Source organism: Nelumbo nucifera, chromosome 3 (assembly GCF_055504915.1).
Source record: "Nelumbo nucifera cultivar China Antique chromosome 3, China Antique-T2T, whole genome shotgun sequence".
Lineage (NCBI taxonomy): Eukaryota > Viridiplantae > Streptophyta > Magnoliopsida > Proteales > Nelumbonaceae > Nelumbo > Nelumbo nucifera.
The window spans coordinates 61,361,201-61,433,289 of NC_142651.1; the positions used below are offsets into that span (position 1 = coordinate 61,361,201).

Here is a 72,089-nt window from a genome sequence, read left to right on the forward strand (position 1 = left end):
TTGCATTGAACATTAGTCCTAGTACCAATTGCTTAAATGCTTACTAAAATAGAGCTATTCCAACTCCAATGGGAGAGACAACACAAAGGATAATGGGAATTGGAAAACTCCCACATTAATGATCAACATTAAACAATTCACTCTTAGATAGGTCTCTACCACACTAAAGGAAAAGAATCCTTCCGGTGCTCGAAGCCAGAGGAAGAAGGAGACTGGAAAAATTTTTGTTGGTAAACCGAGCTTTGAGCTTTCTTCCCACAATGAATGAATGGTGCCTCCTACGGCCAGTGAACACAAAGGGCCTCTGAGAATCCTTCCAACGGTCAAAACTTGGGGAAGAAGGGATTGAAGAAATTTCTTCACTTTCTTCTTCTTTTTTGCATTCAAGGGTATAAATCAAGATTCCTTTCAACGACCGGTTAACAAAGGTGAATGCAGGGGGCCTCTAAGAATCCTTCCAACGTTCGAACACTCGCGAAGAAGGAAAGTGAAGAGGGAATCTTTGAGAATCCTTTCAACTTTTGAAAAATTGGGAATAAGAGAGATTCCAATATTTGAAACCTCGGAAGGAACGAGAGCAAACGAACGGTGCCTCTAACGGCTGGTGATAGGAGAACACAAGGGGGCTCTATGAATCCTTCTCACGTTGAAAAACTTTGGAAAAGGAGAAGAAGAAATTTCTTCTTCTTCTTGTGTTCAGGGGTATAATGGGAAAACCCCAAAATTTTTCGCTGATGTGTGGTGGAATTACCCATAAATACTGATTTGTTAAGTGGGGTCGATGAGTTTCGAATGCTGTACCAGGCTATTCGATTTTTCATTTTTTGAGGTGGAATTGCTTGTAAAAAACATAATAATAAGAGTAACAACAACAATAATAACAGCAATAACAATTCTAATGTCCTTAACGCCTATGTAACAAAAACATGTAATAAAACATGGAGTCAAGGATTTGTTGCTTTTCAACTGACCTAGCTTCAAAGTATTCTTATTTAGCACATTTATTTTTGTTATATATTTTCCTAATTCATTTCTTTCATTTTTTTGTATTGTCGGTAGTTTATGTGAATAGTTTTATTGTAGAGTATAGGCTTCTAATCCAACAACTTAAATTGAAGGAGAGTAAATTCGACCCAAATTCCAAAATAACAAGTGTGTGTCATATAATTTGCATAGTTAATTTCTTTTTTTTTTAATAATTTCTCGTCATCTAGACCTTTAGATCAGTTAGCATTTCCATTTAGTAGAACCTATTTTAGTAAAAGAAAAACTATATTATCTAATTGATGAAAAATAATTGATAATCTTACTATCAACCATGATTTGTTACAGTTTAATGATAAATTATTACAAGATTTCCAATCTTCTAAGAAGTTTTATTAAACATATTTTTGTTTTTTTTTTTTGCTACATCTCAATAAATTATTGACTTTATCCTTTAACTCCTCAAGAATATCAAAATAAGTATGTTTAAGGAGAAGATAAAGGCATTTATCTTGCAAGGGTAATTGTGTAAATTTCTTGGAAGATCTTACATTGGATGGCTTCTAGTTTGCATAGGAAGAAAAATCTCAAAATACAAAATCTATGGATGAATAATCCATATTTACATTTCAAAGAGGAAAGAGGGGAGATGATGGTTCCTCTCACCCCAAAGCTCACACGAACCTCCTCCCTCTCTCATTTTCACATACATGATTAGTTATCTTTAAATTAAATGATCAAAAATATATAAAGTCAAAATTAAAACCCTCACATGTCTTAATTGTCCCTAATAAAATCCACCATTAATCAAATTGTTTCTATTTGTTTCTAATAAAAACCCTCTTAGGTCTTAACTATTACTAATAAAATCCATTATTACTCTCTCAAACAAGATTGCTCACTCACTCTCTCTCTTTCTTCTCTCTCTCTCTCTCTCTCTCTCTCTCTCATACGCACACACACACACACACACAATAAAATGCCCCAATAATCTATGTTTGTAACATCTTCCCACCCCATTAAACCTATAATTTCCATTTAATTCTCTCTAAGCCTTTTAACATCTTTTGGTTCTTTTCTAATAAAGTATGGGTATAAAATTGATGGATACAATTAACTCTAAGTGCTAAACCAAGACCAACCCTATGGAGCCTAACTAGGACCGAAAGTGATGTCAAAAAACAAAACCCAAATTTGTCAACCCAAATAGAAGTACAACTCGGGTTGGATGTAAATTTAATAAATTTTCTATGGCCTAAACCCTAACCCAAGGTGATATAGTTAAAATTATTCAAATTTAGTAATCTAACTTGTAGGCCTAAATTTGGGATTATCATTGGGTTAGTCCATGCCGAACTTTTTACTTGTTACAAAGAGCTATAGCCTAGGCCAAGTTGATATAGGTCATAAATGAGTTATATATACATAAAAATCACATCCTTTAGTGATTTATGAATTAAAAATGAGTTATATATACACCGACATATGGAAACATAAGGGTTTTCTCTAATAAGGTTATAACTACTAAATATAAGCTTAATAATTATTTAATGAAACATTTTCTACAATTTTTTAGATAATTATTTACTTTTATTCAAACAATTATTTTATTTTTTATTACAAAAATTAAAAATAAAATGTAACAAAAATAATTTCATGGATGTGGTAGATCATCCATAGATTTACGACATGGTAAATATTATTGTTATATCACACAAAAATTAGAAAAAAATAAATATTTTACAATAAATTTCAATAGATATATGAATTAAAAATTGGAAAAAATATTTTAAAATTACAAAAAGTTTAAAAAATAAATATTTTTTCATACTAAAATTAAAAAATAAATATTGTTATTCAAAAAATACAAAAATAAAAAAATGAATATTTTAGAAATTTCAATAGATCTATGGATATGGTAGATCACCTATAGATCTATGACACAATCATTCTTCATGGGAAGATTACACCAAAATAATAAAACTTTAGTTTTTTTTGCTATTTTTTATTTTTTTCTAAATTTTCTTTAAAAATTAAATAGATTTATTTATAGCACAGAAAATATAGGATTTTTGACATATATATATATATACATATATATATATATAAAGCATTTCCAAGCATTAAAAAAACATAAAATATTGTAACATGCTATTGAATAAATTGAAAAAAAAAGTACTTATTTTTGAAAATTTTGTAAAAAGTTGAAAAAACCTAAAAATTCTTGAATTTTGGAGGTTGTTTTTGAGTTTTTTTTAAAGACTTTACAATCCAAGAATGTATAGGGATGATTTGGTGAGTTTGCAAGAGAAAGAAGGCTTTTGGAGAGAGTTACAAGCCTTTTTCTCAAAAAAATTAATTCGTTTCTTGCCTATAGGATACCATATTGTATCAGCCAAGACACCCCGATACGGTTATGATACAGTCCTGATACACCTTGATATGCCTTGATACAGGTCCAATATGCCCCCGATACGCCCCAATATGGTCACGATACGGGGTCGGCACAATGAAAAGACATGATACAAATGATTTTGTAGCATTTCCTGTGCCGGCCCCTTAAAGGTATGATACCTATCGACTGATACATTTCGAAATTTGCAGGTTGGTCTTGAATGCATGACTTAATATTTCAGGCTTGGACTGGTCGTAAAATTTGTGGGCCCTAACCTAAATTAGGATAAAAATGTTCACTCCTTCCCTAAATCCAAACCTAACCAAATTTCTAGTTAACCACATGTACATTGCATGAGTTTAATTGCAAGTGTGAGTGGGGTCTAAATTCTATTTTTTTACTAAAATACCCTTATTTGTTAAACTTGGTCTCCCTTTATTATGAAGGCAAACAAATATTTTGAACTACTACTTTTATTAAATCCATTATATTCTTCATCAATAATTAAATCCTATATTTAAGGTACTAACTCACATTTCCTTTCATTAAATGTTATATTTATGACACATTAAATAATGAACTTTGTAGACTTTTCCTAACTAAAACACCCATATTATGAATTTAGTCCCTCTTTAACTATATGGGTAAAAAATAGAATTTAAAGTTCTACTAATTTCCACTTCATTAAATTCCCTCTCATTAAGGTATTAACTTCCATTCTCTCTCTTTAAATACTCTATTTGAAGTATATTTGTTTCTCACCAATAAATTCTACAAATTAAATTTATATCCAATATTTTACCCTCTCATTAAGGTATTAACTCCAATTCTCTCTCCTTGGGTACTTTATTTGAAGTATTTTGTTTATCACCAATAAATTCTACAAATTAAATCTATATTTAATATTTTTAATAATTTAAAACATATATTCAAAATCAACATGGAAAATAATTAAACAAACCACCTTTTTTGAGTGGCAAGTAAATAGTTTAACCATCGGCATCAAATGAGTTAACCAATGTTCTCATAATTAAATAATAAAAGTTAAAAAAATAAATATAAATATAAATATTATAAAAATTATAAAAAAAAAATTATGAAAAAATTTAGGCACATCTCCAATATTATTTATTTATCATATCAAACAACAATAAGCATGCTAAATAGATCAACCCATGATATAATAAATAAATAATAGAATTTAAAACAGATAGACACAAAAATTATTAAAAACATAGTAATTTTGTAAAAAAACAAACATTTAGGAGCATCTCTATTATTATCTATTTATCATATTAAACAATACTAAGTGTGATAGATAAGAGTCATTGTTGTTAATGGAAGAAAAAGTATTAAAAGGTAAACCAACATAAAAGAAAAACTATTTTTGCATCTAATTGATAGTCAATGGTCCATAGGGAGGCAAATTAGGTGGGCTTAACTCAATCTCGAATTGACCTATCTTGTAATTTTAGATAAGCTAGTTTCGATTTTTGGTCCTCAACTTGGGCTTGCGCCTAGGTCTAGGCTCAAAAGTTTAGGCTTTTTTATTTTTTAGGTTGGGCCCAAGCTTAGCCCTTAGATAGATAAAGTTATGCCTAATTATATACATACAATCATAAACACATATATAGCACATGTACATGCATGTGTATGTCAAATTTTGTCATACTACTAATTGATAGAACAAAGTCTAAGACTAACCCAAGTGCATCAAATTTAAATTCAGGTTGGCCCATGTTATACAAATTACGCTTGGCTTTGGTCTACAGCCTTAGGTCCAATGCATGGGGTTGGATTTGGGTTAACATTAAATCAAAGATCAAAATTTTGACTCGATACTCCTCATATCGAGCAAATTGTATCGTACCTTTTGGGTTCTTTACAAGTGTTTCAGGAACCCTTTATATATATAAACCATTTAAAAAAATAAAAAATATATATAAAAGCACATGGATTTTAGTACAAGTACACCTCTATCAATACACAAAGGTGTATCGATACTTTAAACATTGGATTACATTCAGCCCAACCTACTTGACTTACACCATAATGGTCCAATTGTTTGATTAAATGGGTTAACCAATATTGTCATAATTAAATAATAAAAATGCAAAAAAAAATGCAAAAAAAATAAAAAGTACATAAAATTTATAGAAAATTTTGACACATCTTAGATATTATAAATTTATCATATCATACAAAAATAAGTGTGATAAATAATAATTATTTTTAAAATTAATTATATAAATGGAATAAAAACATTAAAGTTGCCAGAAATGATAATGCATAATAAAAAATAGGCTAAAACATAATGCCATAATTACATAATAAAAATTTAAAAAATAAATAAATTGAACTAAAAAATAGAAAACACAATTTGTCTATAAAATATGTACACATATCTAATATTATATATTTTTCATGATAAACAAAAATAAATATGATAAATAGGAAGTATTTTAAATAATAATAGAAATAAAATATAAAATCTAAATCCACCAACACACTATGCTTTAATTATTTATCCTTTTTAAATGATTCTAATAAAGGTATTAAATTTATTAATGTTATCTAAAATTTCCACATGGAACGCACATACGACATATTTACTAGTTAATTAAAAGTGTGAATAGACATATTTCTAATAATTATTTGATTCTATCACTAGTCTAAGGTAGATTAAAACTTAATGTGTGTGCACTCTTACTCTCATAATTATATATGTCCTAATTATATGGGATTAAGTATATAATTTTTATTTCTATTCATGCTATATTCATAGGGATGACAATTTCTACTTTACCTAGTAGATATTTGCCCTTACCCTCTTCAATAAGGTGGGTCTTTTCTATGAAGAATAATGGATTTTGCAATGAGGATGGGTTTTAAGATTTTACAACTCATATTGGTATAGGTAGTTGTGGTATTAGGTTAAACCCAACCCTCCTCAACCTGCACATTAAATTTACTAAAATGCCATAATGCTTATAATTAAATTATTATTATAAGACAAAGTTATGTATTGTATAGAATTTAATAATCTTTTGTATTTTATTTAAAGGATTATTAATAACTAGTGTGTTTTTTATATGTTTTAATCAAATAATTAAATTCTTTTTTATGTTTGATCATATTATTTTGCTTGTTTATTGCTTATATAGCAAAAATTAGATGTAGGTTCTAGGCCCAACCCACTAACCTAACCTATTCAACTCTTAAATGTGTGGAAGGTAGGGCTAAGGAGGTTTTTTCATTTTTATATGTGGAAAGAGTTTGGATATTAAAAGTCCAACTTATTACAAGTTTTGTACATTATACAATTGAGATGTTTAAGAGGCGAGAAATATTTAAAATTTGTAAAACCTATTCCATTGCCATCCCTACACATCTATCATTAAATTATGGGTTCTTAAATCATTTATTATTACTTTCACCAAAATCCTACTTCTAACCCTTTCAACTTGTAACACTACCTTTTATATCAAGTTATATAAATGGTGTGCATTCTCATTTATCTTTCTTGTAAAATAAAAATAACAAAATGAAAATTGTTATTAAAGAATATATTTTTATATATTAGTAACAATAGGTTATATATTAGTAACAAAATGAAGAATTAAAATATACATATGTATAAATATATATATTTTAAAACATTTCATATAATTTTTATTAATATTTATAAAATATATAATTTTAGTAACTAATCAATTTTTTAAACATTTAATAACAAATACATCATTAAGAACAAATGATATCTAAAAATTAAAATTTAGATATATATATATAAATAATAATGATAGGTAATTAAAATGTTATGTAGTAATAGTTTTATTGTTTTCAAAGAAAAATTAGGTTTTACTTTCTTAATTTATAATTTTACATCAAAAACATTAATTTAAATTATAATGATTAGGTAATTTATAATATATAAAAAAAGCTAAGTAAACAAATTTACATTTAAAACATAATGAATTGATAAATATAAACCTAATATAGATTAATATGAATAGTGTATTAATCAATATTGTAAATATAAGTAAAATGGAATATAGTGTTTTAAACATTCCATCCATGCATGTGTTATTATTAACCTAAAAAAATTAATACATATCAATACTTTAAACTTTGTACAATATTGAAAATACTATATATACATGTAAAATATATATAAAATTGTAATTTTAAGAGATGCATCGCAATATACTTTTACTATGAATAGATAAAGTGAATAAGTTAAGATATATATGAATACACTAAAAAATTTAAATAAATACAAAAAAATATATTAATAATAATATATATATAAATTTTACATAACTATAAATTAGTTATTTATACATTAAAAAACATAATTTGATAGTTTATATAATTTGAACCATCAAGACATAATGATAACTATTAGTGACAAACATTTACTAAGAATTAAAATATGTACCTACCTTAGTTCTCAAAAAATATCAACATAGTTTTTATTAATATGTATAAATATATAAATTTTAAAAATCAAATTTAACGCTTTATGGCAATCATTAACTAAGAAGAGAAAATTTAAAACTAAGAAACAAAATGCATACAATTACAATAAGTATTAATTATAGTATATTGGTAGATATATCATCTTTTAAATAAATAACTAAGAAATTTACATATATTGTTTAATATAACAAATTATGTATTATTAATTGTTAATCATTAAAATTTAATAATGTATTATAAATAATGTTTAAATATCATTGCGTATCAAATGTATTAATTTTCAAAGTAATTAATATGTAATTTTTATATATATCTAGCATATTGATACGTTAAGCCTTAGTTATAAAAATTAATAAGAGTAGCATAATATATTATTAAAAAAATAAAAATCATAATGTAAAAAGTTTGACTTTGAAAGCAGGCTTTTAATGAGAAAAATCACTTATGAGACATTTGAATTTAAAAAGTTACCTTAAATATAAAAGAAAAATGAATAATTATAGGGATTTAAATAATTGGTATGTATCAATTAATACAAATCAATACTTTAAATCTTAATCTTAAGTATAAAACTATTAAAAATTTTATACAAGTAATATATTATAATACACTAATCATTTAAGTTTAATGACATGTTACACACAAGATTTAAGGTATTAATACATATCAATTTTTTTATTCATCGATATCAAAATGATTTAGATATTCTTAATAAGTTTAAACATTAATGTTTCTCTTAATATATGTATACTTGAATCATCAAAGTGAAAAAATAGAAAAAGAAAAAGAACATTGATAGTTAAAAATTCTATAAATACAATTTTTGTCTCTAATATATCAATACTTTGAATTTTATTGTTGGAATTAATAAGAATAATGATTGGGAGTAATACAAATTTAAATTTAAGAACATAAAAATTATCATAAAAAATATAATGTATTCTCGTATAGATTAGTATCATGCCTATATTAGTTATTTCACCTATGTTACATGTTCATAACTTCACAACTAGTATACATTAGTTCATTAAAATTAATGTGTATTCATATATTAAATCTTGGCATGGGATATAAAATCATTAGTAAGAAAATTTGAATATTTATATTTAAGTTCAAAGATAATAAATTTATAATTACATCATAACTTGTCATGGTTAGATTTATTTTGTATCGTAAATTTTAAAACAATTTTATTTTTAATAAATGTTAAAATAAACAATAGTTATTTTCTAAAAATTTGGAGAATAAAAATAATTATAAACATTTTAATGAGAGAAAATATGAAGGGTTATTATATTAAAAACATAATGTACTCTCATTATATCATTTTGTATCATATGCTCATATTGGTCATTTCACCCATACGATATATTCATAACTTAAAAAATGGATATATATTAATTAATACAAATTAATGTATGTGAATATTTTAAATCTTAACCTTAGATATATATGCCACTAGTAAAAAGATTTAAATCTTTATATTTAAGTTTAAAGACAACAAATATACGATTAAACCATTACTTTTTATGGATATATTTATTCTAGATCTTAAGCTTTATGACAATTTTCTTTTCTTGATGAATTTGTCAACAAATGCTAAAAAAATGATCATTAAAATTAGTATATTTATAAGTGTCAAAACAAATTATTATTATTTTAAAATAATAATGAAGCTTTGCTTTGAAAGTGGTTATGAAGATTGCTAATGGAAAAGGACAAGTTATAGACTAAGGTGATTATAAGTATTCATGGACAAATGCTTGATGAATGGGACATTGGAGTTCTAGTTAGGGATACATGAGCCTCTCTCTAAAAATCTATACATGCTATTCTTCTTTCTTTCTTGCCTTTTATGATGTATAACATTTGTTCTTTTAATCAAGTGAAATTTTAGGAGCATAATTAGGTAGGGGATGTGTTTGAAAGAACAATTTCCTTCATTGTATTCCATTTTTTTTTAAAGATGAGCTAGTGTCTACTTTTTTTATTCCCTTAGACTCAGACTCTAGGATTAATTGGGACTTGGGTTTTAAAAAAATATTAAAAACTCTAAAGTCCATAGTGTTTCAATTCTAATTCAGATTTTAGGAGAAATTATTTTGGACTTGGGGATGAGAGATAACAAGATATGGATTGACTTCATGTGGTGTATTTTCATGTGCCTATGCCTACTTTTTCAATGCCTTAGTGTCACAAGTGACTCCTTCATCGTGCCATCAAGCACCTACCGTAAGCCATCAGAGTGCCAACCGCGTGCCTTCATGGTGTCAACATGTGTGTCATGGGTGGGCTTTGCATGTATTTTGTAAGGGGGGACCGCCAATGGCGTTATTGTAATTACATAGTATGATTTTTCATCCTTTTGATGTTTCCTATTATCACTCCCCCAAAAGCTTAACGTACTCTTTGAGGAGAGGTAGGTAGTCGAGTGAGTCATGAGCATGTAAAGGTTAAGCATGAGATTCCCTCGACACTGAACTGTGTGCTTATGCTTGACATCCATTAATGCAATACAATTTGCCTTTTATCTAATTCATGTGCCATCTTTGTTGCCTTTTCTTGTGTTGTTGCTTATTGCTTAGGCTTACTCATCGCATTCGAGTGCCGCACGGGGTCCCAACGACTAGCACTGTGACATTAGTGCAACCCTCTAATAGCATGAGGTAAGACTTTTTAGTCTTGAAAGTTTAGGGTAAATCAATTCCTCTAAGGATTGGAACTTTTTGTTGGAGAGCTTTTCAAGAATGTATAGTACTTGTAACTTTTTCCATAGAAAGACCCAAGTGGTTCTTATCTCTTAATTGGTGTATGGCTAATGGTGAAAGTTGTTATCACTTATTAATATCCAATCCTTTTGTTTTAGATATTTAGGTTTACTTTTTCTCTTTGCTTGATTACAAGTGGACCTCAAGAAAATATAAAAAGATTATTTGCTTATTCCTGTTTTAGGTGGCCAAAGAAGAGGGGTAAAACTCTTTCAAGATGTGTTAGACCTACCACTTATTAGACAATTTGGGAAAAAAGGAACTCAATGGTTTTTTTTTTTTGACAAAGAAAGGAATAACATTATTGAAGCAGTTACTATTAGAGTGGTATAGTGGATGAAATTTCTAGAAATGTTCAAGGAATCTCTATAGATATGATCAAAAGGAATTAGCTGATTCATCCCCTGTAAAAACCAATACCAACCCCATTTTCTCCACCAGTTTCTAGTTTTATCAAACTAAACTTTGATGGCAATAGTGAAAGTAACATGGGGTCGTTTGGCATTGGAGGAACCTTTAGGTTGTGTTTGGATACAACACAAATGAATTTACGCTGATGCAAAATTATGACAATGCAAATGATTTTAGTGTAAGTTCTAGCCTGTTTTTGTTTTAAATTTAAGCTTATTTTGTTTGATTGTAATACAAATAAAGGAAATTAAGACATGAAGCATAATAAAATAAAACCCAAAACAAAATTAAATGAGAATTTGCATTATTTTTTCATTTGCACTCTCATGCATTTTTACTAGTGCAAATAAAATTGCACTACAACCAAACACAACCTTAGGAACGAAGATTGGAGAGCAATTGCTTTATTTTCCAATCCTATTAGTGTTGGTGACTCACTCCGAGCTAGGATCTTGACAGTGGTGGAAGAGATGAATAAGGTTAAGGAGATGAATTGTCGCAAGCTCATTGTTGAAGGGGACTCAAAAATGGTTATAGATTGGCTACAAATAGAAGAAAATGGTTTATAGAAGTTCGCTAATGAAAAAAGATTGTTCAATTGGCTAGCACAAGGGTTGGAAGTTCAATTGTAGTAAGTAAAAGAGAAGTGTAAATTCCTTTACGAATACTCTATCTAAGCAAGGGATGGGGTGGGAAGGGAACAAATGTTTTGGGCTATGTTGTAATCTTGTCTTTTTTTGGGCACATTTACAAAAATTCAACTTGTGCCAATATTGTATTGATTGCATAACAATATATTACAATGGATACAAATGGATATGATGCACCAATTGGTAAAATCTCTATTTTTTTTTTAACAAATCTTCTTAACTTAAATCATTATACTGTTTGTTTTAAGCATAGTTGGAATTCTTTCTTCACTCCTAATTTGCAAAACCAAAGAAAAATATGTAAAGAGGTAATTTTATTTTTCATTTAATCATCATGTTCAATTGATGTATGTTGTGGCTCAATTTGTGATCTTTATTAGATTTGTGCATTTTCTTCAAAGAAAGTAGAAAAGACCAAAAATTAAAAAAAATATATTTTATATGTTTTAAATGATACTCATGGTATAAAATAATTTTATTTTAGTAGATTGAAAGCTTAAACATTATTTGATGCATTGTTATTTGTTAATGTATCTCTTTATATAAACTATTAAACTCTGCATTTATTATGTATTTATAGGATTTATGAGAAATTCCCTAATAATATCTAATTCTATCCATATATTTTTCACCATATTCATGTATATCCAAAGTGTCCAATACATATTCACATCCAAGCTTCAAAGTGCAATAGTCGATACAATGTTTTGAACCTTTAAATACATGTATTCAATCTTTCCATCATTTTCAATGTTAATTAAGTGTATCCCAATTTATGAAGCAAAAAAAAGTATATCCCAATTTATACTTCACATAAACCATTAAAGTATTTCTGACCAAGTAAAACTATTAAAATATGTATTTTTTATATTTAAAGACTTATTTTTTATCAGTGATTTATAAGACTTATTTTTAGTCATCAAAAAATTATCCTTGATGTTACTGATATATTTTTAAGTTTGTTCGACTTTTCCTAAGCATTCCATGCATATCAATCTTTCTACCATACCCATACGTGTCCAAAATGTGTCTATGATAAATCTCCTAAAATTGCCTTTCCAATACTCTTCATGCTTCTAATACATTAAACCTTCCTTTCCTCCTCCCTCTCTCTCTCTCTCTCTCTCTCTCTTCCCACTCTGTCATTTATTGCAATTAGGTTTAACCAACCAGGTAGGAACATGTGACAGCATAAGAAAAAACCCACTTCAACCCAACCCCATATGAACCCTAAACGCAACCAACCATAACAGAACCATAGACAGAGAGAGAGAGAAGAGAGAGAGATTGGCATCTCCCCTTTGAAAGTGATAATGGTACAATATTAAAAGCTAATCGGTTGAAAACTTGGAATGATATCATAATTAACAAAAGTAAATCCCTATATGAATCCTGCTATCAGCAAGTACATAATTCAATGGCAAGCTCCTTTGGAAGCAACCAACTTCTCTACTAGTGATACAAGTCTACAACCTAAACTATTTTACCCCTGCACTCCCTTAACGCTTAAGTATGCGTACGTAGTTCCCTCCAAAGGAGACCAACATGCTACAGCGTTGTGTTAGACCATGGAACTGGATCATTTTCACAAGTATGCGTATTCTTTTCCCTTGTAGAACAAATGAAAAGCCCCGTTAATTTAACTAAATATACTTCAAGCATCAGGGACATTCAAGTTCTTGAAGAGCTCGGGAAGGTGGGCGTTTGTTAGTTTGGTCCTCTTGCTAATCTCGCGATGCTTCTTCTTGGGCTTTGACTTGGGTGCAATGCCATGCACTTGGGCCATAGCCCGCCTCTTGGCAGTGTTGGTTGCAGGCTTCATCCCATTCTTTTGGAGGTCCTTTTCTATGTCAACCATATCTACTGGCAGCTTCATTTCCCTGAATAGCTGCTTTAGGTCATCATCCACCTTGATCGGAACCCTAGGATCATTTGGGTAGGCTATGTCTTCTTGTGAATCAAAATTCGACAGCAGCCAAATCTGGCCTGCAGCCTTCAAAGCCTGCACAAAGAAGTATATATTTGTTGTAAGTACCGTCTATCTTGACTTTCTAAAATTACCACTGTATTTTTGGTCCTGTAGATGGTGGGAACAGGTTGGTTAGTCAGGCTATCTAGTGAGCTCTTAAGAAAAGTAATCCTTTTACTGATAAAAAAACAAGCGTAATCTCTTTTATATGCTAAATCGAAAACTAGCAATAAAAGGAAAAGAAACACCTACCAAGGTAAAATATATTGGTATCACATATGATATAGGTAGCTTATATACAGATATGTGTTGCAATATAACGCATGGATACATTGGAGAAATTCTTACAAATCCCTAGGAGTAAGCATTATTTGATTAAAACCAAAATTTTTGGTTTTGGTTCAGTTTTCTCTTTACAATTTTGGATTCAAAATTTTGGTTTAATCGGTTTCATTTTTAACCAAATAAACCAAATGTTCACCCCTACAAATCACACAAATACGTCAATAACACTAAATCTAAGGTTGAAATAACTAACTATAAGGCATAAACATATAAGAAATGTACACTTTAATAGTTTTTATGAAGAGATGAAATACAACATGTTAGATACCATACAATACTAATAATACATAAAATAATGTTTTTTTATCAATAATGGGTAATGCTGTGTTTGGTTGCAATGCAAATAAATTTGCACTGATGCAAAACCATGGCAGTGCAAATGATTTGAGTATAAATTTTGACCTATTTTTGTTTCAAATTTTAGCTTATTTTGTTTGATCACATTACAAATAAGGTAAATTAAAACATGAAGCAGAATAAAGTAAAATCCAAAACAAAATTAAACAAGAATTTGCATTTTTTACATTTGCACTCCCATGCATTTGTACTAGTGCAAATAAAATTGCACTGCAACCAAACACAGCCTAAGCTTTATTAATGATTCAAAGCAAGCCAAGTATAAGTACAGGGAGAGAGAGAGAGAGAGAGAAGCCTTCTTAGCCCTCCCATAGAGTTTCAAACATAAAACAAACTAAAATCAAATCAATTACATCTGAGACCAAAACAACGAGACACTATTCACCCCTTGTTAAACATCAGTAAGACAATAAGCACTTCTTTTGACCCAAATAGGGTGGCAGTTGAGCAGGTTTGGGTGGGTTGGGTTTGGGTTGAGCTTCAACCCAACCAGTCTAACCCGCCAACCCTTTAATGACCCATTTAGAACAAAGTAAATGGGTTGAGTTCAACCCAACCCATTAGCTTTTTAAATTCAAATTATAGAAAATTACAGGAAATGCAAAAAAAAAATGAAATTACAGGAAAATAAAACAAAAATTATAGAAAAAAGAAAAATAGGAATAATAGAAATTGCACAAAAAATATATAAGTTACAGAAAACACAAAAACAAAAACAAAAAATCTAACACAATGGGCGGGGTGGGTTCAACGGGTTGGGTTGGAAATGATCAGCTTACTAATGTTCATATTCCTTGCTCTTTGTATTCCTTCCATTACCGCCGCCAATAACTCCCCAGTCACCTACTCCAATTGGTCCTAGGAAAAAAGCAATTATTTTCACTTATCCCTAAACACACCTCCAATGCCTGAGGACTTGGGATTTCCAACACTACTTCCATCGAAGTTCAACTTACTTAATAAAACCACTATTTGGGGGGCGGGGAGCATAGTGGAGTTGAGGCCTCCTTAAATGGGACTGAATTAGCAACTTCCTTCCAGTGAGTGTAGACCACCTCTATGCTAGTTTCTTTATTACTCTCCTTGTTTGAAAAACACTCTTGAGTTCCTTTCTTACCAAATAGTATGGCAGCCCATACACATCTCCATACTATCCTTCCCCTTTTCATTGGCCAACTGAACATTGTAGAGGCAAAGAAACTTTGCACATTTGGTGAGGGAGTCCACCTACACCAGAATAAAGAAAGAAACAATTAGGAGGAGAAAATTGTAAGTATTTCAATGGCCAATTGGACACCTCACACCCCAAAATATTTGCACACTCAGATACCTCCCCCTCCTCTATGTTAATCCCCACCATACAGCTTATATCAAACTTCACTTTTAAATTTTGCATTTGCTCAAAAAGTTGTACAAGTAGTTTCAAGTTCCTAGCCCACCTCAAATCATCCTCTTCACGAAAAAGCATCATACCATCTGCAAATTGTAAATGAGTAAGAAGTACCCCCTCCCTTCCAACTCTCCAACCCCTTATTAAATTTCTTGAATATTCTCTAGAGATTAATCTCCCAAGAACATCTACTGCTAAGGTAAAAGGGAAGGGAGAGAGGGGTTCCCCTTGTCAGATACCCCACAAAGTAAGGAAAAAGTCCACCACTGTTCCATTCATCAGGATAAAGTAATGGCAAGTCCTAAGGCATCCCAACACCCATTTACACCATCTGTCCAAGGTCAAGCTTGCAAACCACTCCTTTCTTCCCAGCTCTCTTCAAGTCCTCCACACTTACGTTTACTATTAAAATTTGATCAGCTATTTGTCTCCCTTTCACAAAAGCCCCATGATTAAGTGCAATGATGGTAGGAAGGGCTAGACTAATCCTAAGAGACATCACCTTTGCTATAATCTTATACAAGCTACTCACCAGGATAATTGGAGTTTAACCCCAGATTAATTACTCCTCTCTTGTAAAATTCATCAAACACTAATTGAAGGTCTTCTTTCAAAATATTCTAGCACTCTTGATAAAATACCATTGTGAACCCATCTGGCCCTAAGGCTTTTGCTTTATCCATAAAAAATACTACTTCCTTTATTTCCTCCAAATCAAATCTTCTTTCTAACCAATCATTGACCTCAATCTCTAACCTTGGCCACTCCAATCCTTTTTACCCACACTTTGCCATTTAGGGGCTTCTAAAAATAGATTTGAAATGATCCACAAAAGCTCCAACTATCTCATCTTGTTGCATAATGGTTGAACCCTCTACCACTAACTTAGCTATGAAAATTTTCCTTCTTCTCTTGTTCGCCACAACATGAAAGAATTTTGTATTCCAATCTTCATCTTTTATCCACTTATGCCTTGATTTCTTGTCTCCAACTTATTTCCTCTTCGTATAAAACGTCCTCCAATTGATTCCTCAAAGTCTGTCTTTGTTCCTTATCACTTTCCTTAAAAGAACCCCCTTCTTTCACGTCTAATTCATAAATTTCATCAATCACAGCTTGCTTCCTTTCTTCTAATCTCCCAAACTCCGAAGTGTTCCATTCTTTAAATTTGGTTTTCAAATACTGAAGCTTCTTATGAAAAACTCATTCCTTTCCACTTGACTCTAGGTTCACTTTCCTCCCACCAATACTTAACTCTTTTGATAAATCCTAAATGGCACAACCACATATTTTCAAATATAAACAAAGATGGTCCAGCACTTCTCAACTCCCCTCCTTTGAAATCAAAATTGACCAATGGTCAAAAGTTACCCTGGGCAAAGCTCTAGACACCAACCCTCTCCAATCTAGTGAGAATAGAAACTATCCAATTTAGAACAGATTGAATTCATTTGGAGACTAGACCAGGTAAAATTACTGTTAAGTAATTGCACCTCCTTAAGCTCATAAGTACTCACAAAATGATTAAACTTCCTCATACTTGTCATCACCCACTGCCTCAAGTTGTTAGTTTCATCTATGAATTTGATTACCTTAAAATCCCCCCTATGCATCAAGTCCTTCCCACAGTCCTCTAATATCACCCAATTCTTCACATTTCATTTCTCTCCCTATAATCATTAAAGCCATAAAGATTTGTCAATACCCATTCAAATCCATCCTCTACTTGTCTAAATTTAATAGACACTGAGAACTTACCCATAAGTTCTTCAATACCTACTAGCACTTCACTTCTCCACAATATCACTAAACCACCTAAGAATCCCCACGATGGTGCAACTCCCATTTAATCTACCAGCTTGGATTCTAGATCTAAAACCACATCCAAGTTTTCTTTCCTAAGCACCTCCTTAATTATTGATCTTTTCATCGCACTCCCCAGAACCTACTTGTTCCCTTTCCACTTTTCCCTTCTCTCACTGAACATTTTGTCCCCCTTCACATCCAACTTCACTCAATTTCCTTTTCCCCACTTTTGTTCTTTTTTCCTTCTTCTTCAATAAGACTTTCAAGTCATTTAGATCCTTCAATTTACATCCTAGCTGTCTAACAAAATCTGCCACCTCTACTAGTTCCTCCCTCTCTTCCTCTCTATTCACTCTATCCTCTCCACTCTCCTCCCCTCCCTTATTTACCTTAGTTTCTTCTTCACTTGGCTTACCCATTGCTTCCTTCTACAATTCCTTCTTTTTTAACCTTCCAGTAACATCTCTATAAGTTCCCAATTTTTTTTTCCCTAACCCATTTCTTCCTCTAAGACAATTCCTTCCCTTCTCCCCATCACTTCCCCATTGTTTCTCGCATCATCATTATCTCTGCCATTGGCTTCCCATGCTGAATCTTGGATGAGAATTTTGAACAAAAGCTTCAGACACAAAGCAAACATTAGTAACTAAACTCGAATTGACAAGGTTACATGGGCTCTGTCTAAGGGGGGCCATAGTGACTAAAGAGAAACCAACGGTTAGCTTTCCTTGTTTGGTGGTGTGAAAATCACCTTCCCCCCCAGTATGGTTTTGTTTAGGAAGATTTCCCGTCTCCTTTTCAATCCATATATTACTTCTAAATACCTATGGTTTGCCCCTATCTCGTGCAAACCTATCCTGCCTCTGATGATCCTCAGCTATTTCTTACGGACACCCTGCATAAATTTCTTATTCATTCCTAGTTCTTCTGTTTCCACACTTCAGTTTTCCTTCCCAACATCCTTATTATGTGTTATTGCCGACTGTATAGGGGTAGTTTAGTCCTTCTATTTATGTTCAAGTTTATGTGTAATGTTTATGTTAAGTGATGTGCCCTATACTTCAAGTAAGGACATGTTTTTCTTTTGTTTTAATTTAATAGAAACATATAAATATAACCTGGCCAACTAGAGATGGTGACTTTTCTCTCTTGTTCAAGCCAGTTTTCTCCTTCTCCTTTCTTTTCTTCTCCTCTTTTTCTCTCTTCTATCCCCTCTAACCTTCCTCTAATTCTAACAGAATTCTAGTGCAGGTCTGAACTTATCATGGTATCAGAGCCAGGTTGACAAAATCAGATCTGCCCAGAATTCTGTCCTATTGCCATTCAGCCTAGGGTTTTACAGTTTTCTTCATCATCATTGGAGATAGGGAAAAGGGCTGAAAAGGAGTGATCACCATTTCCCTTTGGAGGTTTTCATGCCTCCTGTCAGTGGTTTAGTGGGTGTTTGTGGTGGTTTGTAGGAAGCCCTCTAATTGATGGCACGAAGGGGGCTTTTTCGGGTGTGTTTTCCTCCCTTTCACAGTGACAGTGCTATGGTGTGTATTCAGGTAGTTGTGTGGTAGTTTTGTGGTGCTGAAAGTGAAGAAATCAGCGATGGGTATTGCTGAAAATTGTGACTGTGGGTGGTTTCACTAGTGTTCAGTGTGGTGAAAAGTGATTTAGAAGTTTGATATACGAAAAAAGGGGGAATTCAGATATGCGAGAAAGTAGTGAACACAATTCTAGTGTTATGTTCCCCACCGACTACCTGAATGTTTAGATGACTTCTAGCAAAATCTGTAGAGGTCTTTCTTAGAGCTAAGAATAAAGTGAAGCATGTAAAATAAGAAAAACCTCCCGCTGACTCTCTGGAGTATAGTGATTGGGAACAAGAATATGCACCGGTTATGACCTGATTATGGAATAGTATGGAACCCAAGATCAGTGTGAATTTTATGTTCCTAGATACAACCAAGGAGATTTGGGACCATGCCAAGAAATTGTACTCAGGACAAGACAATACTACTAGAGTGCATCAGCTTTATCAGGAATACTTTAATCTGCAATAGGGTAATTAGTCTTGAGGAGTACTATGTTCCTAGATACAGCCAAGGAGATTTGGGACCATGCCAAGAAATTGTACTCGGGACAAGACAATACTACTAGAGTGTATCAGCTTTATCAAGACTACTTTAATCTGCAATAGGATAATTAGAGTCTTGAGGAGTACTATGTTAGCATGAGGAATCTTCGTAATGAGTTGAATGTGTACCATCCCCTCACTTCCGATTTTAAGATTCAGCAACAATAGAGAAAACAACTAGATGTGACCAGTTTTTAGTAGGGCTGAAATCTGAATATGAACCAGTGAGAGCACAAATACTAGGAGGGTTAGCTCTTCTATCTCTAGAAGAGGTGTATGCCGTCTTCGGAGGATTTCTATTGGGCCCACAGAGAATTCTAATATCTCTAATAGGCCTGCCTTTGCAATGACAAGAGGGTGAAGTCGTGGTGTAGGTGGAGCTCGAGGAGTCCAGCCTGGTCGTAGTGATAGCAGTGGATCTATGTATGGTCGTAGTGGTGGTGGTGGACCCATGTATAGTCGTGATGGTGGACGTGTTGGAGTTCGAGATTCAGGGGGAGCTCGTGGTAGAGGATGTAGTAATGGTCCGAGAAGGTGTACACATTGTGGTATCGAAGGGCACACCATTAACTTTTGTTATGAGAATGACCCACCTTCAACTTGGGCAAATCATGTAGTGGCCAGTAATGGTAGTTCAAGACAGGATATCCAACAAGTTGATCAGATGCCCTCTACATCTATGGATGTCTCCGGGAAGGAGATGATGAGTGTCCCACGTGATGAGTATGAGTAGTTTATCCAAGCCACCTTTCAACAGAATACAGCTACTCTCACACATTCAGGTATGGCACTATAGCTTGTCTAGCATTGAAACCCACCTCCTGGATTATCGACCCTGGAGTTTCCAATCATATGACTAGGACTCCAGGTGTGTTTTCCTCCATTTCAAGATGCTCCACATCACATTCGGTTACCCTTGGTAATGGTTCTACATCCTTCATTTGTGGTGTTGGTAATGTTGACATAGACCCTTTATCCCTGTCCTCAGTTTTGTATGTCCCAAAATTCCCTTTTAATCTTATGTCTGTTAGTAAGTTAACCAAGTCTTTTAATTGCTCTATGACCTTTTACCCCTCTTCTTGTGTTTTTCAGGATCTCAAGGCATGGATGAAGATTGGTAGAGAGCATGAAGTTGGTGGACTGTATTATCTTGATGGTGGTGGTGGTTCGTCAACAACTCTTCAGACATCTCTCTCTCCTCTCTAATGGCACTGTAGACTTGGTCACCCATCGCTTAAAGCACTGAAGTCACTTATTCCATCGTTGAGCCGTCTTTCTGTTTTGGATTTTGAGTCGTGTTAGTTGGGGAAACATCATCATGTTCCCTTTAGTCCTAGGGTTGATAATTGTATGTCGAGTCATTTTTCTTTAGTTCATTCAGATATTTGGAGTCCAAATAAAATAGTGTCAAACAATGGTTACAAATACTTTGTTATTTTTGTTGATGATTATTCAAGGATGACGTGGCTTTACCTAATGAAAGAAATGAGTGAATTGTTTTCCATTTTCCAAAAGTTTTATGCTGAAATTTAAAATGGGTGGGGACATCAACTAATACTATGCCAAATAGTCTAGCCAAGCAAGGGGCAAGAACAGTTGTATTTGGTACCTTTGTAGTTTGTTTTTGGTTTTGATTGCTTGGAGAGGTCGCAGCTTGTGCCTCTCCATGGGATGATCTGTATCTGTTATTCTCCATTTTATAATAAAACTTTTCTCATTTATCAAAAAAAGTATCTTATTTGATGAAAAAAAAAACAAATTGGACATTTCAATATCTAATCATCGATTCCATTACATCAAACAATGTTTGCACTTCCAATCTACTAAAAATTCATTACAACATAGAGATGTTCTCAAAAGGTCTAATGTTCAAAACTTGGATTGCAACGTCTGTGGGAGCACTGTGGTGGAAGGAAGGGTTGAGGAAGATGAAGATGATGTGGCCAAGAACTGGTATCATGGCAACCTTGAAGAAAGAGGAGAAAAGAGGAAGCTGGAAAAGTTTCATGAATAAGGAAGCTAAAAAGGTTGAGAATTGGAAAGGTGAACTCCAAGTTACTTCTGAGTTTGGAAAGTCGAAGCAACAAGGAAAAGGACCAACGACTTTCCTTGAGACTTTTGCTCAGGCACTAAAGTGGTCAAAAGAGAAAGACGTGGCAGATTCAAATTCGAACAATTGGCTTGGGATGGGGACAAATGTGAGGAAGGGAGAGGAAAAACTTGGTGGGCCTTTGAATGGCTTGGCCCAGTCACGAGGTGTTGTATGTGAGCACGTGAGTCAGGAAGTTTGTGGGGGTATTATAGGGACTGAAAGGCCTGGCCCATTAGCTTCACACTTGGAGATGAACAAGAAGTCATGATCACTTAAGTGATCACAACATGACTAGGGAAAGAAGTCAAGCTTTAGAGGACCATTTTATAGGTGTATCATCGTCCCAATCTAAGGATACAGTGGCAAACTCAACGATGGGTTTTGGTTTGAGGCTTGCTTGGATGCCGAGACTGGTTTCCTATTCTACCAGTCCAAAGAAGCCCAATCCAAGGTACAATCACAAGAAAAATAGGGATGACATGCTGGATTCAGGTTGGGTAAGTTTGGAGGAAAAGAATTTGGAAGGAGAGGGGAGCTCTGAAGTTTCTAGTTACGGCAGTGTTCAAAGAAAGTGTCGGTCATGACTTGGAGAAGAAGCTAAAGAAGGTTTGAGAATTCTATTCGATGAAGAACTCTCTACCACACAACCGAGGCTATCAGTCTAGTCTGAGAAAGACGAAGGAAGATCAGGATCCACTTCGGGGGAAATGAAATCTAAAACAAAGAACAGAGAACTGTGCTCAAAGCGAGTCCAAGTACAGGGTGCTAGTAGGGATTGTGAAGTCAACCCACAACGATCCGGCAGAACTACAAACTGCCCCTTCCCAAAGATAATTGTCTAGAGGTTGGTTGTGAAGGTAACACCTCCAGTTTAAGCCCAATGGTTGGACGTCAGGCTTCGTCAAATCCTCTGGTAAACCCTCCGTGTTTACATTTTTCTTCCCTATCCCCAGCTTTCGTTACTACTAATACTCCCTATAGTCCTGTGTTTCCTGTGTGTGTTGTGCCTACAGGAGAGACTATCCCATCCTTGTCGTCTGCCAACCAGAGTGATCAGGTTCAAGCAACAGAGGTGATTGGTGATCTACTGCTGGAGAATGAAAACAGGGGGTTGGGGATAGAATATGGGAGTTGATTATGGAACTATTTAGAATTCAGGTAGAGGAAGAGATGGAGGAAGAGAAAAAAAGGGTTGAGGAGGGCAACACTCCAAGTCCTAGGTTGGAGAAGAAAGTCAGAGGTGATGGAGGGATAAAAGCTAGGTCAGAAAAAAAAAATAGAAAGGGGAAAAAAAGGAAAATGGTTCAGATAAGAAGAAAAAGGGGAAGGAGAAATTAGAGGAGCCTAGGAAGAGGGGAGAGGGAGTGTTAAAGAAGAGAAAGAAAAAGCTAAGTGAGATGGACAAGCTAAAATGTGAGGTGGATTATGATAAAGGAAGGGTAGGAAAAAATGGTGAGTTGGAGCTGGCTGATTTGGGTGTGCTTTATTTCGGTGTCCATGAAGTTGATAAGCTAAAATGTAAGAGGGTTAGGAAGTTCAAGAAAAAGAGGAGTAATTAGGAACCTGTTGAGGAGAGAAAAACCAGATATTGTTATGATTATCTAAGCTGACTAAGTTGGATAAAAAATGGGTGAGAAGTATTTGGTCAGCTAGAGACATAAGTTGGGCATTTGCACAATCATGGGGAGCCTCTGGGGGAATTATAACTTTGTGGGAAAATGCAGAATTGGAGTGTAATGAGGAGTTAATTGGGAAATATTCAGTATCCATAAAGATCAAGAGGAAGATGGATGGTTGGGAGTAGGTGTTAACCAATGTGTATGGTCCTACCTCTTATAGGGAAGGGAGGGTTTGTGGGAGGAGTTAGCAGCACTGAGAGGTTTATGGGATGGTCCATTGTGTTCAGGGGGAGACTAGTGTAATAAGATTCTTAGGTGAAACAAACAACCCGAACCACCAAATTACTTCGAGCATGAGGAAGTTTAACCTCTTTGTAGAAACCTTTGAGTTACGGAACACCAATTCAAAAGGCAAGTTTTTACTTGGTTAAATTTTCAAGAGGTACCTACTTGTAGCAAGTTAGATTCCTCTTCACAACAGACTGGGAAATGGAATGGCGAGGATTAGTAGCCATGGCTTTGCCAAGACCTGTCTCAGACCATTGCCCAATCAGCTTGGCCCAAGAGAGGGTGTGGGGTGGCCCTTGTCCCTTTAGATTTGAGAATATGTGGCTGCTACACCCTGAATTTTTACCAATGGTGAAGGAATGGTGGGAAGAGGATCAAGTAGAGATCAGATGGAAGGGCTATACATTTACAAGAAACTACAGTTGCTAAAAGCAAGAATCAAGGTTTGGAATAAAGACACTTTTGGAAGGATTGAGAAAAGGAAGCAGGAAATTTTGAGTAGATTAGAGGAGTTAGATGGTTTGGAAGCTGAGAGAAGTTTGAGTTCGGACAATAAGGAGGAAAGGTGGAGGTTGAAAAAGGATTTAGAAGAGATTCTAAGGAAAGAGGAGATTAGTTGGAGACAAATCTAGATGTCAATGACTTAAAGAAGGGGATGGAAACACTAGTTTTTTCTATATGTTGGCATATGGTAGAAAGAGGAAAAGCTCAGTGTTGAAACTGGAGTGGAATGGACAAGTTTGACTAGAGATGAGGGCATTGCTCAAGCCTTTGTGAACCACTTCAAGACAATCTATGAGTGCCCCCCGAGGAGCTCAAGAGAAGGTTCAGAGGTCTTGGAATGGAGAGCTAGAAATAGAGAGTTATTGGACACCTTGGAAAAGAAGTTTGAAGTACAGGAAGTGAGAAATGCAGTCTACTCAATGGAAAGATTTAAAGCCCCAAGGCCGGATGGTTTTACAATGGCATTCTATCAAGACTGTTGGGAGAGATGATTGGGATTGATTTGATGGAAGTTTTTGATGAATTCTTTGAGAGAGGCAAATTTAACTTAGGGGAAAATGCAACTTTCATTATTTTTTTTATCAGCAAAGGAGTATTTTTTTTTGAAATTAGGTTAAAATAAGGTTTTACAGCTTTGTGTATGGGATTAAATCTCCCATACTATTACAAATCTCTGTCCCACTTTACATTGCCGCCCAAAACAATTGTTGCCTTAAAGCCCCTTGTTTAGCAAGATAATCAGCTAATCCATTTGCACTCCTAATCCATTTGAATTCAGCCTCTACCTCCCTTGCTACCTTTTCCACTTCCCTTATCACTTGTTTGAAGGTCCACGGAATACTTCTATTGTTTTTAGCCCAAGAAATAATCACCTTGGAGTCCCCTTCAACCTTAATATGCCTCATTCCAAGTTGCTTAGCTATCTATCTTCAGTCCTTGTAGCAATGCCATTAACTCAGCTTTTAGAGAGTTGCCCATGCCAACCGGTCCAGATAACAAAGCTAATATTCTCCTTTCAGAATTTCTGATTACTCCCCCAATACCTAACAGTCTCGAATTTCCAAATGAGCTTCCATCAAAATTCAGTTTAACCTTGTTACCATCTGGAAGTTTCCATTCCATCCTTACTTCCTCTTTCACTCTTGATGATTGTGCTACTTCTGTCCAAGATCTTATGATGTCTATGACTGAGAAATCTTGAAAGATATGCAAAGATATGCAACTTTCATTGTTTTGATACCAAAGATATACAATTCAGCCGAAGGATTTCAGGCCAATAAGTCTGGTGGGAAGCATGTATAAAATCATATCTAAGGTATTGGCCCTAAGAATAAAGAATGTCCTCCCTTCGATGATTTCTCCAAATCAAGGGCCTTTGTTTTTGGGAGCAAATAATGGATCAAATTCTAATTGCTAATGAATGTGTTGAGTTTTAAAAAAAGGGAGAAGCAAAAGGGGCTAGTCTGTAAACTGGGTCTAGATAAGACTTATGACATGGTAGATTGGGGCTTTTTGATGGATATTCTCAAGTGTAGGGATTTTGGAGAGAGATGGTGCAGATGGGTAAAGGGATGCATTTCTTCATGCCATTTCTCGATTTTGGTGAATGGAGTAGCTAGAGATTTCATTTCTGCTAAAAGAGCTCTTAGACAAGGAGATCCTTTATCCCCCTTTCTTTTTACCTTAGTAGTTGATGTCCTGAGGGGAATGATTTTAAGGGTAGATGCTAATAACATGATTGAGGCTGGAGAGTTGGAAGAAGTGGTGGTTACACATCTACAATTTGCATATGATATTATTTTGTTTTGTGAGAGGAAAGAAGAAGAACATATGAACCTAAAAAGATAGTGCATGATTTTGAGAGGCTTTCCAACCTTAAAGTAAATTGGGGTAAGAGTTATGTGGCAAGGGTAAATTTAGGGAGTGAAGAGGTGGATATGCTAGCGAGACTCTTGGGGTGTGAGGTGGGGCAATGGCCATTACAATACCCGGGGACTACCATTAGGGGGAAATCCAAATACAGAGAGCTTCTGGTATCCAGTGATTGAGAGATTTACAAAGAAACTTGCAAACTGGAAAAGGAACTACATTTCCCTGGGAGGTAGGATAACTCTAATTAAGTCAACATTGGCTAACTTACTTATGTATTTCCCATCTACCTTTAGGATACTAGTGAAAGTGGCAAACAAATTAGATAAGATTATGAGAGACTTCCTCTAGGAACCAGGAAATGTCAGGATGAGAAACATAGCATTATTGGGGAAATGGTTATGGAGGTGGTCGTTGGAACAGGAAACAAAGTGTTGTCCTGGGAAGATGTTTGGGTTGGAGAAGTCCCCTTAGGGATAGGTTCCCTACTATTTATTCACTATCAGAAAATTAATGAAAAGTGATCTCTTCAGTTTTTATTGATAATTCTTGGGACTTGGGATTAAGGAGAGGCCTAAGGAAGACAAAAATGGCAATGGTTGATGAACTAGTTTCCCTTTTAGGGTCGACCTTTCTAGCTAGTCTTGTGAGGATAGTAGAATTTGGAAATCTTCCCCGTCTAGTGTTTTCACTTGTTCCTCTTTGTTTAATGTCCTCATTCAATCAAATAACCTTGCAAGAAACTTTCCATCAAATGAGGTATGGTGTAGCCCTGTACCCCCAAAAATTCGAGCTTTTTGTCGGGAGGTGGTTCTTTAAAAAATCAACACTCTGGATGTGTTGCAAAGAAAAAGGCTAAATTTCTGCCTTTCACCCCATGTTTGTAGCCTCTACTTGGGTGCTGGTGAGATGATCACACACCTATTAATATCTTGTCCTCTTGTGCACTTTATTTGGCCCTGGTTCTCTTCTCTCTTTGTTTGCAGGTGGACACCTCTCCCGGATGTGATAAGCCTTTTTGACTCAAGCTTTTTCAAGCAACCAAAGAGGCGTGGTAGAGTGATGTGGAGAGCCACAAGAGTAGCTATACTCTGATCAATCTGGGAAGAAAGAAATAACATGATCTTTAAAGGAGTGGAGAAATCCAAGGAGGCAACTATAGAAAGAATAACCATTATGACTATCCATTGGTTGAAAACTCTTGATTTGTTTAAAGATTTCTCGGCTGAGGACATATTTAGGAATTGGGGAGTGGTGGCAGCTACAACATCTATAAAACCTATTGTGTAGGAAATGTGGTCCCCTCCAACACAACAAAGAATAAAGTTGAACTTTGATGGGAGCTCTAGAGGTAACCCAATGCCTTCAAGTATAGGGGGAGTATTCAAAGATGGAGATGCGGGAATTGTTACTATGTTCTCTGGGCCAATAGGGGTGGGAAACTCATTGCGAACAGAAGTGATGGCTCTGCTTCGAGGTGTAAACTATGGAGATAGAAGGATATTCTAAATTGTTAATGGATTGGTTGCAATCAGGCAAGTTGGGATCATGGATGTATCAACAGCCCATACAGGAAATTCTCAATATAAAAGGGAGCTTGATGCAAGCTTCAAGTCAAAAAGAAGATCAGCTAATGGTCTGGCTGATACCTTAGTCAAACAAGGGATAGTGAGGGAAAGTTTGTTCTGGGCAGTTCTATAATTCAAATTACTGGGGCCCAACTCCTATCTTAGGGGCATAGTTGTCAAGGCGACGCCTAGGCGACAAGGCACCCTTTAAGGCTCACCTCGCCCAATCGCCAAGCAGTTTTCTACTTCCTACTATAAAATACTTTTTTATTCATTCTTTTTTGAGATTATAATTATAAAATAGACATTATTAAACTAAAATAATCATTGTGTTTATATACTAATTTCTTTTTAATATTTTCTTATTTATTAGGGTTTAATCAACACAAACATTGCTAAATACTGTATTGAACTCTCGACTTAAAAACCTGAACCAATAAGGAAGAACTTAAAATTTTATCTAATCAGCACATTTTCCTCTTCTTCTTCTTCTTCTTCTTCTTCTTCTTCTTCTTCTTCTTCTTCTTCTTCTTCTTCTTCTTCTTCTTCTTCTACTACTACTACTACTACTACTATACTATTTTTTGAATTTTATTTTTTGAATTTTATATTTTATTTTCCTTCTTCCTTTTCTTCTCATGAATATGTTGGTTTTCTATACTTTAATATGAAAATTATACTTTTCTTATGAAAATCATGAATAATTATTACTAAAGAAATATGGTTATGGTACCTAAGGAACTACCCTAGGGTCTATGTTTTTAACATAAAAAAATCCATCGCCTAGGGGGCGCCTAGGCGACTAGGCAACAAGGCGCCCCCCAGTCGCATAGCCTCGCTTTGGCGCCTTGAAAACTATGCTTAGGGGTTGACAGTTGTATCTTAATTTTACAGTAATGAAGTTATCATTTTCAATCAGAAAAAAGCATACATTAAATTGTTGTTAGATTAACAACTTTGATACATCATTGATAGATTCATTATTTAGAATATATAAAATAAATTATGTCTAATTATTGGATTTTTCCTAAATTTTTTTTTTTTGATCATCAAAGGAAACTTTTATTTGAAATTAGATTTGAGAAGTTTTACAACTTTGTGTATGGAAACTTTTATTTGAAATTAGATTTGAGAAGTTTTACAACTTTGTGTATGGAACTAGGAGTCCCACACGATTACATATTTCTGTCCCTTTTACAATGCCACCCAAAACAATTGTTGCCTCAAAGCCCCTTGTTTAGCAAGATAATCAACTAGCCCATTTGCACTCCTAACCCATTTGAGTTTTGCCTCTACCTCCCTTGCAACCTTTTCCACTTCCCTTATCACTTGTTTGAAGGTCCACGGAGTAGTTCTATTATTGTTAGCCCAAGAGATGATCACCTTGGAGTCCCCTTCAACCTCAATTTGCCTCATTCCTAGTTGCTTGGCTATTTTCAATCCTTGTAGCAATGCCATTACCTCAGCTTTTAGAGAGTTGCCCATGCCAATAGGTCCAGAGAATAATGCTAATATCCTCCTTTCAGAATTTTTGATTACTCCCCCGATACCTGACAATCCCGGATTTCCAAATGAGCTTCCATCAGAATTCAGTTTAATTCTATCACCATCTGGAGGTTTCCATTCTGTCCTTACTCTCTCTTTTACTCTTGAAGATTGTGCTACTTCTGTCTAGGATCTTATAATGTCTGTGACTGAGAACTCTTGGAAGATATGCCAAGAGCTTACCCAATGGGCTACTTTAACTTTGATTGTGTCAATCACTTCCTCTGTGGTTCTACTCTTTTCTAAGAATATTTTGTTATTCCTTTCTTCCCATATCACCCAACAAATAGCTGCCTTTCTAGCTTTTCACATAACCTTCTCTCTTTTCTTTGCTTGCCTCAAAAAGTCTTGGTTAAAAAGACATGCCACATCTTGAAGGGAAACCCACCTACAACCAAAGAGAAGACAAAAAGAATCCCAAACATGATGCACAAAAGAACAAGATAAAAATAGATGTGTCAAGGTCTCACCACTTTCCTTACAAAGGCAAGCAAAAGACCTTTTCTGCAGCATATCACACGTATTAACCTTGCTAAGGAAAATTTCCCAACAGAAGGCTTGAATTTTTGGGGGGATAGGCTTACTCCAAATTTCTTTTATAGGGAAGTCCCCAGCTGGGTTGCTAGGTGAGGCAAGAACATTAAAGAAAGAGGAACAAGAGAAGAGGCCATCTGCAGAGCCTTTCCAAATTCTGGAATCTTCCAAGGGCAGGTCCAAAAGAACTTGTCCTAGAAGATCCAGCAAGTGAATTAAAGATGCACATTCATTTTCCTTCAGGCCCACATCAAACCAAATGGAATTAAGGAAAGTTGGGTAAATTTCATAAATAGCTTTCCAAGGAGAACAAGAGGATACATGAGGGGCGACTTTTACATCCCAACCATTCCCATCCAAACCATGTGCCACAGCCTATCTCTCTCAAAAGGGAACCTCCACAACCATTTTCCTAACAAAGCTGAGTTCCTAAGTGAAATATTTCCTATTCCCAAACCCCCTTTATCCTTGGGCTTTCTAACTTGATCCCAATTAATCAAGTGATTCTTCCTCTCCTCTCCTGGGTCCCAAAGGAAATCTATGTATTTTTCTAACCTCTTTGCCACTCTACAGGGTACTCTAAAGGTTGAGAGGAAGTAAACAGGGAGGTTTGCCAATGTGGCTCTGATCAGTGTTATCCTTCCACCAAGAGAGATGTAATTCCTCCTCCAAAGGGCTAGCTTCCTAGCAAATCTTTCAATGACTGGCTTCCAAAAATCTTCTGACCTAGGATTACCACCTAAAGGTAACCCCAAATAGCTAGTTGGCCAACTTCTAATCTCACACCCCAAAATCTCTGTGAATCTGTTAAGTTCCCCTTCCTCCATATTGATCCCTACAATGCCTGTTTTGGTCCAATTAATCCTTAAACCTGTTATCCCCACAATGAGAAAAAGATTTGACAAATTATTGTTTTAATGAGTTTAATAGATTATTGATAGATCCATCTTATAGTTCTTAGCTGCAACAAAAATCATTTAAAACATATAAAAAGTCACCAATACAAGGTGAGACACATTGACGATGTCAACTAATATGATGGAACAAGTTGCCATATGGCAGAAATAGATGGTTTTGTGTAGGAAGACCCCATTCAAACAGATTAGATAACCTTTCACTCTGGTCAACTAAATTAATGGACCTCTAGGGAAGGAAATGGCACAAGGTTAATTGAAGAGATCCACCTTGTTCCCACTTCCCTGTCTCTTCGGTTTGCTGGAGAAATCTTCGATTTAAGATTGGTCATAGAAGGGTCTTCCCCAACAAGGTGGATTGAAAACATGGAGATATGGAGTGAGGAGGCCAAGAAGGTCCGGCAGTGTTCCAGAGCTTGTGGTGGGAAGACAAACAGATAGTTCGAAGGGAAAGGAGGCAAGGTTGAAGACGATAGTAATTTTGGAAATAAATTTAATATTAGTGCATCTAGGGACTTGTCCTTGGGCAGCATTAAGAATAATGAGAAGGAAGTCCCAAAAAATATCAAAAGTGGTGGGGCCCATGCGATATTGAATGATGAGAAGACTTTAAACTTAAGTGGGGCAGAGACGATGAGTTTATTTTTATTAAAAGACAGTGGTGTTAGGGGAGAGGAGAGTTTGGGGGTCCACATGGAAGGAGAAATTAAAGGGAGGATAGGGGAGTTGAAAGAGAGAGTGGAATCAGGACTGTCAGAAGACGAAGAGGCATCTAGGGGAGATAAAGAAGGTGAGCACTCGAACAAGGTTCGAGTTTCGAAAGACAGTGCAGTCAAGAAAGCTGGGGAAACTTCAAAGACTCCTCGTCTCAGGCTGGGGATTTTGAAAGAGAGAAAATTTAAGCAGAGCCGAAGAGCTTGGCGTGTGTTTCAGTCTGAAGATCTGCAGAAATGGATTGTGCATAAGAACCAGGAGGAGACAGATCCCAGTGGAAGCACAACTTAAGGGCCTGATCCGGGGAATCACTGCAGCGAAGGGAGGATTGAGAAGTCGAGTTATGGTCAGCAAGCAGGTATTGTTCTGTGTTTTGGTGATTTCAAAGTCGAGTTTCCTTCCTCTTCTTCCTTCTCTTCCTTCTCGTCGCATCAAAGAAGTTTGGAAAAGGACAGAGGGTTAGTTTGCTCAGAAATTCAATCGGAGGGAAGGGAGGTGGTTTCTGGGGAAGTGGTGAAGGGGCCAGGGGGGAAGGGGAGGAGAAGGAAGAAGTGATAGGCAGAGATGGAGAGGAAGGGATTGACATCAAGAGACACTGTGTTGAGGGTGAGATTGAGAAAGAGGCTCTGGACAAGGATGACAATTCTGGCTCGGCTTTAGAACGTGAGGTTTCAAAAGGCAGAAATCGTAGTCGGCAGGATTGGAGTTCATTTAGATCAGAGAAGATGTGTTCACAAGGAAGGAGACCTTGAATCTTCAAAAGGGGTGAAAAAAGCCAAAGAGGCAAATAAGACTCACTTTGTCCACATGTCAAAGGTTTTTTCAAGGCTAAAAGATGGATTTATTGGGGCAGGAGCCTCCAATAAATATAAAAGAGTTTACAAGAGGAAGAAATTAAAAGTTCTGGAATCGAAGAAGAAGGGTGATGAAAGGAGGGAGGAGGACCTTCAAGTTGTAGGAGAGGTTACATCAACCTTGATAAGGGAAGATCTAGAGGTCAGGAAGGAGTCAAGGGATGAAAAGGAGGAAGGAAGCCAAGCAGATGAGAATAGTTTAGTTTTGTCTCAACATGCTGATAAAATTAAGGAGGGGGAAAAAGCAGAGCTTAGAGCTTATTTTTGGGGAGGTGAAGAGTTTTCGAAATATTTGAAAAGGGGGAAAAAGGAAGAGAGAGGGCAGAAGAATCTTCAACGGAAAGAGGATTTAATTTGGGATGAGGATGATGACAGATGTGACGAGGCGTTTGATTCTGAAGACTAGACATTATGCATTAAGTGGGGCCCCTTGTTTTCTTTTGTTAGTTTTTGTGTCTTGTAATCTCCTATTGCGGTATTTGGTTCGGGTGAAATCTTAACACCCTTGGTTGGGTTTATCTCATTTTCTTTTCTATCTATAATTTTTTTTTCATTTTACTCTTCAAAAAAAACTACTTTCTGCAGAGGGTATCTTAAGCACAACTTTGATGGTAGCAGCTTAGGCAATCCAGGACCTTCCGATATTGGGGGTGTTTAGAAATGCAGGAGGGTTAATTATCGCTCTATTATCTGGCCCTATAGGAGTAGGGGATTCAGTTAATGCAGAAATTCAGGCTGTATTACAAGGAGCTGAATTTGCCAAAGAACTGAATTGTGAAGAGCTCCTAATTGAAGGTGATTCCAAGCTGGTGATCCAGTCGTTAAAAGAGCCAGAAACAGCAGCCTGGTCCTATAATTTTACGAAGATTCAGATGGCTAACTACAAACATGTCAGCCCCTTTCCAATGGGAAAGAAGATCTGCAAATGGGTTAGCAGACTCACTAGCTAAACAAGAGCTGCATAGGAATCAGATGTTTTGATCTATAAGCTGTATTTCTTTGTTTTGATCTGAGGCTACATCTTGCGCCTCTTTTTGGGACCTTCTCTTGTGTATCTCTTATAATTCTAATTTTTAATAAAACCACTCATTATTCATCAAAAAAAAAAATGTTAAATGGGAGATCTGCAACTCCCAACTCCAATTAGGGCAGGTTTGGAGCACAAGGATGGGTTTGGTTTTCAGAGGGCTGACCTATGTAGGATTAGGGCTGGCTTGGTTTTTTGGTTTTAACAAGTACTATCCTATCAAGTATGAAATAAGTAATGGAGATTAGTTTGATAAAGGCCATTACCCAATGTTGACCCCAGCTATCAGGGGTCCTGGGAGGGGTAGAATGAAAATAATACAGCCCTAGCCTCTGGCATTTCTTTTTTTGTTACAAAGCATCCACTTTCAGACTCGAACTCACATTTTTATGCTTGCTAGCCCGATTTTACAATTACACCAGGCAATGGACCCTAATGGAGATTACTTTGATCATTTCACAAATCAAAGTGTTTCAGTATATAAAACAAACCAATAGATCCCCATTTCCATCTTCCACTCAATCTGCCCCTTTTTAGGTTGTGTGATAACTTCATCTCATCTTCCCCAACAGAAGAAATAAATTATGGAAAAGTCAAGGCCCCCAGCATCACTATGATAGGTACAAAATAGACATTCCATGTGCTCTCTATACACTTGAGAGTCATAAAATTCCTTTGCTTTTTAGTTCTTCTACTAGATAATATTTCCTTTTTAAATTAATTAACATACATGAACTTAAAATATTATCTGTAGTTTTTTCCTTTTTTTTTGATAATCTGTAGTTTTTTCCTTTTAATGGTCGTACTTATTCTCTATCCTATCTTCCACAAGGAGGGGCAGATCATAATGGTTTTGGCAATGCTGATCCCATCCCAGAGGGGTTTGGCACTAGTCCTCCTATTACATTTTGCAGGGAAAGGCAGGTTAGGGTAAGTGTAACATGAAAAAAGTTGGGGTTAAAGTATCCCCAACCGATTACCTACCAACCATAGGCTTATCTTCTCATCCCAAAGCACTAACCAGATGATTCTCAGCATTTACTTATTTAACAATTTTGTGTAATCTATAATTTTGACAACCCCCCAGAATCAGGCAGATTGCCTGATAAAATTATCGAAATGACAAATTTTTATGAAGCTGTCCATCTGATAGGTAGTGGTTTCTCCATTTGGCACAGAGCTATCAGCATAATTAGAGTTAATAAGGGTAATAGCAAACTATAATGGAGCAAGCATTAGCTGAATGCGATGGCTGTTCAGCGGGCTGTGGAACCAATGATTATGCTCCACACCAGTAATAAATATATGGGACCTGCATCTTTCACAGTGGGGCCCATGAATTTATTACTGGCGTGGAATATTATCATTGGTTCCACAGCCACCTGAACAGCCATCACATTCAGCAAATCCAAAATCACAATAATGATATACACATAATAACAAGCTACACATGATAATAAGATACATACCATTCATATTTTTTTACACAATGAGATCATGCACTTTTATCATGTAAGATAAAATGCATAAACAACATATGGTTTAAAGCTACCTGTAAATCCTCCATTACAGTTGGGTATGCATCCTTCAGATCGATTACAGCAATGCCCTCTGGTAACTTCCGTATTAAGACAAGCAATTGGTTCTTGTCCTTCACATCATGCTTTGACTGTACAAGAATACAAAAACAAATTGTCATAATTAACTGGAAAATTTCCAGACAATGAGTGTTCATCTATTTATCCATCTAAAATATTTTTTGAGAAAGAACTTGCCTCAAAAGTTCCTCAGCATAGTCCAACCTTATATTACATATGACATGTTGGTATTCTTAGGCCCCATTTGTGAAGGCCTATGCTTTAGTTAACTGTTTTGAAGAAGCCACAAAAAGAAGCTTCAACAGAAAGCCACATAAGTAGCTCAAAAATAATTGAAATGGGCTCTCTGGATTTTTACCAAACATATTTTCATAGACTCCCCAGGTGGGCCCCACATTACAAAACAAAAGCAGCAATGTGAAAGTCATACCAAATGAGCACTTAGATCCCTGGGAAAGAAAGCAAGACTGACCTTGTAAGAGAAACACCTTCCATCATAATTGACTTTAGGGTTATTTGTCAAGCTGTCAAAGACAGCTTTATTAGCGTTCACATCAACAAAACATGCTTCATTTATCTGCTCTGGGGTGAGTGCCTGTCGTGTCTGCAAAGAACCATAGAATGAATCATAAACTTTCCATGAGATCTTGCAACAACTGCATTGATTCTTTAAAAGTACAATTTTCCCCTAAAAGGCTAAAATGTTCAAAGATAAAGACACCTGACTGCTCATAGAAAGAACTTGAAAGCATCCTCAGAAAGGTGCCCTCGAAGAAGATTTCCAAACTTCATAAGAAAGAAGAGAATACAAGGAATAAACAACTAGACTTGATGCTACACAGAATCCATTAGCTACGGCAAAGCACAAGACAAAGCTGTAGAAAACCCAGTCCCAGCAGCATCCCAAATAAATAACCCCAACAATAATACATCACTCAGATAAGAATCTGAAAAAAACTAGGATACTGGGATACCTCTACAGCATAGCATACTAGTGCTGGATATGATACAGTACCATATACTGCAATAGATACTTCTAAATTTACTTTATAGCATTAACACTTATAAAATATATAGTATGTCTAAAATTATACTATAAGAAAAATCTGCACATGTTAGAAATTTAATTAAATTTGGCAAGGCATAAGTGTTGAAAAATTACATTTATCGTCAAAATAAATGCATGATATAAGCGATTAGAAGCTATCTGTACCTGTGTCCAGGACTTCAGGAAATGGAGACTCCTATTCCCCCCCACCTGATAAATGATGGGAAACATATTCATATCTGTGCCCAATTAACTTACAAATCCAACCATTCTCTCTATGAGGTCAAATGAGCATGGCAGCTACTTTAGATCCCAAGTCCACTCATTTGTTTGAGAGAAATCAGAAATCACTTATCCTGGGCTCCAGGGGTTATACATTGTCTACTTCTGAATTTGGGTTGATTTTTGAATTTTAACGAGTCAAGTAAATGTTTTTTTTTTTGATAGATAACAAGGACTTTAACAAGTCAAGTAAATGTTTATCTATCAAATAAGAAATTTCATGTTATTTAGAAGTTTTATGAGGTATTGATTGGCTCTTATTTGGGATCCACAAGGTTCTCTTAGACCTAATGTTGAAATCTTGTCACTTTTATTAAATATTTTTTTAAATGATTATTATTTACAGTTACGTTTTAGGGGTCAAAGTTTGTCATTGATTGTTTTGGTGTCATTAGATAGGTTTCCAGTTAACAGGACTAAGATCTTGTGTATCTGATGTAAATCAAGAAAGCTATGGCCATTTTATAGGTGGGGGGCTTCAGCAAATGGCAGGAGGAAAAAAGGCATGGTTATTCCAGAATCTATTGTAAGGGCTGGCCTAACCCTATTGTCCATATCTATAAAAGGCCCATAATTTCAATGGAATGAAAAATAAATGAATAAATAAAATAAACATTCAAAGTTTTAATATTATGAGGTGTATGCTCGTTTTTTTCTCCCTATCTTTCTCTTCCTTTTTCTCTTCTATATTTTAGATCTGAAATCCTACTATTCTTCCTCTCCTACCCCATCCAAAATCTGATTTCCCAATCTTAACACAATATAAAACATTTTAGGGTTTTTCCCATTTCACCTACATCCTAGTTACTCCTACGGATAAAAAATGCATGCATACACGTGTATATGGTCTTTAAATATTTAAAAGCAGGTGCACGCTCATAAATAACTGACCTGAATACTCCTCCTTACCTCTAGAAGTAGGTCTATAACACGCTTGATCTGAGCACCAACAGGAGACTTCCTTATGCTGTAGATATGCTGAAGCCTTTCTGTGTCATTAGAGAATCTCACTGGAGCAACAGGAGCTCTTGCAGAAGCTGAAGGAGTGCTTGCAATTGTGACTTTCTGGGTGGGCTTTGGTGTTCCTGCTCGAGCTACATTGGTGAGTGTAGATTGGCACTTCTCTTGCTGCTGCTTGAACTTAGCAAGACTTGCTTGAAGCGCCATTGGAGCTAAAGAATGATTTACTTAATACCCAAAGGCTAGAACCTAAACAAGAAAATGAGAAAAGAAAAATATCAGAAGAATCCATAGTACTCTTGTCTTCTACTCTTGATGTTTCAAAAACTAATATCTCTCCTCTCCCCCTCCCCGACTCACCCCACCCCCTGCCTTTGACCCCTCTCAACACTTTCAGAAACTAATTCAGGCAAACATGCAACGAACAATAATTAGTGTAAGCCTTCTATCAACCCTTCATTTTTCACATGCCACAGGACCATATCCAAGAATAAACATTTTTTTTTGATAAATACAAATATCATTCCAAAAATGATATTAGTACAACATACTCACAGAATTAACTAAGGGCCATTTGATATTATATGCACACCATCATCATCATCATCCAAGCTCTATCCCAACTAATATGAAGTCAGCTATATGCAAATCTGACAAAAAAACTGGGTGTCAGTGCTTGGTGTAATGGTAAAATATCAGGTGACAAGTGTAAGAACACAGCTTCAAGTTGGAGAGCAGTTACTTTGTGTGAATAAAAAAATGGCAAAGGTTACATCTGTATATTCTACCACTCCCAAGACCCCAGATAGCTGGGACCAACTTTTGGTAATGGCCTTTATATCAGATTTTTTTTTTTTTTTGAAACAGGTAATGTTTTGTACTAATATCAAAAGGCAAAAAGCCCCTGTACAACTGGTTGCTATACACAGGGAAATATACAGCTCAACCCCCAAGCCCCCAACCCCCGTGGCAACAGGATTTGATCTCAAGTCTCTGCTAGTTACCAACTGAGCCATCATTAGTTTTTCTTTTTTCCTTTTTTTTATCAATAACTTAAACTTTTATTAAATATTAATATGAAACAGATACAAGAAAACAAGGGGAGAGATAAACTCTCTTAACCCTCCCCAAATAGAAGTTCAAATTAAAACAAATTCCAAAATAAACTATCCCTTAAAGAATTAGCAATTCTCTTTACCACTGCAGTTTTATCTCCATGTCCTGGGCCATCCACTTAAACTTCTTTTTTTTTCATCGGCAAATTTCCAAACCAGCTTTGAGTCACATTCAACATCAATTTTCTGATATTCATTTCCTTTGCTCTTTTTATCTCTCCATTACTGCGAAGATCTCAGCTATAAGTGAATCACCTACACCAATACAGCCTCAAATTAAAGCAATAACTTTCCCTTGCATGTCCCTGAAAACTCCTCCAATACCAGATGGACTTGGGTTACTTTCACTGCTTCCATCAAAATTCAACTTAGTGAAACCACCATCTGGTGGAAACCAAAGGAGACAACTCACAGTTTTGAGAGGGGCTGAATTAGCCACTTCTTTCCAATTCCTAAACAGACCATCTGCAGAGATATCCTCAAATATATCCAAAGACTTCACCCAGTAAACCACTCTAACAGTATGGTTTCAATGATGGCATCTCTACTTCTTTCCTTTTCAGGAAAAAAATCCTTTGGTTCCTTTCTTCCTAAATTGTCCAACAATTAGCAACTCTTGTACATCTCCATAATACTTTACCCCTCTTCTTTGACCACTTGACAGAGAATGAAACAAAGAAACTTTGTATATTTGAAAGGGGGGTCTACCTGCAACCAAACAAAGATAGAAACCAATCCAAAATAACTGAAAAAATGGTCAAGAGATTAATAAATGATAGCAAGTCTCACCATTATCCTTATAAAGGATGCACCAATTCAGGGATAAGCACCAATTAGGTCTTTTTTGTATCAATAACTTCAGATTTCACAAGGACAGAAAAAACCAATTAGATTTTTTCTTCTATCAAAGCAAAAACTAATTGGAGCAAACCACAAGTGTTGCACCTTTCCAGGAAAACTTCCCAACAAAAGGCTCTAATCCTGGGAAGAATCAATTTACCCCAAATTCCCTTGACCAGTTCAACCATCAGAGGGTTGTACTAGAGTTTTGAAGAATGAGGCACAAGAAAAGGCACCAGAGGAAGATAAAGTCCAAATACAGTTATCCATAGTTTAAGGATCTAACACTATTCCTTCCAGTATTTGAATCAAGGCCAAAATATTGTCAGATTCAGAGACTCTAATACCTTTCTAAAACCCAAATCCCACTCCCAAAACTTGAGCCAGAAGGAACCAGAAAAGCAGACAAACTCATTTTTAAAACTTGATAGGGAATACAAGGAAGGATATTGTTCTTCCAATGATGAGTCCCCCACCAAAATATGCTCCCAAAATTTTACACGATTTCCAAAGCACAAGTCATACCCAATAAAAGGCAAGAAAGATGGTAGAAAGGCATGAATAGATTTCCAAGGAGAAGCTCTTGTGGCCCTAGCCAATACTCTTGCATCCCAAACTGCCAAACATTAGCTGCTTGCCCATGAATACTTAGAACCACCTTGGCCCACAACTCATCCCTATACTGCTATACATTGTCAATCTCCATAACATTTTCCCAATAGAGCCTCACTTCTTTTTTGAATATTTCCTATGCTTAATCCACCAACAATCTCAGTTCTAGTAACAACCTCCCAACTAATCCTGTGTATTGATCTGGACTCTGAACCTAACTGCACATAAAACCTGACAGAATTGTGAATCTGGAGTTTCCAAACCCTATATGCCACATATGAGATGAAAAGAAGATGAGAAGGGAAGTTTTAACAAAAGAAAGGGAAATTACAACATCATGAAAGTTGTGCAACCCTACCATTTCTAATATCAAATGTCTCTTCTCATAAGGAGATAGTTTAGGGGGATCTGCAGTGCAATCTGTCAAGAGACCTCAGTACTCTTTCTGGTTTTTTCCTCCCCCATATTTGTTTGTACATTGCTATATCACAAAGGAGATTATTGAGGACTGGTGCACTACCTTCTGATGTTGAATAATATTTCTCCGCAAAATCCAGGGCTGGATGGAATCATTGGCATGTTTTCTCACCATGCCGGCAGTATGATGTGATTATTTTAGCAGGCCAGATAGGACCATGCGTTAAAATTTCATTTGAAATAAGTAGTGTCAAAACCTTACAATGCATGTTTTAGTTGGGCTGAAATTTGAACTTACTAGTAAGTCATCCTCTTAAAAGAATCTATAATTATCATATGAGTATAAAAATTAAACCTGTGAATCTTATGATTTACTCAAGGTTCAAAGTATCAATACAATACGCCCCGTATCGGACGTATTGTATCGTATCTTTTGGTCTCGATACACCTATTTACAGGTGTTTCTGGACCCCCATTTATTTCAATAAAAAAATACATAAAACATCACCAAAAATCAAATTTTGAAAAAAAAAAAAACTAAAAAAAACATTGAGCGGTGAGTCTTTTTAGTACCAATACGCCCCTGCCGACACACAAGGGCGTATCGATACTTTGAACCTTGGATTTACTCAATGCATGCAATTTCAACTAAGGACTATGATCCATTTCTGAACCTCATCATTGCAATTTTTTTTCTTTTTGTCAATTTTCTCTCTGAGGGTAAATAGTGGATTCTTTTGGTAATAAAGAAAAAAGAAAAACAAATATTTTTCTCCCTAAAGATTAGTAGGATATAAACGCAAGTTCCAAAATAAATTATAAACTTTTTTCTTTTTCTAGGAACCGGAGATTGGTACATATACGTAGAATAAGGTTGAACTGTAACAAATGACCTTTTTTATGAATAACTGTCACAGCTGACCTTATAAGGTACCTGAAACTAAGGTGTTGTTTGAATAGACTTCTACTTTTGTACTCTTAAAAATATCAAAGTATAAAGTACATAAAATCATAGCTTTCAAGGCACCAAGGCGAGGCTAGGCGACAGGGGGCGCCTTGTCGCCTAGGTGGGCGCTTAGGCGATGGATTTTTTTATGTTGAAACATAGATCCTAGGGTAGTTCCCTAGGTACCATAACCATGTTTCCTTAATAATTATTCATAATTTTCATAAGAAAAGTATAAAGTTCATATTAAAGTATAGAAAATCAACATACTCATGAGAAGAAAAAGAATAAGAAAAATAAAATTCAAAAAATATAGGGGATGAACCCTTATTTTTGTTATAGGAAAAGAGGAAAATAATAAGTGATAGTAGTAGTAGTAGTAGTAGATAAAATTTTAAGTTCTTCCTTACTTATTGGTTCAGGTTTTGAAGTCTTAGGGTTCAATACAGCATTTAGCAATGTTTGTGTTGATTAAACCCTAATAAATAAGAAAAAAATAAAAAATAGCATATAAACACACAAAATGATTATTTTAGTTTACTAATGTCTATTTTATAATCATAATCTCAAAAATGAATGAACAAAAAAGTATTTTATAGTAGGAAGTAAAAAACTGCTTGGCGATTAGGCGAGGCGAGCCTCAAAGGGTACCTTGTCGCCTAGGCACCCGCCTAGGTGTCCCTTGACCTGAAGGAAATCCTTGAACACTTGCTATCTTCAGCAAGGTGTTAATAACAAGGCAGAATCTATGATATTGACAATATTGTGCACCAACTCCATCCCGATGTCATGATCTTCGACGGTATTGAAATTTTCTCATAACTAATTCATACTCCCAAAATTCTTGTTTCTTTAGTACCAACTGTGAACCCCAAAGGCCCAAATATTATTTAGTTCAAATAAGATATTCTTGCGCTAAGTTTACTCAAACAACCCTAAACAACACCACGAGATAATTCATCTATTAGCCAAGAACCAATAAGAACCCTAAACAATTATCTTTGGCATCCAACTCAATCCAAGTTACTCGAACTGCAATTCAACCTGTTGTAGTGCAACTAAGGTTTTCAACAACTCCTGTTCTCCATCAAAACTGATCAAAGAAAAGGAAAACAAGATGTATATGAGAAAAAATCAAGGAACCAGGAGCTATCCCAGATAGAGAAAAATAAGAGAGAATTGAAAGATAATTTAGAGATGGAGTGAAGAAACCTAACCTCGTGATTTTCCTCTGGTCACCAATTTACGGAGACATTGATGTGAACCCCCTCTTGCTTCCTTTTATCGTTTTACTCTTCTAAACTCTACAAGACGGGGATGACACCGGAAGAGGAGAGAAAACTGTTCTTTCAAAATCTCGACTCTCGAGTCCAGAAAGGATCGTAGTACAGTAGTAATGGTAGCGGTGTTCATTGTACGGTTCAAACCGCCAAACCGAACCGAACTGAATTGTAATTTTCAGTTCGGTTCGTTTTAAAACCAAACTGTAAACCGTAGACGAAATATATATAATATATAAGGGTTATTTGTTAGAACACTCCCTATAATTCAACACATTTGTTCTATAAAAATAGTAATATAATCATCTAAACAAAGTTAAAACCCATGGCTGTTTATTCCAAAAGTACCCCTATAGTGAGTAGGGGCGAGCAAGAAAAATCGAAAAACCGAATCGACCAAAATTAAATCGAATTAATTGATTCGGTTTCGGTTTGTGATTTAAAAAAATCAAAGGTACCGATTCGGTTTCGGTTAACCAAAATAGAAAATTAGCGGTTAAGCGAACCGACCGATATAACTATATTTATATATATTATGTATATTTGTGTATATTAAATATATTTTTTATTTTTTATACATTATAAATTAATAAATATGCATTATATATAAATAAATAAATTTTTAGTATATAATATGTTATTTATTGTTTAAAATATAATATTTTATATATATTTCTAGTATTTTATTATATTTATATATTTTTCTATAATATATATTGTAAATAATAAAAAAATGAAAAACCGATGAACCGAATCGATGGTTAACCGAATCGGTCAACCGATTAACTGATCGACTTCAATTCGGTTTTGGTTACTGGATTTCCATGGTTCGGTTCGATTTCGGCAACCCTGGTTCAGTTTCAAAAATAAGCCCACGGTTCAATCACCCCAATACTAAGTGGAAAATGTTCAAAGGTGGTTCATGGTTGCTTATTCCAAAAGTACCACTAACACTTCTTTGTATAGAAAACAAAATTGGGCCAACTAGAGAAAAATAAAGTGATTGTCCATGTTTTACTAGGGGCAAAAATGACATGCAAATTTGTTTTTAGCTTCTTTTGATTAAACTTATTTGAATAGATGTTAGTGTTAAAACAGCCATTTTCCACTTTCATCTAATGGAAGGTCGATTAAGTAAATTGATTGTTGATTATAGAGGATGTTTTAGTAAAACACAAACTATGAGGTAGGTTTTTGTAAATCCATGAAACTATAGATGGTGTTTTAGTAAATGGCCTTGTATATAATATATATATATATATATATTTGCCACAAAAAATATAGTAATATATAATATATAATAAAAGAAAGTCTGAAAACACTTTGTTATTCTATCATTTGTCATGGATGATACAATTTAAGTCTTGAAGCACATAATTAGCACATAATAACGAATCTGTAGAACTACTTCTTTGATAACATATGGTCCTTGCCACTTCGTGGTGAATTTCTTAGCAAATTTACCTATCTAATGTGTAGAGCTACCTTCAAAACTAGGTCTCCTTCTTTGAATTCTCTTTTCTTTACCAACTCGTTGTAATGTGTTGCTATCTGTTGTTTGTATGTTATTTGCTTTGTTAGTGCTTTTTCTCTTTTCCACATCTATGTATTATAGTTGAGTATAAAGCGCTTCATCCATGGTTTTTTACTTATGTTCCCTTCCTAGCTATTGTGCAATTCTTGTGGACACTAGCAATATTTCCATGGGTAAGACTACTTCTTGGTCATAAACCAAATTGTAGGGTAATGTGCCTATCACCTTCCTCTTGAATGTCTATAGGTTTAGAGTATGCTTGACAAGTGATCTGCGCAATTTGTTTGATGTTCATTGGCCACCTTCTTTAACTTTTTCAAGATGGCTTTATTGGTTGCCTTGGCCAGACCATTTCCTTGTGGGTAGTATGTGGTGGAGTGTCTGAGCCTAGCACCATATTGATTTAACAAATCAGACACTTAAGAATTCTTAAAAGATATTGCATTGTCTGTCAACACTTGCATAGGTACCCCAAACCTGTGTATGATGTTCTATCTTATAAAGTTTGCGATGTTGGTCATGTGTACCTTTCTAAGTGGTGCTGCTTCTACCCATTTTGTAAAATAATCCATTGCTACCAAGACCCAACAATATCCATGGGTTGGAGGAGTTATTTTTCCTATCAAGTTCATGCCCCATGTGGTTACCCGACCCAGAGGGGGACGATGGTATGGAGTGGGGTCACCACCTAAATTTATTGGAAATGAGAATTTAGGAAAACCTGAGAATTTTTCAAGAAAAACAATTTGTTTTCTTGGTGACTCATTGCTGAATGGGGATGAGATTCTTTGGGTCCATGGACCAAGGTAAGGTGCATGAAGGATTTAGGCACCTCGCATACACCCGGTTAAACTGGCCTCTATTAAACCAATGTTTTAAGGAAAATCCAACAATTTTAGGGCTTTAAAACTAGTAAAACAACAAATAACTTCAAGCATTGAATGAAAGAAGGAATAGAAATAAAACAAGTATCTAGGAGGCAAACAATGTTTTTGCATTAAAAAAAGAAAAACTATAATTGGAAGCAAGGGAATTGGGAAAGTTGAATCAAAAGAGATTTATTGTGTCTATGGTAATGAAAATATAACCTTGTGCTGTCTAACATTTAAGCGCAAATACCTAAAGAACTTTAATGATTGAATGTTTAATACCCGACTACTGCAAATGGAATTCCAATTTGTTGTGGCCTTAAATGTATTCATGGTAGGCTATGACTTAAATACAACATGCATGATTTATCTAATTACACATGCATGGTGATGTAAAAAAATGAATGCCAATGAATGACTCCCACTAAAGTGCTAAAAAAGGATTGATCTAATGTAAATCATATGAATCCAAGGGAGACATTAACTAATGAAAATAGAAGGGGCCAATGATGCATACCGAAATTCAAAGAGAGGATGGTGCCTTTAACCACACTTGTGAGGGATGGAAGGATGGACACAAGAAAAGACATGGGGCCCGTTTGGCATGCCTTTCCGTGTGATCTTTCGGTTGCTTACAAGACAGGCAGGCCGATTTTCGGTCTATTCCCATTTGGTTCGCGGAAGATCTAGCCACCAAAAGTCAGAGCGCTGAAAAGACACGAGAAGCCCATTTTGGAAAGCTCCAAATGAATCTTTTCACGTCTTTTGTGTTTTATTCTCGCATAGAAAGACACTGAAAGATGCACAAAAAGACGTGTATCTGCCAAACTAGCTTCGGACTGCTTAGATCTTCATGCAAAAGCTCAATGAGTCTTTTGACTGTCAAAGCTACTGAAAGATCTTCCCAAAAAGACTTGCCAAATGGGCCCTTGATAAACTATCAATCCAAGAATACAAATGAAAAAATGACAAAACTGAATTCTCAATGAAACTTATTAAGAGAATAAAGACTAGATGATCTATTGCTCTAATGCAAAATAATAGGAAGAGTAACTTGATATGCTAAATGTCATGGAGCTGCCCAAGGGGTTCTTAGGAATGATATCCAATAAAGAATGATGACTAATTGGTCTATTAAAATGATGGTGAAGGTGATCTAAAATTGATTGTTGAATATGAAACTGATTGCTAAATATATGAGAGCATGCATGTGTTCTAAATGAACTAGTAACCAAGCTGGTGATGAAACAAATGTGAACTTGATGAATTTATTTTCTAAAGCATGAGTGTTTTTTTTGTTAATGTGGAGAAATTAAAGAAAGAGAAATCTAATAATATTCTAAGCACATGGCTGATTCGATGATTACACAACCAAATGATAACTAACTTAAGCAAATTGATGGTTGAAATTTTGTTGGAAATAAGAAATAATTCTGAAATGCAACTATTCAATACCAATTATGATATCATTCTAACAATGCCATGTTCATCTTAGGGCGGTTGGTAATTCAATCTTACTAGATTACTTAGCAAAAGAAATTTTAAAAATGAAATAAACTCGTAAAAGACAAAAAAGAAGAATAATTTGTATAACCACATGCAAGAGATTGAAAAAGTAAACTACATTAGGCATAATTATTGAAAAACATAACTATGTTTTTTTTAGATTATAATTCAGATGATCATATAATCAAGGAGAATAAGCACATGAGGTTTTAAACAAAAGAAAAAGGGTCATGTCACTACAAGAAAACCGGTCAAAGGCGGTGGTCTTGAAGACCCCGCCTTAGAGAAGAGTAAGGTGGCAGTTTAAAATAGACCACTGCTTAGAAAACCAAAACATTCACCCGACTATACTAGGAGGCAATCTTTCCGTCGTTTGTGACATTGAACCGGTCTGAACCCCCATTCTATTCAATTGAGAATTGCGAGTAATAAACTTCATATCTTCTTGTGTTGTTCTCCTCCAAAAGCAAAATGCTATAAAGGAAAAGCTCTCCTCCTTCCTGCGTGGGTTCTACTCCTTCCTGTGCAAAGGAGAAGTACTTTTGGAGACAAAGGCAAGCTCTCGTGTTCAACAGAGGAAAAACTCCTATGAGACGTAGAAGAAGAGTATTTCTGACATAGAGAAGACTGCTTCTTGATGAAGAAGAGTACTTTCATTGTAGAACTCCACTGAGATGCATCATCAAACCTTCATCCTTTGATTGAAAACACTGAAAGTGTAACAAGAGTTTGAAAAAGCATCCAAGCTCAAAATTGATGGCATATAACCTCATAATGCTTCTTGCATGCGTGAACCGCTTGAGAATTTCTTGCATGTGTGAATCGATCGATTAGGAGAGGGGGAGATTCATTTCCATCGATTAGGAGATCTTCATACTAGCATTGGTCCTAATTCATTTGACCAAGAGAAGAGAAGGTAATGCTATAACATTTGATCTAGATTAGGTTTTTTGCGTTTTTTTATTATTGCTCTGTCTAGGTTGATCATAACAATAAGTGATCTAAACTGCTAGAAGGTTGGTTTATCACACATCTGATTTTGTGGAGCTCGTGATGTGTTTCAGGGGATATACCTGCGGCAACTACCGAAGATGTGGAGTTGGCAATTAGTGCAAACAAGCATAGAAAGCTAGTTAAAAAAGAAAGAAAGAAAAAAAGGGAAATGAATATGTTGCAAAGTGGTTTTACAAAGATGGGATAACCTTCAATACAGTAAAATTGAAGAGTTTTGAGATTATAGTGAAATCAATTGCACAATTTGGGTATGGGTACAAACCTCCAAGTTACCATGAGTTAAAAGAGCTACTCTTGAAAGAGGAGGTTAAGAAAACAAATTGCTTTACAAGGAGCATGATGCCTTTTGGAAACCTTATGATTACACTAAAGACTCGTACTCTTGTCCAAGATCACCGAGTACCTAAAGGATGAGATCCATGCTTGATACTAGTTGCTCGACTACAACAAAGGGCATTTGAAATATTCTTGGGTTTCAATAAGTATTCTAGCATTGTCATGGATCCCTTTTGCATGTGGAACAATTCACAATGAAGTTGCATTATATGTGCACTATATTTGGAAGCTACCAAATGGGATAGAGCATCCCAACACTCCTTAGAGATGGAAACACTAACTACTTGTGCAATGATGCTTTCCATAAGGAACTAAGAAGCCATCCAAGAATTAATTGATCTTGTTGCTCCCAAGTAGTGAATACACGATTAACTACTTCTTTCACTCGATTTGTACCTGACAAATACTTTGGTGGATAGGGAAATGAACATGTAATGTAACCATATAACTTTGCTCCATGTAGAAATGGAATAACCTAGGAATGCCATAATAGATAATTGTAGTGATCCAACTTTACTAGAGTCATCTAATTAACATTAAGTGGCATGACTCGACATGAAGACAAAGTGGAAGCCATGGGCTTCGATACCATGATAGAACTAAAAAAACTAGAAAAACAAACTTGAGATAAACTTTGCCACACACTTTCATTGCAGTGAATATGTGTAGTATAAGATTTTCATTGAGTTACAGTACATGTGTTAGTGGTTTCTACAAGTGTATATGTACAGGATGGGTTAAATGGTTAGGAGAAGTCTTTTGGAGTTATTAGAATGTGGTGTGATTCTTATATCTTTAGAGTGAGGCTGATCCTTATCTTTTAGTGCCATGAAGTGCTAACTTGATGCTGGTTATAACAATATTGCTAATAGAAACAAACAAAGCACAAAAGAAAAAAAAAAGAAAATAGAAAGTTCACACATGATTTTTATAGAGGTTCAAAAAACCCTACCTAAATCATCTACCTTAAACACCCTTCTGGGGATTTTCACTAACTCATACAACTGAACTTCCTAAGTGTCAACAAAACCTTTACAACCATAGGTTTTTTAAGGCTCCTACAACCTTGGATAGACTTATAAGTGCTACTCTCACTTAGTAGAACTTCACGGGTACCTACCTAACTTAAGGTGGTAGATCTTCAAGGTCTCCACCAAGCCCTGATTGGCCTTGCAAGTCCCAATAAACTTCTAGTGGTTTTTAACCTTAAAACACCTCTTGTAATTAAATGATATTAAAGTATAGCTCAAATACAGCATGACAAAACCTCTCAATAGGTAGATAAAACAAAACATAACACAATTGTTCTGTTGCAAGAGATTAAGCAAACTCATATGCTCAACTTAGTGAAGAGATTCACAATATCTTGGTGAGACTATACAAGCACAAAGTCTTGTAAATTTTTCTCACTCTTAGAACTATTAAAGCTCAGAGTTTTTTTTAAAGAAAAAATGCTCTTGTAAACTTGCTCTCACAAACAACTATACATTACATACAATGTATGCATAGGTTGTTCACTTGCTTATTGTTTGTTTAAAGCCAAAATCTCTTATTTATAGAGGATGGAGAGAAAGTAACCATTTTTTAGCTGTTAAAGGACTTTTATTATTCATGGAAATGATTCAAAATGTCTTCAGCAAGATAAAACACATTCTAAAAACATAAGTAGTCATTTATGCCTTCAAATGGTCAAAAAAATATGTCAAAGTAGTTGACTACAAGTTAGTAGTCGCTTACTAGATGAAGGAAGGAATCTTTTTTTTTTCTTGTGGTCAACTAGTTCCTTCAATCAGTCGACTGATATGATATTTCAAACTCATCCTATGAAAGGAAGTTGACAATGCATTTTTGGATAGTTGATTACAATATAATACCAGGGCATTTCATGTCTCGACTGTCAAAGGTAGTCGACTACAGCATAGTGCCAAGGCATTTCATATCTTGGTTGTCAAGGGTAGTTTACTATGCATTTTGGGTAGTCAATTATTGCTTGGTAGTAGCCTTTACTTTCAAGGATAATTGATTCTATGATTTTGGGTAGTTGACTATTTGTAGGCCAACACTTAAAAAATCTTGGAAAATTAATCCAAAGGTTTAGGAATCATTCTCTTGGCTTTTAAGAATGATTTTTAAGATTCTAACACTTTTTTAAGTCCAAAAAGCCTGGAACCAAATCTATTATAGCCATTGGTCTCTAAGATGATTTTACCAAAAGAACTTAAAAGATATGACACTTAGACCATAGACTTAATGCTTCTTTCCTTCTTGTTTAGATGTTGTAAAAAAAAAACATCTTTTTAATCTATTCCAAAACCTTATTATCCTTTGTGGCCCATTGTTGGTCCTTCATTCTTTGAGCTTGGAGCATTTCTTAACTTTGGGGAGTGTGGTGATAGTATTGATGATGTTTAGCTCATTCAGTTGAATCAAATAATGCTTTTACTTCTTCTTTAGAAAGATGTCTATAACAAATGTAGCCTATACAAACTTACTTGGATTAGTTGCATATTTACCACACCATTAGTACGCTCAATGAGCTTTGTTATCATCAAAACACATAGGACTAACATTCTCCCCCTTTTTGATGATAGCAAACCATTGATAAAGAGATGATAACAAACATTTAAGTACAAATGGATAGTACCAAGATAACTCTCTTGAATAATATGCTACATAAATATTTTAGCTCATTGTACATAAATAAGTTAATTCATTCAATAAGATATTGTAGATATAGCATTCTAGAAATGAATAGTGTTGATCATAAGCATAGGAATAGTCATATGAACGGGGGAGAACTATGTAGATGTCAATGTGGGAAAATGCCCCCACTAACATTTGAAAAAGTTTTATGTAGTTAAAAAAGAAATTTGAATTTTTTACAATGCCCCCACTCAAATATACAAGAATGACTTGTAGCGCACCCACATCTTAGGACCCACTTAAAATCTAAAATTGAAATAAAGTAATGAGAAGTTACATGATTTTTACCCTCTTATTTTTCCTAATATGACAATCACTACCCTTGAGAACTATAGGGATTATTAGAACCATTTGTTCTCTTTTCAAGTTTAAAATTGGAGTACAGGTTGCTTGTAGAGGAGGAAATCAAAGAGACAAACCAAGTCAAGTCCTTCATTCTATCTTTATTCATTCTTGAATGATGAAATACACTTGAGTTTGTTGATGTGTTTTCTCCTTCGGGGTGAGATCTTCCACTTGATGTTTTATAACCCTTAGTTTCTCTTAAGAGTAAAAATATTTTAATCTCATTTTTTGTTTTAATTACTCAAACATCATGAATAAGTTTTTGTTATGATAATGCTTACTTCCATTGGTCAAAGGTCCTAGATCAGCCATTGCATATAAGATGAGCACTTGTTGCTTAGTTTAAATCATAAGTGGATTAAACATTAAGTGCATATAATTAAATGGTTGACCAAAAAAGATATCACATTCAAATATAATGCAACCTTTTAACATCCCTTGAATCATATGAGGGATCCATTTGACTATTCTCCCCTAAATCATTCTTATTTGGGGGAATACTCCATCAAGCTCCTTTTGAAGCACATATGGGGAAAAAGTTTAAATCTCCCCTTGATGTATATGTGGGGAACAACTTAATCTCTCCCATAAACATATAGAATTGTTGTATATTTCATGTAGGAAGAACCTCCCCTTTCTTCTTGGGAAGATTTTTTCTTCCATTAGCATTTCTTCCCTTGTTTTCCCTGCAATAATTCATGATAACATTTTCCAATCAATATAAAATTTCTCCCCCTTCTAAAACCAACTAGAATAAAGGGAGCAGAGGGATAATAAACCATAAGCTCATCATAAACAAAGACAAGCAAATGTATGAGCATGGGATGAGAGAGTAATGTATACAATATCAAAATCAGTTAAGAAGGATATATTCTTTTAGTTACCTTCAACTAAAAACTGCCAAAGGATTATTTCTTGGCTAAAAATGCCTTTTGAGAGAGTAATAACATATTTAATCCCCTATCAATGCTTTCTACTGAATAAGGTTTTTTTTGTCATTTTCCCTTTTTGCCATATATTGAAGCTATAGATATGTTAACCCTTAAATCATGATAGGAGCCTTAGGTTACCCATCTTTTAATAGAATTTCATACAATAGAAGAACACTTGTAACTTAATCGGAACATATAGCCAAGTAGAAAATCATATGCATCCTATTGTATACCAAATCCCTTAACAAGGCACTAATAACAATGTTGCATTGATGAACATATTTTACAAATGAGATTATGTGTAAAAAGACTACATATTCAATGACTAATGTTCTTTACCCTTTTAATTAGTATAAGCACTTAAAGTTTTGGGTAGTTTGGAGAGTGTCACCAACTATATATATTATGGTGATTATACAAAAGGATCAACTATTGATCAATTTTGAAGAGGCTACTACATGCTTTTGTGCAATCCAGAAATACATCTTCACAAAATTTGACTATCTACTTCTTCACCATAATCACTCCATGAGGGATAAATATCCTCATTGTTAGGTAGATCACCTTCATCATTATAATTCCAGCCACTTTCATGTGGTGAGACCCATTTCTTTAGTAGTACTAGATTCATTTGATGAAGGCTCTCTTATGAGATGAAGATTTTGTGAGAGGTGATGAAGTTTTAGACCTTCAGGCATCCATTTATAATACGGACAGCCCCATCTCATTTTGGGTTAGCACATATCTAAAGTTTCTTTCTGTTTTTGTCGTGTTTTCTTTGATACTCTTACTCTATAAGGACTTTGACCACATGGGCACATTTTGAGGCCTTTAATCCATTGGAAGGATTTACATCATTTCCTCCTCTCATGCCTAGAGGGACAAGAAATAAACTTCCTTCCCTCATAATTTTCACCATTGAAACAAAGACCACCCCTACAAAGACACACTAGTTATATTTTTCATAGATTTACCATATTGCCTTCAAGTTTGGTTGATTTCTTTTAAACAAAGGCTTTTCTCTAGGTAGTGGATTTCAGTTCATCTTAGGCCTCTTTAAGTTCTTTATTTAAGTAATCAACTACTTTGATCTTTTGCAGTTAAATTCTTTGTCTGTTCGTTGACTAGAACCTTGATAGTCGACTATTTGAGACTACTTCAGACCTCAAGTTATTTTAAATCTTCAATTTGTGGTAAACCATTGATTAAATCACTCATCATTACAACAAGTTGGAATAATTACTTGAGGGTAATGTGTTGTGTACCTTGATCAAAGCCTGATATCCATTTAGTTAGGGTCATTTCCTATTAGTCATATCCTTTGGAACCCATTTAATAGTTGGGTCTTTAGGATTTCTTCTAAAATAGCAATTGTATGCAGTATGATCCATTATACAATAATGAGTACAAGTAGGCTTTGTTTGTCTTGTAGTTGAGGCTTTTAAAAATTGTCTCATGGGTCTTATTATTTTGGTGATAGGAATAGCCTATGCCTTTCCTATCTTGTTTTAGCCTTTCTTGAGAATTGATTTAAACTTTTAGGAACATTGGAAGACCATTTTAGGGTTATAAGACCTTATCAAATCAGGCGTAACCGCCATTGTGCCTCTGTCACAGCCGTTATCTGCCAGGGCTGCGCAGGTAATCGTTGTAGAGTACTACCCAATCGGATGAGTGACACGTCCCGAGAGGACAGACATGCCACCACCTGTCGAGAGATGTGGATGCAGTCTGTCGGGTTGGCAGGGACTGCGCCATCAGTCAGGAGAACGTGGTGCAGTCTGATGGGTACGGTCTTGCCAGATAGAAGCTTCCTGAAAACATCGCGTCACTTAGTAGCGAGCTATCTTGTCGCGAGTTGCCTTGTAGCGAGCTCCTAGGGGTACTTCGAGGTGATTCCTCTTAAGCTTGCCTTTAGGGCAGTTTTTCCGCCTAAGTATTGGAGTGAGTTGGTTATCCTAGCTTGTGAGCTGGGATAGACTTGTCTCGGAGTATTCCTTTTCAGTACATCGAGGGTCTGTGAGCTCGCGCTATAGCAAGCTGTCACGTAGCGAGCTGTCCCGCGGGCTCGTTACTTAGTCGCGGTCAGGCTGTGGTGCTGAGTTGTTACTTATGCTGAGTCACGTCCATGTGTCACCATCTCAAGGGGTCGGGTCAAATCACCCTCCATCAATTGCCCCCCACTCCTCGGGCTAAGAGTGCTACCTTAGCGTGAGGAGTTCATGAAGTGTAACATGTGGATTTGACCCGAAGTTCAAACTTGATTGACTGCTCGCATTAAATGTGTGCGCGGAAGTCAGGGGATTTCTGACTTTTTGAATGCTGGAAAACACGCCGAAGCGCCTCTTAACTCCGGATGTCGTGCAACCATCATTACCTCAATCATGGGAGACGTGCATCCAGTCACATTTCAGTTTTAGAAGACGTGCGGCCAGTTTGACCGCGAACCGTCAGATCTATCTCAATCCGAGCCATTGATTCGAGGGCACAGTGGCTATAAATTGGAGGGCCCCAAGCCTCATTTTCTTTTACGCTAGTCTTGCTTTGTCTTTGGATTCTGAGGTCGCGTATCCATCTAGCTGCTCGAGCTCTTCTCCTGTTCACACCGTCTCGTCTTTTCTGGCGAGTCTTATCATCTTGTCAATATGTCTAGATATCCGTACCACGTCTATTCTTGAGACGGTAACCAGGATGACGCCCCCTCGAGGTCAGGGAGAGCTTGGGGGCAGGCTCCAGAGGCTCGGGAGGCCTCCGGCAAGACGGCTTCCACTTCTCGGGGCAGGGAGCCCGACAGCTTTGGTCCCTCCTCTATGTCGATGGAGAGACTTAGATCTTTAGTTCATCATTTTAACCTTCCCGGAGACCTTATCTACAGTCTCCCTTCTGGTAATTTTCCCTAGGAGCATGGTCCCAATGAGATAGTGATCTTTTAGGAATAGTTCATGGTTGGCCTGCGTCTTCCTCTACATCCTCTGATAGTGGAGGTTTTGAATCATTTCAACGTCACAATTGACCAGCTTCACCCCAACTCCATCCGAAATGTAGTTGGGACTATCTCTCTGTTTTATGAGTACTGTCTTCCCCTCAACCTTGACATTCTCTCCACCATTCTCTGCATCAAGAATGCTTCTCCCTGGGCACCTCCAGAAAGGCATTCCTACTATTTTTCTCCCCACCGCGGCTTTAAGCTTTTATACGAGCTGCCGAACAGGATCCCGACCTAGAAGCGGGACTATTTTGTGGTCCATAACCCCGAAGGGTGGCCCTTCCCAACTCACTGGAGGGCCACCATCCAGGATTCAGGGGTTGAGTTGGACCCCGAAGTTCGGAAAATGCTGCAATCCTGGGCAGCAGTTGGCTTCCATTGGTCAGACTACTTGACCGAGGAAAAGCTCGTGCAAACTGGCTTGAGCCCGGGTAGGTTGCCTTCTAGGTCGCATACCCTGCAATTTTTTTTTCTACCGGACTATTACCTTGTGATTTTTGGCAGCCGTAATGTTTGGTGTTGACGCATGCCGCCTTCTATCCAGCAACCAGAAGCGTAAGGTGAAGAGGTCGCGTCCTGACCGAGCTTCAACTTCTGGGGGTATTGAGTTCGAGTCTGCTGACCTGGTCTTTGCTTCTCCACCGCCTGAGGTCTCACCGGTCCCTTTTGAGGGAGTTGCCATGGAAGGTGGCCTTGAGGAGGGCGAGTTCTCGGGGCAAGGGCAGTTCTCTCCGTCTGGGCCATCTCGCCCCTTTCCCTTCCCGCAGTTCTCGGTACCAGGAATTGGGAGGGCGTTAATGACTACTTCGTGGCTACGCGAAAGAGCCGAAGGGTGGTCTGCCACGAGGAGGTCGCCCGCTGGGGAGAGATGGACCCCAAAGAGCTCGCCAGGCTAGCCTCCGCTCACTGCATGGGGGTAAGTGGCCTTTCTCTTCCTTCTCTTTCTTTTCTTTCTTTTCCTCTTTTCTGACCTTAACCGCTTGTTGGCAGGTGAACTCCGCTATCTGCGCCATTGCCCTCCAGACCAACATCCACTCCGGTGATGCTCGTAATCAGAGGTCGAACGCACAGAAGCTCCAGGGCAAGCTCGACTGGGCCCAAGGTGAAATCCTTCAGGCTCGCAAGGGGAGTGAGGCCCAAGAACTACTCGTCCGGGACCAGGAGGTGCAAATCGCCTGGCTATCTGAGGAGAGTGCTCGCTACAGGGAGGAGTCATCGAGAGTGGCAGCAGAGAGGGAGCTTCTTCGCTAGCAGGTTCGAGACTTGGAGTCCACGCTTCAGGACCGAACTCGGAACTTCGACACCATGGTGGTGGCCGAGCAGGTTAAGGCGATGTGGGACTTTAAGGACTCCTAGGAGTACCACGACCTCTAAGTGGAGTATGGCTTGAGCTCCTACCGCTCTGGATTTAAGCTCTGCCGCTGGTTGGTCCGCAAGAAGTTCTCTGGGCTCAACCTCGACGGTATAACAATGAAGGGCCTAGATCCTGAGACGGCGGACCTGGCGGAGGAGGAGGAGCCTGACTCTCCGGAGGATGAGGACGAGGTGGAGGCGGTGGATCCCTGAGGCTGGTGGCTCTTCTGTTTTTTCTTCTCTTGGATGAATTCTGGTGGTTCCTGGGTGTCAGAACCCGGTTTTTAAATCTCTTTCTTGGGCGGTTGGGCCCTAATTTTCTTTTGTTTAACTCTTCCCGGGCTGTTAAGCCCGGTTTTTTATTTATATAAACAAGTAATGGAATTTTTATCTTTTTTTCTATTAAGTATGGTATGCTCTTTATTTTTTGCTAAAGCGATTTTATCACCCGAGCTGTTAGAGCTGCATACCCAAAGTAGGATTTTTCGGTAGTTGTTACCCCGAGCTATCCCTTAATGCTTGAGGTATTTTTATAGTATACCTCGAAGTAGTTACCATGTACGCCCGAACTGTATGCTCATAGGTTGTTCCTTGTTAGGTTCAACCAATATACCGAGACAAGCTACGCTTCATAGGGTTCAGGCCCGAGCTGCCTATGCCTCCGGTACTTAATACTTTGCCTTTACCAATGAAGTGATTAAGTCTTCCACAGTGCCGAGGTCTTAGTTAGCTCGACGTTTTAGCCCTTAGGCTGAGGGAGTGACTTATAGTCCACTCTTGGAGTTCGCCCATGCCATGGAAGCGACTGGGTCATATTGCGTCGAGGTCCATGTTAGCTCGGCATTTTGGCCCTTAGGCTTTGAGAATGACTCGTGGTCTATTCTGTAGTTCGCCCATGCTATAGAGGTGACTGGGTCTTATCGTGTTGAGGTCCATTTTAGCTCGGCATTTTGGCCCTTAGGCTCTGAGAGTGACTCGTGATCTGCCTAGTAGTTACAAGTAATATTTTCTTAAGTTGACAATATTCCATGCCTGAGATACTTGTTTCCCTTCTAGGGTTTCGAGCTCGTATGTTCCTTCCCCGAGCACCCATTTCACTCGGTAGGGTCCTTCCCAATTTGGTCCAAGCTTGCCAACACCGGGCTCAGGTACCAAAGCTTTACGAAGGACCAGGTCACCGACGCGGAGGTTCCGCTTCTTGACCCTAGCATTATAGTACCGAGCTACTCTTTGCTGGTAGGCTGCAGTCCTGATATATGCGAGGTCCCTTACTTCGTCGAGTAAGTCGAGGTTGGTACATAGCTCGTCTTCATTTGCCTTGTCGTCATACGCTTCTAGTCATTGCGAGGGGACCTCGATCTCAGCTGGGATGACTGCTTCAGTGTCGTAGGTAATGTTGAAGGGGGTCTCTCCTGTGGTGGTCTTCTCTGTGGTTTGGTAAGCCCATAAAACACTATGTAGCTCGTCTGCCCATAGTCCTTTAGCTCGGTCTAGCCGTAACTTTAGTCCACGGAGGATGGCTCTATTTGTGACTTCTACTTGACCGTTTGCTTGAGGGTGTGCGACTGAAATGAAGTTCTGTCGGATCCCCATGTCTTGGCACCAGTCCTGGAATTTAATGTCCTCAAACTGCTTACCGTTATCAGAAATCAGTACCCAAGGTAACCCGAAGCGGCACACTATATTTTTTCAAAAGAAGTTTTGCACATTTCGAGCTGTGATTGTTACGAGAGGTTCAACTTCTACCCACTTGGTGAAATAATCCACTGTTACCACTAAGAATTTCCTTTGGCCTGTCGCTGGTGGAAATAGTCTGAGTATATTGATGCACCATAGCGCGAAAGACCACGGGCTGGTGAGATACTTGAGGTCGATAGCGGGCTGATAGTGGATATTGGCAAGCTTTTGGCACTTGTCACACTTCCTGACGAGCTCAATAGCATTTGATTTCATTGTTGGCCAGTAGTACCCCTATCGTAGCGCTTTTTGGGCAAGAGCCCTACCCCCCAAGTGTCCGCTGCACAGGCCCTCATGAGTGTCACGGAGCACGGGCTCGGCTTCGGAAGGCCGCAAGCAACGCAGGTTGGGGATCGCGTAAGATCTTCGGTACAGCCGTTCGTATATCATGACGTATTTGGCCGCTTGACGCTCTACCCTTCTAACGGCATTGCGATCTGTAGGGAGGGTCCCGTGTAGCAGGAAGCTCGCAAGCGGGTCAATCCAGCTCGGCTCTGCTTGAATGATAGGAGCGACCTTCTCTACCCCCCCGAGAATGCTAGACCGAGGTAGGTTCTCTATGTACATGGTTCTCATGGTATTATCACTGGTGTTGGCTAATCGGGACAGGGCATCGGCATCAGTGTTCTTCCACCTCAGGATTTGCCTGATGAAGTGTGACTGAAAGTTGAGCAGAACCTCTCTCACTTTGGCTATGTAGGCAATCATAGTCAGTTCGCGAGCTTCGTATTCGCCTATGACCTGATTCACCACGAGCTGGGAATCGCTGCAGATGACGATATGCTTGGCTTTCACTACTTTGGCCAGAGCCAACCCAACTATCAACGCCTCATACTCCACTTCGTTGTTGGATGCCACGAACTCGAAGTGTAGTGCGTACTCCAGTTTTGTGCCACTTGGGCCATGCAAAACTATTTTGGCTCCATTGCCCTGCTGGTTCGAGGAGCCATCTACGTGAAGGATCCAGGGCTCCTCGTCCCACTTCGCGCTTGGCCTCACTAGGAGAGATGCCGCACTGGCTGCTACCTCATGGTGCTCGAACTCAACCCGCCTGGGAGCTTCGAGCTCGCCTGAATTGGGGGCCTCATGCTCAATCGGCCTGGGGACTTCGGAGCTGAAAGTGCATTCCGCGACAAAGTCTGCAAAGGCTTGGGCCTTGATTGCAGTTCGCGGCTTGTATTGGAGGTCGTACTTGCTGAGCTCAATGGCCCACTTCGTCAATCGACCAGAGACCTTGGGCTTGAGTAGGACTTGCCTCAGAGGTTTGTTGGTGAGGATGATAAGAGTATGATCTTGGAAGTACGGATGGAGCTTTCGGGCTGCAATAACCAGTGCGTAGGCCAGCTTTTCTATCTCTGGATATCTCGTCTCCGCTCCCTGCAACACCTTACTAACATAGTAGATGGGTCGTTGAACCCAATCTACCTCTTTTATTAGTACCGAGTTGACTACTTCATCACTTTTTGAGAGGTACAACTCTAAAACATCGCCCTGCTCGGGCCAGGTTAAGACCGGTATACTAGCGAGGTACTTTTTGAGCTCGTCGAATGCAAGCTGACAATCTTGGGTCCATTCAAACCCTTTGCTTTTAATTGCTTTAAAGAAAGGTAGGCAGCGGTCTGTCGACTTGGACATGAAGCGGCTCAGGGTAGCTATTCGGTCATTCAACCTTTGAACCTCCTTCATTTTTCGAGGTGGTCTCATGTCTAGGATGGCCTTTATTTTGTTCAGGTTAGCCTCAATGGAAGCGCCGATCTGAAGCATTCGGCCTGGGTCCTCCATCGATGCCGGGATGGAGACGGTCTCTTCTGTGGGCGCAGCTCGCTCCTCGCTCTGCTCCGTATGTTGCTCTAGCTTGAGGTCGTCGGCCACCTTGGCTTTCCCTTTGAGGGCGACGACGTAGCATTTGTGAGAATCAAGCTGGTCACCTCGCGCTATCCTGATTCCAAAGTCCATAGGGAACTTCATGGCCAAGTAGTAAGTGGAGACCACAACTTGTAAGGCATGGGCGATCGGCCGACCTACTATGGCATTATACAGGGAGAGGGTTACGACCACTAAGAAATCATGGTTGAACCTCACTATGCTAGCCAAGTGCTGACTTCCACAAGTACTGTAACCCTTCCCAAGGGCTTGACTTCCTCTCCGCTGAAGCCTACTAGGGGAGTGTTCGCGGGCTTCAGGTCGTTCTATTGGAGCTGAAGTTGGTCGAAGGCTGCTTTGAAGAGGACGTCTGCTAAGCTGCCTTAGTCGACGAGGACGCGCCTGACTTCAAAGTCATTGATCTTCACCTTTATGACGAGCGCGTCATCAAGGGGGTAGTGGACCCTGCACACATCATCTTTTGTGAAGAAGATTGGGTTTTCCATCCTTGGCCGCTTCGGGGGGTTCTGCTCTTCCCTGGCAGCCTCGCGAGCTGATGCCTGAGCTGCAGCTAAGGTGCAACCCGCCACAATCGAACCTCCGACTATCATGTGGATGGTCTCCCGAACTGGTCTCTCTTCGGGGGGCTGCTTCTACGGATGTTCCACCTGCCTACTGGACTCGGGAGCGTCTCTACTCTGCTCCCCTACTGACCTACTTTATTATTATTAATATTATTATTTTGTACAAAATTTCTCAGATATCCGTGATGGATGAGCTTCTCTATCTCATCGTGGAGGTTTTTACAATTCTCGGTGTTGTGACCGTAATCTTTATGAAAACTACAATACAAATTTTTATTTCTAACATTAGGGTCAGCCTTCAACCGAGGTGGCCACTTCACGTACGGGGCATCCTTGATCGTCATGAGGATCTCGGCCCGCTTTGCGTTGAGGGGCGTGTAGTCCCTTTCTGCTGCTAAAGCTTGGAAAGGTAGATTTAGCTTTGCCCCCCGAGCTTGGTCCTTCTTCTTCTTGCTATCACCCTGAGTTGGGGGCTCTGGTTCCCTCTTTCTTTTCTCAAGGGCCTGCTCGCCCTTCTGGTTGATCTCTTCCTCCATCCCAATAAACTGATATGCAAGCTTGAGGAACTCGGTCACGGTCTTGGGCTGATTGACAACCACGTGCCACTTGAACTCTTTGTGGGTAATACCTCGCTTGGCTGCGGTGAGGCGAACTGCGGGGTCCAGATCGGGTATCTATAGACAAGCGTCATTAAACCGCTTGATGTAACTCCGAATGGACTCTCCTTTCTTTTGAACTATGACGATGAGGCTTTCTTGAGTTCTTGGGCACCTCTTGCTGGTGACAAAGTGGGAGGTGAAAACTTGCACGAACTGCACCCAGCTTCTTATCGAACCGGGTGCGAGGTTTCGGTACCATGTGCGGGCTACCCCTTTGAAGGTGGTGGAGAAGGCCACGCACATGCAGGATTCACTGGCCCTTGACAGGTGCATCTAGGATTGAAAGGCGTCTACATGATCATTCGGATCGAAGGATTCATCATACTTGTCCAGTGGAGGGAGCTTGAAGTCCCTTGACATGGGGACAACAAGAAGTTCTGGAGACAGTGGGGAAGGAACTAAGAACAGAGGAGTAGCTTTTACTTCACCTGAGCTCACCTCCTCTTTACCTTTGAGCTCGGGCAAGACACTGGTAGCAGTTTAGCGGGCTCGTCGGTGTCTTCATTGCTGTTTTGTCGGCTTTGCGTTGGTGCTGCTTTGCTTCGGTGTTACCGAGCTCGATGGGCTTAGACTGTTGGTGGTAGCTCTGAACCGAAGGGCCCTGCCTGTAGTCTGCGGCTAGGACCTCAAACGGATTTTCTATGAGCAGAAGCTCAAACTGAGAGTGCTGGGTGATGCGGGCTTGACTGGCTGGGAGGCCCCCGACCTGCCCACAAGCTGCAAGGCGGGGGTGGCTGGCCTCTCCTTTCTGCCATGGGAAGAGGCTTGGCTCTTGGAGAGATCCTGGGCCTGAGAGGCTTCTCCTCGGTGAGGTCATTCGCTCTGGCGGGAGGGCTTGGTTTGCTTCGTGGCCGGGTGTCAAGGGGGAAGCGGCTGCTGGACCTGAGGTAGGGAAGGGAATTGCTGCTGGTATTGGTATTGAGAGACCTGATGCAACACTTGTTGCTGGTAGAATTGGAACTACTGGAACTGCTGCATTTGAGCTTGCAAGGCTCGCATGCACTGCACTAGGTCTTCCAACTAGTTCTGGTTGGTCACTGGGGGCACAACTGAAGGTTCAACAAAGGTCGCTCCAACCATGGAAGGGAGTGGTGCATTCACGGGTGCCACTGCGAGAGGCACATTCAAGCTGGGAATCCCATCCACAGAGAGGGGAACGGTGAACTGTCCGATACAGACAGTGGGGAGCTGGGGTTGCTCCCTAGAAGCGTTCTGGTTGGCACCACGTCCGGCGTTGCTGGAGGAGGCCATGATTACTAAGTTCTCAGAGGAAAATTGTAGAAACTTAGAGGAAGGATTTTTTGAAGCGCTTCCCACAGACGACGCCAAATGATGTTGCGCAATCTGGGCACTCCTAGCTGGCAGCTGACTGGCCCCTAGCTGGCGATGGACGGTACCTGAGAAGAAGACGGTGAAGATTTCCCGGGGGACTTACCCGGTGGGAATACTCCGATGCTTAAGTTAGAACGCTGGAGAAAATAGTAAAGAGTGCAAAGAAGGCTAAGAGTGTAGGTCGCGCTAGATCACTGAGTTAGCTCGAGAGAAAGTTCAAGTAAGTTCAAGATATTCAAGATAAGATCTCCTTCCCCTTCGATCAAGGGTCTCTTATATATGGGCGTCCTTGTCAAATCAGGCGTAACCGCCACTGGGCCTCTATTGCAGCCGTTATCTTCCAGGGTTGCACATGTAACCGTTATCTGCCAGGGCCCAATCGGATGAGTGACACGTCCTGGGAGGACAGGCATGCCACCACCTGTCGAGAGACGTGGGTGCAGTCTGTCGAGTTGGCAGGGACTGCGTCGTTAGTTAGGAGAACATGGTGCAGTCTGATGGGTACGGTCTTGCCAGATAGAAGCTTCTAAAAACATCGCATCGCTTAGTAGCGAGCTGCCTTGTAGAGAGCTATCTTGTCGCGAGCTACCTTGTAGCAAGCTCCTGGGGTACTTCGAGGTGATTCCTCTTAAGGTTGCCTTTGGGGCAGTTTTTCCGCCTAAGTATTGGAGTGAGCTGGTTATCCTAGCTCGCGAGCTAGGATAGACTTATCTTGGAGTATTCCCTTTTAGTACATCGGGGGTCTGTGAGCTCGTGCTATAGCGAGCTCACTCTATAGCAAGCTGTCACGTAGCGAGCTGTCCTGCAAGCTCGTTACTTAGTCGCGATCAGACTGTGGTGCTGAGTCACGTCCACACGTCACCGTATCAAGGGGCTGGGTCAAATCACCCTCCATCAATTTATTTATCTCTAACATTTCTTCTATAGCATCAATAGGATCTTCTTTAGTAAAATCAAAACTAAGAGATAGGGAGCTAGGACTCACCTCATCATGTTCTACAATTAGGCGCATGTTGGCTTGTTTGATTCACCTTCACTTGAGCTAGAGTCATTCCAAGTGGCCTTTAGTGTCTTCGTCTTCTTTCCACTAACTTTTTTTCTTTAATTTAGGGCAATCATTTTTGAAGTGCCCTTCTCCCTTGCATTCAAAGTAAGTAGGTTATTTTGCTAACTTCTTTATAGTGCCTTTTTTGGCTTTGTTTTTGAAAAAAAGGTTTAATTAGGAATCTTCTTGAAAGTAAAGTCATTTCTTCATCATTGTCACCACAATCTTCACTTTATTTTTCCTCAGTAGAACTCTTGATGGCAATGTTCTTGTTGTAGACCTCTTCTTCTTATTTTTCTTTTAGTTTCACCATAGGTGAAAAGAGAGCCAATCAACTCATCCATTTGCACAAAGCTTAAGCTTCATGATTTTTGGATGACTGCAACTTGGATTTATCATTCCTCTAGAAGAGATATTAAAATATTTTTCCTTTTCTTTTTCTTAGAGTAGGTTTTCTAAAGGGATTTAAGTCCATTTTCAATGTTTTTGAATCCAACAAACATGTTGGTGATAGATTCACGAGGGTTCATTTTGAACAACTCATAGGCATGCACAAACATGTTGATTTTAGACTCCTTGACCAAATTGGTCCTCTCATAGGTTACTTCTAAGGTTTTCCAAATTTCTTGTGCCGTTTCACAAGCTAAGATTCTATTGATCTTATTCCTGCCTAAGGAACATGAAACAATATAGACAATTCATAGCCCTAGCATTTGGAGAAGTCTTCTTCTTTTCATCGTTAGTTCATTTTGAAGAGTCTTTCTCCTATTATCTCTTGTACCCTTTTAGCATGTTTGTAGGATCCAATCTCAACAATCTTGTAGAAATCATATTCTAGAGAGATGAGACAAATTTTCATCCTAGCTTTTCAATAATTGTAATTATATCCATTAAAGAATGGAGGTCTAGAAATGGACTACCCTTGTATGTAAGAGGTAATGGATTGGAAGGTCATTATTCACCAAGCTATTAAGCTTTTGAACCAGTGAGCCTACTTTGATACCACTTATTGGGATATATGGCCTTATTCAAGAGGGGTTGAATTTGGGAAAGCTTAAAAACCTCCCCCGAAAATTAAATCTAAGTCTTCTTAGATAAATGAATCAAACCGCAACGAAGTGCAAGGTTGAGTGTATGATAGCAGTTAAATAAACCAATGAATAATAAATTTAAATAATTTTTGAAAATAAATTGCAACTAGAAAGTAAATAAACAAGAAATAACTGCAGAAGTTGCAAGTGTTGGTAGTTAAACAAATAATGAACAATAAACTTAAATAACTATTGAATGTAAATGACAATTGGAAGTAAATAAATAGTAAATAAGCATAGCAATTGCAATTAGTGTGTGTGTGTGCAAATTTTGCAACTAGAAAGTAAATAAACACTAACTGTAAATAATAGCTACAAGAGTAAGTGTAAACTTGAGATTTAAGTAGTCAAGTAATAAGCAAAGTAAAGGACTATAGAGATGAAACTCAATAATAAAAAAATAACTACTTATAAGGAAAGAATGTAGATTAACAATAAATGTAAATAATGGAAACAATAAAATGCAGAAATGTAAATGTATAGCAATTGCAATTAGTAAATGTTAGTGCAGTTATTAGATCAATAAGTACTGCACCAAGATATTTTTATCATCTAATTGAAAAGAAAATAAATAAAAGTAAAGAAATAATAATCGTAAGATATCTAGATATTCAAGTTTAAGCAGTTAGCAAGATGTTAGTGAACAATTAGTAGCAAAAAATTGTAGAAACTTGAAATGAAATAAATAAAGCAAAAAAGAAAGAAAAGCAAATAGAAAGTGAACACATGATTTTTATAGAGGTTTGGTAAACCTGCCTACATCCTCTACCTCAAGCACCCTTCTAAGGATTTCCATTAACTCAAGCAACTAAACTTTCTAGGTGCTAGTAAAGCCTTTACAACCATAGGATTTTTAAGGCTCCTACAACCTTGGATAGACTTATTAGTGCTACCTCACTCAATAGAACTTTATGGGTTCATGCCAAACATAATGTGGTAGATCTTCAAGGTCTTTACCAAACCCCAATTTGCCTTGTAGGTCTCAATCAAACCTTTAATGGTATTCAACCCCCTAGAACACTCCTTCACTCAAATGATATTACAGTAAAGCTCAAATATAGTAGGACAAAGCCTCTTAGTAGGCAAATAAAACAAAATACAGCACAAACTCTTTAGTTGCAAAAGATTAAGCAAAACTCAAATGCTCAACTTAGTGAAGAGATTCATAATAGCTTAGTGTGACTATATAAGTACAAAGGCTTCTCATTTTTTCTCACTCTTAAAACTATTAAAGCTTAATTAGGAGTTTCTTCAAAAGAAAAAAAGGCTCTTTACAAACTTGCTTTCATAAGTAACTATACACTATATACAATGCATGGAAATGATTAAAAATGTTCTCAATGAGATAGAATAAGGCATGTTAAAAACAGAAATAGTCGTTTTATGCCTTTAAATGGTTAAAAATCTATCAAAGTAGTCGACTATATAATAAGTTAGCAGTCACCTATTAGACGAAGGGAGGAATCTTTTTTCTCCTTTGGTCGATTGGTTCCTCCAATCATTTGATTGATATGAGATTTCAAATATGGCCTGTTAGAGTTTGTCAATTATGCATTTTTAGGTAAGTGACTATAGCATAGTTCCTCAACTGGCAAAGGTAGTCAACTATACATTTCTAGGCAGTTGACAATATAGTGCTAGGGCATTTTATGCCATAGCTGTCAAGGATAGTCAATTATATGATTTTAAGTAGTTGATTGCTTATAGCCTAACACTTAGAAACCTTGAAAAGGTTAATCCAAAAGTTTAGGATCCTTCCCTTGGCTTTCAAAAATGATTTTTAAGATTCTAAAGCTTGTTTTAAGTCTAAGAAAGCCTAAGAATCAAACCTATTTTAGCCATTGGTTTCTAAGTTGATTTCACCACTTGTTAAGCATTATATGTTATTCATCTCAAGCAATCAATTACACCAAAAACCTAAAAGATAAAACACTTAGATCATGAACTTGATGTTTCTTTCTTCTTTGTTGAGTTGTAGTAGAAATATTTTTAAGCTACTAGTTTTTTCATTCTTTGAAATCCGTGGAGCATTTCTCTCAACTTTAGAGAGAGTGGTGATGGGGTTGATGATGTTTAGCTCATTCAACTGAATTAAGTAATGCTTCCACTTCTTCTTTTTTAGCAAGATGCTTGTAACAAATATAGTTCAAATAAGCTTATTTGATTAGCTAAATACTTAGCACACCATTAGTACTCTCAATGAGTTTTAAAATGCATAGAGTCAATAGAATGTTCTTTTTTATTGATTGGAATAAAGAAATGAATGTATTATTGGAAATAAAGATTAGTTTAATTTTATTTGTAAGAAATCTAGTTATATTATTTATTGTAAACATGATCAAAATATAATGTTGTTAGAATCAGGATTTATGCCCAACTTTGATCACAAGTGCCCAAAGTTGAGTAGGTCGCTAAAGTAAGATATGGATTCATAAATGGCAATAGACTCGGTTAGCCTAACATGAACCTGTTGTCAAATAGATTGGTCCAACTCAATATAGAAATTAAATCATTTGATTAAATGGTTGATAATTGGTCATTTGTGTTGATACTACTTCTAAAGAATATTCTAGAATATTGGTGAATAAAATAACTAAAATAAATAATATAAATAAGGGCCTCATGTCCCAATGGGGGCCCAAGACCCATTTATGGAGAGGAGACCCATATTCTCTCTCTCTCTCTCTCTCTCTCTCTCTCTCTCTCTCTCTCTCTCTCTCATTCTCTTAACCAAGACCTCCACCACCATTCCCGGACCTTCAAATCTTGATGACCATGCCTATGGAGCCTACCTCGCTTATAAATTGTAGTAAAAAGATAAATTATTTACTAAAACATCCCTTATTGTTTCATGGATTTACTAAAACCTATCCTATAGTTTGCGTTTTACTTAAACATCGTTGTAGTTGGCAATCTATTTACGTAACTGACCTTCCATTAGATGACAATGGAAGATGATAGTTTAATTCTAATGTCCATTGAATAAATTTAATCAAAAGAAAATAAAATGAAAATACCAATTTTGCTCCTAGTAGGATGCTAGAAACCACACTATTTAGCTCTATTTGGTCAATTTTGTTTTCTATATGAAGAAGTGCTATGGCTACTTTTGGACTAAACAATGGGCCCAAGCTCTTGAACATTTTCCACTCAATTTAGGTAATCATGTTATTATTTTCATATGGAAAAACACACACTTCTTAGTAAAAGGTCAATTAAGTAATTGGGTTGCAACTATAGGCCCGTTTAGTAAAATGAAAACTATATGATAGGTTTAAGTAAACCCATGAAACTATGGGGGTGTTCTAGTAAATGACCTTAAAAATATCTGTATTTGTAAACTCCTTATTGCAGTGAATAGGGATTTAAAATAATCTAGTAACATAGCTTCAAGCACAGTAGTGCAAATTACAATCACCATGTTTCAACTAATTTACATGAGCACGTTGAGCTCAATACATTTCATCTAATTTACTAGGGGTTTAGTCAATCTTATTAGGCCACCATCATCCTTCCTCTCAACAATTCAAGTCTAAAGAATCTAAATATTAATAATCTTCTTAAAATCTCTCTCTCTCTCTCTCCCTACATTCCTAATCACCTAAATCATCAATCATCACCTCTCCTAAAATTTCTCCTAAACCATCTCCCCCACCTAAAACTTCTTCCTAAGCATCTCCTAATCTTTCTCACATTTCCAATAAACCATTTAATTCTAATGTCTTTTTTCCCTTCCACTATCTCTCTCTATCTATTTCTATCTCTATTTCTCACCTTCTAAATACATGTATTTAATTTTTCACCAATGCATTAAAATATTAATGTTTTAAAGTTTAAGTTAAAACTTAATAAGATGAGTAAAATATATAAAATACTAATAAGACAAATAATAAAGTAATAAAATTTATTTTCCATTCAAAAATGATTAATATAATAGAAAACTGAAAATAAATTACTATTTTTAATTTTAACAACCATAATTATTAAAATTAGCTACAACAATGTTATACTTAATTTGCATTAACAATTTCTAATATTAGTAAAAATTTAAATAGTAATAAACTTCGTATAATATCATAACTTAAATTACATGTCAATAACAATTTACTAAATAAATTAAAATTTAATAAAAGTAAAAAATTATTAATTTAAAATCAATTTTAAAATAATGAATAATTAACACAACAAGCTGGATTTAGTACAAGTTTTCCTTCACCCTACCCAAGCCCTCATTTTTCCACATCGCCTTGTCTCCCATTTTACCACCATAACAAAGGCAAAAACTTCCCAAACATTAAACATAAAGGAAATGGAAACTTGTTGGAACACTCACCACTAATTCTTCACTAATATTGAGCTCTCAAGGGGACAACGATTAAATGATTGATAATGTCTCTTCTATCTCCTTCATTTTTGCCATCAAATTTGCAAGTGTTGCATGGCTCCGAGATCTAAGGTTTCGAGTACAAATACTAATTTTAAGTATAAAAGGAGCATCGATTGCCATCACATGCAAATTTGGATATCTGATTGAAACTTGCACTTGGTTTTGGTTCAGACTCAACTTTTTAATAATTAAGAATTTTGAAATGAATCCCCGTCCCTGACTCCAATCCTCACTAGGGATAAAAGTTAACAGTATTTTTTGAAAAAAATTAAAACAAAGAAAAATTTTAAAATATAAATGGTATTATAAATATATTTTAACATATACAATATAAATAATATCATATATATATATTATTGGGGTTGGGGTGGGGCAGAAACTCCATCCCCCACCCCTAACCCCGACCCCGATTGGAGATTCTTATTAATCCCTATCATTGTCCTTGCCTCACCGAAACAATTAATCCCCATCCTCGACCCAGACTTCGGTTGGGGATCCCTATTAATCCCCACCCCCATCATCGACCCCATCAGGTTGGGGAGGTAGGGTACACGGCGTGGATGGGGAAGATTTCTATCCCCACTAATAATTGGAACATATTTGGATATGGCCAGATTTGACCCAAACCCGACCAATTACTCCTCTACTTTCAACGAACTAAGACCTGAGCCAACTACTTTACATAGTTTAGTACATGCCTTTTCCATGATATACTTGTAACAAATTAGCTTATTGATTGTTGAATTATAGATTAAGGGAGGAAATGCCATTCCCATTTTTGGCGGGATGACATTCCCTCGAGGAAATGACCAATTCTAGCTTATTCTAATTCCCATTCCAATTCCTGTACGAACCAAACAGACTATGAGAATATATAATTCCACTTCCGATTTCAACTGCAAATTAAACGGACCCTGAAAGTATATAGCTGTTGATTAGAATCGAGTCTTATCTGGTTAGACCGGATAGTTCAATTTTGAGTTTGTTCTTTCAAGACTGGATATGCTGAAGCATTGGTTTAGTTGTTTTCATTGACGTGCTTTGGATAAGCCTCTAAACGAAGCTTTAGTGGAAAGTCAAGTTTTTGAAGTCAGTTTTGGTATAGCTCATAGGCTGCCTAGGTGGGACCAACCTTACTAAGCTATAAGTTCCTATGTTCAAAGTATGATAGGATACTATCCATACCAGGCATCTATTTATATATACTAAAACAAGGAAATCTATCTTTTTTCTCTTTTTTTTTTGAATCTTTAGTTTTTTTATTCCATGTCATTTTTAAACAACCAATTAAAGATTCTCCTTTTCCCATAAAAATCCACCCCCCCCTCTCTCTCTCTCTCTCTCTATCTATCTATTCATATCCATATCTCTCTCTACCTTCTAAATGCATGCATTTAATTTTTCATCAATGTATGAAAATATTAATATTTAAGTCAAAACTTTTTTTTTAAATAGTTTAAGATAAAACTTAAACATTGAAAACAATATGAGTAAGAAATATCTAAAATACTAATAAGAGAAAAAATAAATAATACAACTAAAGTAATACAATTTAATAATTAGTTAAAAATATTATTATAATTATAAATAATATTTTCATGTTTGTCATTATAAAATTTAATAATTAATTATAATAATTTTATAATTATAAAGTAATAAAATTTAATTTCAATTTAAAAATGATTAACATAATAGAAAATTCAAAAAATATATATATTTTTTAATTTTAACAATAACATTATACTTAATTTATAATAAAAAATTCTAAAATATTAGAAATTTTAAACAATAATAAACTTAGCATAATATCTTAACTTAAATTATGCATCAATAACAATTTATTAGAAATTAAAATTTTATAAAAGTAAAAACTGTTAATTTAAACTATATATAAATTTAATTTTAAAATAATTAATGATAAATAAACACAAGAAATCTGGTATAGGTTTGCCTTCACCCTACGCAGGCTTTTGTTTTGCCACATCATCGGTCTCTTAGCCTTTAGCCACATCACCCTGTCTCTCATTTCATCGCGTTATAACAAAGGTAGAAACTTCCTAAACATTAAATGTGTAGGATAATTAGAATAATTAAAACATCAATTTATTTTGAGATTTTTAGTAATTAATTATTTATAAATATGTGTATATTTGAAAATTAATTTATTCAGAATAATTTATTTATTTATTGATATTATTACTGAAATTGCTACTCAATTAATTATCATTAATTAATTATTTATTTATCATTAATGATAGTTACAAAAATAATTATTAGTCAATGCTTATAGAAATACTTTAGAGTTAATAATTAATGAAAATTACTGATATTTACTTAAGACAAATGGTTATCATAAACATTTGGATATAATTTGTTGAAAAATGCATAAATTTCCAATAAAATGTAAAATTTCCTAAATATCATAGATATTTTGAAGAAATGCATATACTTGCAATAAAATATACGATAAACACAAAATTGTCAACAAATATGCATAACATGCATTTCTACATTAATGACTATTAAATATACTATTTAAGTTTTTTTTTTTCCATACAGTTTTTTTGTCTAACTTAAGCTTTGAAACTTTTATTTTCTTGAAATTGTACATCTTTTATCATGCAACATATGTTTTTATTTGAATTCAATGTTATAAATTTCTTTGATGGTAAATTTTATTTTTGTTTCATATAATGTTTATTTTTATTGATTATGAATGCCAAATATATATTACTGTTTTTATTTGTTTGTTGTAATTATACTAAAAGTATTGAACTAAATAGCCAATTTTGTTTAGGTTGGTATTTTCTTCAATAATACTAAACATGTGAATAAAATTTTGAAGACTAATTTTTGGTTAAGCAAAGAAAAATTACTTAATAATTTAGTTAATTAAGTAAATGTAATAACTTAATTTATTATACAATACTCAGTTATCCATATGGTATATGGGTGTGAGTTTCTTTCTTTTTTCCTTTTTTTTTAGCTTCATGAGGCTCCAGGTGCCAAATAATTTTATTATAATTAGTAATTTACAAATTCATTAATAAAAATTCAAAATTAAGTAACAAAACTTTAGCACATATTACATTAACAAAATTCATTTAATAATATTATAACAACTCTAATTAATTATAATTTGGGTAAATTTAAATTACTTTTAATTATTTCAAATAAATTTGATTAAAAATAATTGCATTAATAAAATATAAACTTAATTAATTAATAAATATAAATTCAAATCTTAAAATTTAATAAGTTTTAAAATATTAATAAAATTTTAAACTTTATTATAATTAATAACAATTAACAAAGCTCATTTGACCAAAAAATAATACTTGGAAATGTCAAAAGGTTCCTTTTGCTTCAATTTCTCCTAACAAAAACAAATACTTTGATTGTTCTTTTGCTTCAATTTAATCCCTTCCATCATCGGTATTGGATAGCGGTTTTTCTTGCACAAAGCCCTACTAGTATTTGTTTTTTTTTTTGGTAAATCACCCCTACT

The 72,089-nt window shown here is 36.4% G+C and overlaps 1 protein-coding gene across 7 annotated transcripts; it reads right to left on the reverse strand.

Moving 5' to 3' along the window:
• Positions 1 to 13,027: 13,027 nt before the first annotated feature.
• On the reverse strand, positions 13,028 to 42,408 carry LOC104609404 (transcription initiation factor IIE subunit beta-like). Of its 7 annotated transcripts, none has more exons than XM_010275700.3 (7): positions 42,243 to 42,407; positions 42,070 to 42,118; positions 37,651 to 37,745; positions 37,045 to 37,344; positions 35,278 to 35,409; positions 34,760 to 34,876; positions 13,028 to 13,692 (listed from the first exon to the last, which is right to left on the reverse strand). In XM_010275700.3, exons 4-7 carry the CDS (start codon positions 37,300 to 37,302, stop codon positions 13,345 to 13,347), a joined length of 855 nt encoding a protein of 284 aa, XP_010274002.1. In that variant the 5' UTR covers positions 37,303 to 37,344; positions 37,651 to 37,745; positions 42,070 to 42,118; positions 42,243 to 42,407; the 3' UTR covers positions 13,028 to 13,344. The 7 variants fall into 7 exon arrangements, with proteins under 7 accessions (XP_010274002.1, XP_010274001.1, XP_010274004.1 ...); XM_010275699.3 differs by having other exon boundaries at positions 41,677 to 42,118; XM_010275702.3 differs by lacking the exon at positions 37,651 to 37,745 and having other exon boundaries at positions 41,677 to 42,118; positions 42,243 to 42,408.
• Between the last annotated feature and the right edge of the window lie 29,681 nt (positions 42,409 to 72,089).

Coding starts and splice junctions, on each gene's coding strand:
- LOC104609404 (XM_010275702.3), bottom strand. CDS start 37,302: ATGGCGCTTCAAGCAAGTCTTGCTAAGTTCAAGCAGCAGCAAGAGAAG. Junction 35,410..37,044: donor TTATAGACCTACTTCTAGAG/GTAAGGAGGAGT, acceptor GGTTCTTTGCAG/ACACGACAGGCACTCACCCC. Junction 13,693..34,759: donor CTGTAATGGAGGATTTACAG/GTAGCTTTAAAC, acceptor TTCTTTGTGCAG/GCTTTGAAGGCTGCAGGCCA.